The sequence below is a fragment of the Bos indicus x Bos taurus genome, chromosome 7, assembly GCF_003369695.1.
Source record: "Bos indicus x Bos taurus breed Angus x Brahman F1 hybrid chromosome 7, Bos_hybrid_MaternalHap_v2.0, whole genome shotgun sequence".
In the NCBI taxonomy this organism is placed as follows: domain Eukaryota; kingdom Metazoa; phylum Chordata; class Mammalia; order Artiodactyla; family Bovidae; genus Bos; species Bos indicus x Bos taurus.
The window spans coordinates 83352327-83424415 of record NC_040082.1 but is presented as its reverse complement, the minus strand read 5'-3'; the positions used below and the strand labels follow the sequence as shown (position 1 = coordinate 83424415).

Below are 72089 nucleotides of genomic sequence, written 5' to 3'. Positions count from 1 at the left end.
GTCCTTGAGTGTTAGAACATCATCCAATTCATCTTTGCATCCCCTAGCACCTACCATCATGTGGGCTATTAGGAAGCTCAATAAATAAATATTTGTCAGATGAACATATCCTTTTTATCTTTACTATTAGAATTGAGTTTTCAAAGGGAGTAAGAACTATACAGACTTAAACTTTAGATTCCACACCCTACAGACAAATTTCATGCACAGGGAAACGACTTAAGACATACCACAACACATATTTATTGAATTAAAGAAAAAGTAGTAAGTTTGGCAAATACAAAGAGATTTCAGTATTCAGTCAAACTGTAGTGCCTGAACAAAGTATTAATGTATTAAAAGACCACTCAAAAACTCAGGACTCTGCGCCTGGAACCAGAAGAGTAGCCCCCAAAGTGAATCCCAGGGTGTTGGGGGAGGGGAATGGGGGTGGGTTGGGGACGTGGAGGAAAGTCTCAGTGAGAGGTGGAACCGACTGAAACTGCAATGACCGGATGAGAGTCAGCCCCTCCCACCTCCACAGGGCTTCCGAAATAGTCACCACCCCCAGGCTCTTTAAATGGATGATAGTCAAACCAAAACTGTCATCAAAGCTGTTGGGCTTTTTCCACTGTTCTTTTTGCATCTAAGGCATTGCCGGGAAAATAAAATGACAATATAAACCATAATAAAATAGTGCCCTAGAAGGAGTGACTTATTTATCGCGTTTGGCAAGTATCCACTGGACGGTTTAACTCAGCATCTCTCCTGCTCTGTAGTTTGTGTGAAGGGAGGACGGATTGCATTCCTTCTCTGCACAAGCTTTCACTCATCTGCCTCTGAAAATAACTCTTTATCTGGAGTTTAAGTGAGACCAGGTCTCGTATGTAAAAATTTTTAAACAAGAAAACAAGAAACAAAAACCTAGTACAGCAAGCGCCCCTGGATTGTATACTTTAAAATCATAAATCATTAAGTTTATGTTATGTGAATTTCACCTCAATTAGAAAAAAGATTGTCTTGAGCAACCACAATTTGCTGTTAAAATCTTTTCAGTTCAGTTCAGTTCAGTCGCTCAATCATGTCCAACTCTTCGTGACCCCATGAATTGCAGCATGCCAGGCCTCCCTGTCCATCACCAACTCCCGGAGTTCACCCAAACGCATGTCCATCGAGGCGGTGATGCCATCAAGCCATCTCATCCTCTGTCGTCCCCTTCTCCTCCTGCCCTCAATCCCTCCCAGCATCAGAGTCTTTTCCAATGAGTCAGCTCTTCGCATGAGGTGGCCAAAGTACTGGAGTTTCAGCTTTAGCATCATTCCTTCCAAAGAAATCCCAGGGCTGCTCTCCTTCAGAATGGACTGGTTGGATCTCCTTGCAGTCCAAGGGACTCTCAAGAGTCTTCTCCAACACCACAGTTCAAAAGCAGCAATTCTTCAGCACTCAGCTTTCTTCACAGTCCAACTCTCATATCCATACATGCCCACTGGAAAAACCATAGCCTTGACTAGACAGACCTTTGTTGGCAAAGTAATGTCTCTGCTTTTTAATATTCTATCTAGGTTGGCCATAACTTTCCTTCCAAGGAGTAAGCGTCTTTTAATTTCATGGCTGCAGTCATTATCTGCAGTGATTTTTGGAGACCCCAAAACAAAGTCTGCCACTGTTTCCACTGTTTCCCCATCTATTTCCCATGAAGTGATGGGACTAGATGCCATGATCTTTGTTTTCTGAATGTTGAGCTTTAAGCCAACTTTTTCACTCTCCTCTTTCACTTTCATCAAGAGGCTTTTTAGTTCCTTTTCACTTTCTGCCGTAAGGGTGGTGTCATCTGCATATCTGAGGTTATTGATATTTCTCCCGGCAATCTTGATTCCAGCTTGTGCTTCTTCCAGCCCAGTGTTTCTCATGATGTACTCTGCATATAAGTTAAATAAGCAGGGTGACAATATACAGCCTTGATGTATTCCTTTTCCTATTTGGAACCAGTCTGTTGTTCCATGTCCAGTTCTAACTGTTGCTTCCTGACCTGCATATAGGTTAAAATCTTTTAGGGTCCTGAAATTTGTCCATTCTACTTTGTGTCTGTAAAGGGATGTGATTAGCCTGACTTTTTGCGACCCATGGACTATATAGCCTGCCAGGCTCCTCGGTTCATGGGATTCTCCAGGCAAGAATACTGGAATAAGTTGTCTTGCCCTCTTCCAGTGGATCTTCCCAACTCAGGGATAGAACCCAGATTTCCCACATTGCAGGTGGATTCTTTACCCTCTGAGCCACCAGGGAATACCTATAAAGGGATGGACCAGATCAAAATGAATTTGGCACTATGAGGAAGTCCTGGACTCAGAATCTTAAGCTTACAGCCCCAGCTCTTCTTCATCTTGGGGATCTTTTAATCTCTCTCTGCCTTTGTAAAAAAATAAAACTCCTGATTGGAAATATCTGGTCACTTGGGTCTCCACAAGAAGTCAATTGGTTTATTTACAAGCAAGAGCTGTGCTCACTTTGGCAGCACATATACTAACATTAGAACAATACAGGCAAGGTCAGCATGGCCCCTGCGCGAGGATGACATGCAAATTCATGAAGCGTTCCATATTAAAAAAAAAAAGGAAGAATTATTTACATCTTTATTATCTTTCAAAAGAGCGGATTTCACATTTCATCATCAGTTAAGTCTAGAGACCTAGTGCTTTTCACTTCTCTTCTTTTCACAGCTATTTGTAAGGCCTCCTCAGACAGACATTTTGCCTTTTTGCATTTCTATTTCTTGGGAATGGTCTTGATCCCTGTCTCCTGTACAATGTCACAAACCCCTGTCCATAGTTCATCAGGCACTCTTGTCTATCAGATCTAGTCCCTTAAATCTCTTTCTCACTTCCATTGTATAATCATACGAGATTTGATTTAAGTCATACCTGAATGGTCTAGTGGTTTTCCCTACTTTCTTCAATTTAAGTCTGAGCTCGGCAACAAGGAGTTCATGATCTGAGCCACAGTCAGCTCCCAGTCTTGTTTTTGCTGACTGTATAGAGCTTCTTCACTTTTGACTGCAAAGAATATAATCTATCTGGTTTCCATGTTGATCATCTGGTGAAGTTCATCTGTAGAGTCTTGTGCTGTTGGAAGAGGGTGTTGTTTGCTATGACCAGTGCATTCTCTTGACAAAACTCTATTAGCCTTTGACCTGCTTCATTCTGTACTCCAAGGCCAAATTTGACTGTTACTCCAGGTATTTCTAGACTTCCTACTTTTGCATTCCAGTCCCCTATAATGAAAAGGACATCTGTTTTTTTGAGTGTTAGCTCTAGAAGGACTTGTAGGTCTTCATAGAACCGTTCAACTGCAGCTTCTTCAGCATTAGTGGTAGGGGTATAGACTTGTATTACCATGATATTGAATGGTTTGCCTTGGAAATGAACAGAGAACATTCTGTTATTTTTGAGATTGCATCCAAGTATTGCATTTCAGACTCTTGTTCACTATGATGGCTACTTCACTTCTTCTCAAGGATTCTTGCCCACAGTTGTAGATATAATGGTCATCTGAGTTAAACTCACCCATTCCAGTCCATTTTAGTTCGCTGATTCCTGAAATGTCGACGTTCACTCTTGCCATCTCCTGTTTGAATACTTCCAGTTTGCCTTGATTCATGGACCTAACATTCTAGGTTCCTATGCAATATTGCTGTTAACAGCATCGGACCTTGCTTCCATCACCAGTCACGTCCACAACTGGGTGTTGTTTTTGCTTTGGCTAAGTCTCTTCATTCTTTCTGGAGTTATTTCTCCACTGATCTCCAGTAGCATACTGGGCACCTACTGACCTGGGGAGTTCATCATTCAGTGTCCTATCTTTTTGCCTTTTCATACTGTTCATGGGGTTCTCAAGGCAAGAATCCTGAAGTGGATTGCCATTCCCTTCTCCAGTGGACCACATTTTGTCAGAACTCTCCACCATGACCTGTCCATCTTGGGTGGAGCCCTACAAGGCATGGCTCATAGTTTCACTGAGTTAGACAAAAGCAAAAGAGAAAAGGAAAGATACACCCATTTGAATGCAGAGTTCCAAAGAATAGCAAGGAGAGATAAGAAAGCCTTCCTCAGTGATCAGTGCAAAGATATAAAGGAAAACAATAGAATGGGAAGATAAGAAATCTCTTCAAGAAAATTAGAGATACCAAGGGAATATTTCATGCAAAGATGGGCACCATAAAGGACAGAAATGGTATGGACCTAACAGAAGCAGAAGATATTAAGAAGAGGTGGCACGAATACACAGAAGAACTGTACAAAAAAGATCTTCATGACCCAGATAATCACGATAGTGTGATCACTAACCTAGAGCCAGACATCCTGGAATGTGAAGTCAAGTGGGTCTTAGAAAGCATCACTACGAACACAGCTAGTGGAGGCAATGGAATTCCAGTGGAGCTATTTCCAATCCTAAAAGATGATGCTATGAAAGTGCTGCACTCAATATGCCAGCAAATTTGGAAAACTCAGCAGTGGCCACAGGACTGGAAAAGGTCACTTTTCATTCCAATCCCAAAGAAAGGCAATGCCAAAGAATGCTCAAACTACTGCACAATTGCACTCATCTCACATGCTAGTAAAGTAATGCTCAAGATTCTCCAAGCCAGGCTTCAGCAGTACGTGAACATGATGTTCAAGCTGGTTTTAGATAAGGCAGAGGAACCAGAGATCAATTGCCAATATCCCTTGAATCATCGAAAAAGCAAGAGAGTTCCAGAAAAACATCTATTTCTGCTTTATTGACTACGCCAAAGCCTTTGACTGTGTGGATCACCACAAACTGTGGAAAATTCTGAAAGAGATGGGAATACCAGACCACCTGATCTGCCTCTTGAAAAGTCTGTATGCAGGTCAGGAAGCAACAGTTAGAACTGGACATGGAACAACAGACTGGTTCCAAATAGGAAAAGGAGTACATCAAGGGTGTAAATTTTCACCCTGCTTCTTTAACTTATATGCAGAGTAGCTTATGAGAAATGCTGGACTGGATGAAGCACAAGCTGGAATCCAGATTGCCAGGAGAAATATCAATAACCTCAGATATGCAGATGACACCACCCATATAGTAGAAAGCCAAGAAGAACTAAAGAGCCTCTTGACAAAAGTGAGAGAGTGAAAAAGTTGGCTGAAAACTCAACATTCAGAAAACTAAGGTCATGGCATCTGGTCCCATCACTTCATGGCAAATAGATAGGGAAACAGTGGAAACAGTGGCAGACTTTATTTTGAGGGGCTCCAAAATGACTGCAGATGGTGATTGCAGCCATGAAATTAAAAGACGCTTGCTCCTTGGAAGAGAAGTTATGACCAACCTAGATAGCATATTAAAAAGCAGAGACATTACTTTGCTAACAAAGGTCCATCTAGTCAAAGCTATGGTTTTTCCAGTAGTCATGTACGGTTGTGAAAGTTGGACTATGAAGAAAGCTGAGTGCCAAAGAATAGATGCTTTTGAAGTGTGGTGTTGGAGAAGACTCTTGAGAGTCCCTTGGACTGTGAGGAGATCCAACCAGTCCATCCAGAAGGCAATCAGTCCTGAATAGCACTGGAAGGACTTATGTTGAAGCTGGAACTCCAGTACTTTGGCCACCTGATGCGAAGAGCTGACTCATTGGAAAAGACCCTGATGCTGGGAAAGATTGAAGGCAGGAGGAGAAGGGGACAACAGAGGATGAGATGGTTGGATGGCATCACCCACTCAATGGACATGAGTTTGAGTAAGCTCCGGGAGATGGTGATGGACAGGGAGGCCTGGTGTGCTGCGGTCCCTTGTGTCGCAAAGAGTCAGACACGACTGAGCGACTGAACTGAACTGAGAGGCCCAGTGTTTCTCCTTACCTTTCCAACTTTGAAAAAAGTAACCAATTAACACATTCCAAAATACCAAAATAAATAAAACCCTATTCTGACCCCAAGAAGTGAGCCATCTATTCACATCTATGCAGTCATTCACAAAAAGACAAATCATGGCCCAGGGCAGGAAACAGAGCACCCTGAAAACTGAGTAAGCAGGTGGATCCCAAGGGTGCAGCCTGCAGGGAAGGATTGGCCAGGCTGAGACCTTGGGCACGGGCCTGAGGCACAGACCTTAGGAGCAAGCTAGGTGGGGTGGAGGAGCAGGTGAGCTGCGAGGCCCGCCCCCTACACACCCTGATGCTTACCACCTGGACCAGAGGAGCTCCAGCTTGGTGGTTGAGACACAATATTCACCACAATATTCTTCTTAATTACTCAGAGAAAATTAGTCCCCTTACAGTGGAGAAAACTGCCAAACAACTTTTTATCCAGAGATTGTAGTTAAATTCACGAGATAGAGAACAAGTTTGACATCATGTGCTTTCTGATAGTGCACTGAGGAATATGTGGAATTTCTTTCTGCCCAAAGTACCTAGTATGATTTTAATCACAAGGATGTCAACTAAAAAGTGGCACTTACCAAGAGCATTGCCAAGGACTGAACAGCAAAGGCGTTTGCCATCTGCCTCTATGGAGATTGAACCCCGCTGCTATAGCTGTTGACCTTCAACAACCCCTGAGGGAGTTCAGGGTGGACTGAGGCACTCTGTGCTCCAAGGAATCTGGTGCGACAGGTCTTTAGATAAGTTCGATGTTTTGAACAGATTTTATGGTCTCAATCCTTGCATCTCCTCATATAAAGGGATGCACTAAATCCCTTCTTGGTGACATCAGATCTTCACTACTAACAAAAAAAAAAAAAACCTTTTGTAAAATAGGTGCTTCATGATACTGAGCTCTCAAAACCTTATGTATTGAATTTTCCCCACTGCCGCTTTGGAGCAGTCTCTCAGAGCTATCTTCCTCATCTTGCCCCAAATAAAACTTAACTCACAGCTCTCAAGTTGTACATCTTTTTTTAGTCGACAAGGATACCAGGCAAACCCAAACTGGAGGACACCCTGTACAGTAAATGACTAGAATCCTTCAAAAGTTTTATCATGAAAGGAAAGAAAGAATTTTTTTCTGATTTAAAGAGCCTAAACAGACCTAGCAACTGAGAGCAATACATGATCTAGGATTTTCTGTCGCTCTAAAAGCCATTATTCAGGGACTTCCCTGGTGATCCAGTAGTTAAGAATCGGCCATGCAAGGCGGGGGAACTGGTTTCCATCCCTGGTTAGGGAAATAAGATCCAATGGCCACAGAGGAGCTAAGTTCACATGCTCCAATGACTGGGTCAACAAACTCCAAATAACGCCAAATAATGCCATGTGCTTAAACTAAAGACTGGAGGCAGTCACATTAAAATAAATAAGTAAATAAAAGCCATTATTCCAACAATTGGAAAGCTTTGAATAAGATCTGTAGATTCAGTCCGTTCTGTCGCTCACTTGTGTCCCACTCTTTGTGACCCCGTGAACTGCAGCATGCCAGGCTTCCCTGTCCATCACCAACTCCCTTAAACAACCGAAATTTATTTTCACAGTTCTGAAGACTGGAAGTCCAAAATCAAGGAGTTTGGTTTCTTTAAAGTCTGTCTCCCTGGCTTGCAGATGCAGAAAACAAACTTTTCTCCTGCTAAAATTGGTTACTTTTTATGACATAATTTCTAGGGTCCTATCATGTTAGAAAAAATTGGGGAAGAGGAAAAATAGGGTATGAGCACGAGAGAGAAAATCCCTCTCTTCCATGTTTGGTTAAATAAATAGTGAAAATTTCTTTTCAGAATCTTTGTACCATTGATGCTTTGTAAGATCTTTATGAATTAAAAAAAAAAAGATTAAAGAAATTCAGAGGTTGACAATGTTTTTAGTTTTATTTCATATGTATCTACCTTTTGGAATTGCTGTTAGCTGTTCTTGACACAATAAAAGATATTTTAAAGAAATCTATGTGTAATATAATTTTTGTGTTAAGTGGTGTGTTTTTTTTTTTTTTTTGACCTTTTTAAAAGGGAAGGTCTGAGCAATTCACGCACAGGGAGCTTGACAGTGTTCACTAAAAACAGCGAAGAGCAAAGGTGGAGCTACAGAAGAGCTGGGCAGGGCTGGCCTAGTGACACCACTGGCTGGTCTTCTGGTGCTGCTGGCCTCAGGGTCACGCTGGGGACAAGCACTTTTAACCCCCAGCTACAGTATGTGGATCCAATCCATTCACGAGAGCACTACTCAGGGAGGTGTGTCTAAAATGAATTGTCAGAGCGAGTGAGCAAGTGACCCGAGGCACGCACCGGGAGAGGTGGAGGGCCAACGAAGTCAGATGCCAGAGAAGGTAAGAACAAGGAATGCATCCTGCACAGCAGAGGAACGAGAAACTCCTGGAGCAGTTTCAGAGACTTTAGCAATTGCCAAAAGTGGGGAAATTGTACATTCTACTAATAGAATGTTGCTTGGTCAGGCTGAATGCCTTGGAATATTCCAGAATAGAACACACAGGAAGAATAAGAAAGTTTAAACGAGGGTTTGGGGTCAATGTCACAGAGGGTTGGGTAGAATGGAGGAGAGGCAGGTGGCTCTGACAAACCAAATAAGAATTAGACTCAATTTCAGAGAGCCGATTGAATCAATAACTTTGATTAGTTTGAGATGCAGCATTTGTGTAGGTTTAAAGCTCTTGACTTCACTTTCACTTTTCACTTTCATGCACTGGAGAAGGAAATGGCAACCCACTCCAGTGTTCTTGCCTGGAGAATCCCAGGGATGGGGGAGCCTGGTGGGCTGCCATCTATGGAGTCGCACAGAGTTGGACACGACTGAAGGGACTTAGCAGCAGCAGCAGCAAAGCTCTTGAACTTGGCTTGACAGCTGGTATTCATTAAAGAAGTGAGGCCATTGGATATTTGTCTTTAAAGTATATTTTTTTTTTCTTAAAAAATCTTTTAACTTTTCTTTGTCATCATCTTTGGTATTTTGTGACTAAAAGTTTTAAAAATGAACTGACTTCTATTGTGTAACAGTACATATCTATGTAAAATATTCTGTAAGAAGAGGTGCTGTTTTTGTTTTCTTAGCTTACATTCCCAAAGCTTTTCATGCCCCAAAGGGAGTGCCTGCTACACTGTTCAGAGGACACCCATGATTATTTGGTAAATGTATAAAGAAGGCAAGAACACCTGTAGGGCATGCCAAAACCTCCCAAGTGTCTGACATGTGTCAGACACTTACTTTCGGCAACTTAGAACTTGCATATTTCCATAATAAATAACATGATTCTGTTTGTTTCTCACCTGCTTAAAGAATGGTGAAACTGTCTACTCCCTCAAGTCAAACAAATCCAATCTCAGAAACAGATATACAGGAGTATCTTTTGATCACCTTAACAAAAGATAAATGTCATCAGAGAGATCAAATATCATCAAATGTATCCATTTGGTTGTGTTAGGGTGGCATTTACAGAAAATCACTCAAACAGAGCCCACTTGTATAATCGGCCTGAGTCAAGAAATTGGACTTACTCTGCAAATATCTAAGGTCCACTACATAGATCATTACACTTACTATATCCAACGAAAGCTCTAGAAGAATATTTCTAGGTTTCACATTTCTAAATATTTGGAATATTTTAGTTAATTAAATCCACTTAGAATCAAAACCTTAGGATATTTAAAGGAAGTACGCAAAGGAGATAATAAAAGCAGACTGAAGTGTTGATTTAATGGTAGATTCATCAAAAATTTGAAAAAAGAGAGATTAATTCAAAATGTGCAACATATTCTTTTCTGTTCTATGAATGTCCAGAATGCCCAGAGAGGATTAGCAAACTGCAACTGGAATACATGAAAATTGCAGTTATGGATTTTTTCCAAAGGGCTTATATTTTAAACATGGAGAAGCTGTAAACAGTCAGCAAGAATAAGACCAGGAGCTGACTGTGGCTCAGATCATGAACTCCTTATTGCAAAATTCAGACTTAAATTGAAGAAAGTAGGGAAAACCACTAGACCATTCAGGTATGACCTAAATCAAATCCCTTACAATTATACAGTAGAAGTGAGAAAGAGATTTAAGGGACTAGATCTGATAGAGTGCCTGATGAACTATGGACGGAGATTTGTGACACTGTACAGGAGACAGGGATCAAGACCATCCCCAAGGGAAAAAAATGTAAAAAAGCAAAATGGCAGTCTGAGGAGACCTTACAAATAGCTGTGAAAAGAAAAAAAGTGAAAAGCAAAGGAGAAAAGGAAAGATATAAGCATCTGAATGTGGAGTTCCAAAGAATAGCAAGGAGAGATAAGAAAGCCTTCCTTAGTGATCAATGCAAAGAAATAGAGGAAAACAACAGAATGGGAAAGACTAGAGATCTCTTCAAGAAAATTAGAGATACCAAGGGAACACTTCATGCAAAGATGGGCTCAATAAAGGACAGAAATGGTATGGACCTATAGAAGCAAAAGATATTAAGAAGAGGTGGCAAGAATACACAGAAGAACTGTACAAAAGGGATCTTCATGACCCAGATAATCACAATGGTGTGATCACTGACCTAGAGCCAGACATCCTGGAATGTGAAGGTAAGTGGGTCTTAGGAAGCATCACTATGAACAAAGCGAGTGTATGTGATGGAATTCCAGTGGAGCTATTTCAAATCCTAAAAGATGATGCTATGAAAGTGCTGCACTCAATATGCCAGCAAATTTGGAAAACTCAGCAGTGGCCACAGGACTATAAAAGGTCACTTTTCATTCCAATCCCAAAGAAAGGCAATGACAAAGAATGCTCAAACTACCGCACAACTGCACTCATCTCACCTGCTAGCAGAGTAATGCTCAAAATTCTCCAAGCCAGGCTTCAGCAATATGTGAACTTCCAGATGTTCAAGCTGGTTTTAGAAAAGGCAGAGGAACCACAGACCAAATTGCCAACATCCTCTGGATCATGGAAAAAGCAAGAGAGTTCCAGAAAACATCTATTTCTGCTTTATTGACTATGCCAAAGCCTTTGACTGTGTGGATCACAATAAACTGTGGAAAATTCTGAAAGAGATGGGAATACCAGACCACCTGACCTGCCTCCTGAGAAACCTATATGCAGGTCAGGAAGCAACAGTTAGAACTGGACATGGAACAACAGACTGGTTCCAAATAGGAAAAGGAGTTCGTCAAGGCTGTATATTGTCACCCTGCTTCTTTAACTTATATGCAGAGTACATCATGAGAAACGCTGGACTGGAAGAAACACAAGCTGGAATCCAGATTGCCGGGAGAAATATCAATAACCTCAGATATGCAGATGACACCACCCTTATGGCAGAAAGTAAAGAGGAACTCAAAAGCCTCTTGATGAAAGTGAAGTGGAGAGTGAAAACGTTGGCTTAAAACTCAACATTCAGAAAACAAAGATCATGGCATCCGGTCCCATCACTTCATGGCAAATATACGGGGAAACAGTGGAAACAGTGGCTGACTTTATTTTGGGGTCTCCAAAATCACTGCAGATGGTGATTGCAGCTATGAAATTAAAAGATGCTTACTCCTTGGCAGGAAAATAATGACCAGCCTAGACAGTGTATTAAAAAGCAGAGACATAACTTTGCCAACAAAGGTCCATCTAGTAAAGGCTATGGTTTTTCCAGTAGTCATGTATGGATGTGAGAGTTGGACTATAAAGAAAGCCGAGCGCCAAAGAATTGATGCTTTTGAACTGTGGTGTTGGAGAAGACTCTTGAGAGTCCCTTGGACATCAAGAGATCCACCCAGTCCATCCTAAAGGAAATCAGTCCTGAATATTCACTGGAAGGAGTGATGCTTAAGCTGAAACTCCAAAATTTTGGCCACCTGATGTGAAAAGACCCTGATACTGGGAAAGATTGAAAGCAGGAGAAGAAGGGCACGACAGAGGACGAGATGGTTGGATAGCTCACCGACTCAATGTAAATGAGTTGAGTAAACTGCAGGAGTTGATGATGAACAGGGAGGTCTGGCGTGCTGCAGTCCATGGGGCCTCAAAGAGTCAGACACAAATGCGTGACTGAACTGAACTATATTTTAAAGAATCTACTTTGTAGAGTCAGATAGCAAGAGAATACTCATAGTTGGAGGTTAAATAAAATTTTTTCAGGAAAAAAACAATGATTCTAAGACACATTTATTTTCTGTTTAACAAGGTCAATTTTCTTTCTTTCTTTTTATTTTTCTGCTTTGCCATAGGACATATGGGATCTTAGTTCTCTGACATGGAATTGAACCTGAGGCCCCTGCAGTGGAAGCATGGAGTCTTAACCACTGGACCTCATGGAGAAGTGCCAAGGTCAATTATCAAAAAGGCCAGTACACCACAACTTGAGAAGAGAATCTTTCTAGTACTCCAGCAGCAATCGTCTCCCTGAACTTCCTTTTCACTGGAATTTATATCCCATTAGGGATGATATCTCAGCTGAGTAAATGCTTAGCACCACTCAGGCTGGAATCTCAACAGCCATAAACATTTCAAAAATACACATCCAAGCCAGCCTTGGCTAGGAGCCAAGACAATACAGTAATCCACTTGGACAGCTACGAGGGTGAAGCTGGGTCAGAGATAAGCAGCGCCAGCTAAATGTTCTTAGTTTACCTCCCACCTGATGAGCCCAGACGCTGGCTGTGCGGCACAGGTGTCCTAGCTGTGCAGTCTAAGACTTCAAGACACCGTAACACAACTTTTGTTCCTGCAACTACACTCATTTCTGACACATAACATTTCCCAAAGTGAATACATTTCCTAAATTCATGCACGGATACTGAAGTTAGCTGCTGAAATAAAATCCTCAGTGTTCTTCATTTTTAACTGTTATGTTTCTCCCAGGTTGTATTTCATGTATTCAGTAAACATTCATTGACGGCTTCCTATGTGTTTTCTTCTTGGTTAAGCTGAATAGAACGAAGAGAGCTGCCAAGGTTTGCCCAGTTCAGCTTTCTTCCAAGTGAACAAACTCTCAGAGGGGACTGCAGTTTAGACTTGATATTTTTTGTGGCAGCTGCCAGTTTCAGGGAAGCAAAATATCATACATAGTCCACTGGTGACAGATGGAAGTCATGGCTTGAGTTCAAAAAAGAAATTGCAAGTTTATGGACCAACAACATACAAAAAGTGAATTACTTTAGTTACCCAATGCATAAGGTGTGAAATAGTAGTATAAAAGCATAATTTAGATAAGCCCTTTGCTGTTGCCAAAATACTTGTAGATTGGAAAATTTAAATACTGTGATTACGAAATAGGTTAACACCCTCTATACACTCCCTACCTCTAGTGTAGTAAGCAGCATGCTTTCCTTTGCAAGTGACAGAAACCAACTCAAAATTGTCTGAGGTTTGATCCCTGGTTCAGGAAAATCCCTTGGAAAAGGGAATGGCTACCCACTCCAATATTCTTGCCTGGAGAATCCCATGGACAGAGGAGCCTGCCAGGCTACAGTCCACAGGGTCACAAAGACTCAGACGTGACTGAGTGACTAACACACAGGAGAACTTACTGCCTTTTGTGTAACTGGTAAATTCAGGGTGTTCCGGGTGTGGCTGGTTTCAGGATGACAGACCCAGGGTCTCAGATGAAACTGTCAGATTTCTCAACTTTGTTTTTTTTAACCCTTCTGGACCTATTCTCTTCTATGTAGGTAGGCTTTTTTCCCACGCAGCAGGGAGATTATCAATGTTTCCTGGTTAATATCTTTCCCTGGGAATTCTCTGGCAGTCTAGTGGTTAAGACTTTGCCTTCCAAGGCAGGAAGTGCAGGTTGATCCCTGCTGGGGGACTAAGATCAGCCATGCCTTGTGGCTAAAAAACATAAAAAAAATCCATAAAAGAGAAACAATATTGTAACAAATTCAATAAAGACTTAAAAAATGGTCCACATTAAATTTTTTTTTTTTCTTTTGCTCCCACCTCCATAACACAAAAAGCAAAGTGCTTTCCCCTCCAACTCTAAATGTAAAATCCCAGGAGGGATTTCCATTGGCCTGACTTGGGTTGCACGCCTTTGCTTACTAAGTGAAAATTGCTCAGTCATGTCCGACTCTTTGTGACCCCATGGACTATAGCCCGCCAGGCTCCTCTGGCCATGCAACTCTCCAGGCAAGAATATTGGAGTGGGTTGCCATTTCCTTCTCCAGGGGATCTTTCCAACCCAGGGATAGAACCCAGGTCTCTTGAATTGCAGATGGATTCTTTACTGTCTGAGCTACCAGGGAAGCCCAGGATATTTGGATATTACGAATGTATGGAGTGTTCTGTGCCCACTATGGAACAGGATCCTGGTTTAGTAGCTCCATCAAAATCACCCGATTACATTGCTGTTGGAAAGAACCTGCTCCCCAAAAAGAAGAGCTCCATACACAGAACCAAAAGACATTCCGAAGAGTCCAACTTCAAATCTGCCCTTATCTATTGGTTCAGCCATATTCCATTGAATGTTTGACTAATATGGTTATATTTGTGGCTCATTGCTTCTTGAACTTTAACGTACATCAGAAACATCTGGAGAGCTTGTTAAAACACAGATTACTGGGAACACATTTTTTCTGATTAAGCAGGTCTCTTTCTAAGTGATGTTGCTGGTCAGAGGACCACACTTTGAGAACCTCTGTTTTGGAACTTCTTTGTTTAATTGTCAAAGAGATTTTTATCCAAATAAATACCATTCCTGGATATATTTTGCAGGTAAAATATCTCTAATTTTCAAGGAACATGTCATTCTGATACTGATTACCATTGTGGCCTTGGACAAGTTACTAAACCACTCTCCCGAATTTTTTTTGTGTAAAGTGGAAATAATATTACTTACTTCATATGGTTGCTGGAAAGATTAATTAATACATGTAACACACTTAGAAGTACATGGTGGACTCTCCTTGAGGCCCAGTGGTTAAGTCTCTGCAGGGAGTTTTTCCATTGCAGGAGGTGCAGATTCAGTCCCTGGTTGGAGAAGTTCTTCAGGCCATGTGATGTGGCAAATTACATAAGTAAATCATTTAAAAAATAAAATTTTTAAAAAGTGCACAGTAAGTAATATATAAGTGTTTCCAAGTATTTAAACTGCTCCAGGGAATAGGGAGGGAAACCATGCAAAGTATTTTATGATGGAATCAAAAGATGAATATCAAATCCTGAAAAGGATTATGCATATCAATCTCACCTATAAGTTAACCATGAAAATTATGAATAAAATATTAGCAAGTAGAATCCAGCTGTACATTAAGAGAACACAATATCACAACCAACTGGGTGCTATTCCAAAACTGGGAAAATAGTTCCATCATATTTATTAATACAGTTACTATAGTAATAGATTTGAAGCAAAAAAAAATCATATGGTTATTGCTAAGACTCGAAAGGTAATCAATATTGAGCCCGGCTGAAATTTTTAGTACAGTCAGAATGGATGACTAGTAGACATCTGTCATTTCTATTTTTAGCTATCCAGCATCAGCTTTGTATTCTGGGGTATGGAGTTTGTGTGAATCTTGGTGGGACATGGGGTCCCACTAGGAAAACAAGGCACTGATTTTTCAGACCCTGGGAGCCACAGTGCAAGCACCAACCCTAACCTTGTCAACCAGAGACCCTCACCTGGGACTCTGAGTCACAAGTGGGTTATGCAGAGAAGTAGAGGTGAACAGAAGTGTCTGATGGGACAATGTTTGGGATCAGCAGGGGTGGTAGCAGTCATCTCAACCTGATGCCTCTTGGGACAGAGGCATCTGCAGTCTGGCTTCCCAGCATTTTTTTTTTTTTAAGAACTGATAAAACTTCATTTCATGCTTGAAAGATCAGTGTTTTTGTGTCTTTTGAAGGTGGGAAAAGCATTCTTGGAAGAACAAACAGAATGCATTGGGTTTATTCCGATGACTCAAGGCATAAAGCCAGTAACAATGGGTAAATGCTACCGGAAGTCAAAGGAAATTGGCAAGACCAATTTCCGGCATTGGTCTTGGCATTCAGACAAAGGCTGATTGATCTGCACTTGATAGGAATGTTGCAAAGATGATTCAAATATCAGATGGTACTCAGACCGGAAGAATTCATATGTGCAAACTGGAGATTTGTTCCTGGATACTTCTCAGTCTGGGAATAAGTAAAACCCCACATTTTAAAAGAACTTCCAATTTTACGATGCCCAGTCTTTTTTATTCTTATGAGCTGAGTTTGAATCTTCAAGTTCCCCAGAGATTCCATGGGTTATCAAATAGGCATCCAATATTTTCTTCCATTAAGTTACCTAGATTCTGTTTGGGATTTTGAAAACAAGAACCGTGACTAGTCCAAGATAAATATCTTCTTGACTTTAAAAGTGTATATCTTATACCAAAACTCAACATTCTATTCAATAGTAAAATACCAGGAAACATTCTCATTACGGCCAGCAACACAGCAAGGTGATCTCTGTTCTCATCTGGCACAGGATTCTCTAGATTGTTTTAGGGATAAGGTGTCAGGGAACAGCCTTTACTTCACGAAAGTCTTGTGAACGAGTCATGGGCAATGCAAGCTGAGTGGCCAGTGCTGTGCTATGCTTAGTCATTCAGTCACGTCCAGCTCTTTACGACCACGGACTGTAGCCCACCAAGTGCTTCTGTCCATGGGATTCTCCAGGCAAGAATACTGGAGTGGGTTGCCATGCCCTCCTCTAGGAGATCTTCCCAATCCAGGGATCAAACCCAGGTCTCCCACATAGCAGGCAGACTCTTTACCCTCTGAGCCACCAGGGAAGCCCAGAGTGGCCAGTAGGAGGCCTGAATCAAGTCAAGGAGAGCACACCACGTATCAGGCCATGGCAGCTACAGCAGAACTCAACAATATGTTTGACATATCTTAAAATGCTTAACAATCAGACCCTTATCTCAGTAGTTTACTTCTGGGGATTTGGCCTAAGAAATAACCAGTGCCAAGAACAAAGACTTGTGTGTGTGTAAAGGTAATAAAATTTCCACCTGGTCACAGTAGAAAACAAGCAGTCTGTCTTTTAAGTAGGAAATTACTTTTCTTTTTTTTCTTCTCTTCCCCAACTCCTCTTTTCTCGACTTTCCTCTTCCTCCTCTTCTTTTTCATCTTCTTCCTCCCCTCCCTCCCTCCCACCCTTCCTTCCTTCCTTTTCCTCTCTCTCACCTTAAGAGGCCTTTTAGTATAAAACAGAAGGTCCTGGGCTACTCTGAATAGGATGAAAAGTGGAAGTGTTAGTTGAATCCGTCTCTTTGTGATCTCATGAACTGTAGCCCACCAGGATCCTCTGTCCATGGGATTCTCCAGGCAAGAATACTGCAGTGGGTTGGGTAATCCAGAAGGCAAGAGAATTTGGAGACATTTCAATTACGTGTGTGCAAGAATATTTCAGGCACCATTATTTATACTCAGACACATCTACCTTCAGAACCACCTAAAATTCCAGATATCAATTCAGAATTTTCAAATTTCAGACAGTAAGTACTGTCTACTGTACCCCAGCTTGGAGAAATAGGAAGAGCTGATCCAGTCTCAGCTCTGGTCCCCTCATGGCCCATTTATTTTTTCTTCCTGCTCCCAGCTCTATTCTGGCTAAACAGGGCTGTGTGCACCTATGAGACTATCTCATTCTCCTATTCAAGCTGTATCCACATACTTGCTCAACCCCCTGGACCAGGAGCAAGCACATCAGTGCTGTGGCCCATTCTTGGGAGAGTGGACTAGGGACAGGGCCCAGTCAGCCAGGTCTTGAAAATGAACTTCTTGAGGCAATTTGGGCAGAGAATTCCAGAGCACGCAAAGCACACATGAAGGGGAATTGGGACAGGGAGTGACCTACCAGAGAGGTCTGGATCAAGTACTGGATCAAATCCAAAAATGTTTTTGAAGATAATCTATCTTAAGCTTTGTTTCCCCTGTAAGTTCAGCAGTCTTGTTATGGATACAAGGATATTTGAATACAGGTAGATTAGTCCTGGGTGTTCTTTGGAAGGACTGATGCTAAAGCTGAAACTCCAGTACTTTGGCCACCTCATGCTAAGAGTTGACTCATTGGAAAAGACTCTGATGCTGGGAGGGATTGGGGGCAGGAGGAGAAGGGGATGACAGAGGATGAGATGGCTGGATGGCATCACCCACTCAATGGATGCGAGTTTGAGTGAACTCTGGGAGTTGGTGATGGACAGGGAGGCCTGGCGTGCTGCAGTTCATGGGGTTGCAAAGAGTTGGACACAACTGAGCAACTGAACTGAACTGATACTGAAGATAAGTCAGAAAAAATACAGTCCCTGAGATGTTAGTAAGAAAAAGGAGATAACTAGGTAATGTAGAGGATGCCCTCCTAAATTACTAATGTAAGTTTTTAGCAGAGAGCCTACTGTTCAGGCATTCTCAGATTGTACCTGGGAATCAGAATCAGGATTCCCAGCACAGTGGGTCTTCTCCAGAAGCACCTGTTTTAAAGCTAAAATTTATTTATTTTCTTAACCTTGCTTTTATGTGGGTCATTTAATTAATCGTCACATGTGCCCAGTGTGGTAGATGCTGTTATAATCTCTAATACAAGGATGAGGAAGCAGAGGCTCTGAGGCATAATGTGACTAGGATGTGAACTCAGGCAGACCAGTCTGAGAACCCCCAGTCCTAACCACTAAGCAGCAATTTCCCAGTTGGCTAATAAATCCAGAATAAATTTAACAACAAGTCATTTGGATAAAAGTGGCTCCCATTCTCCTAATTGGTTTGATAATGTGATATGGGAATTCTTGCCCTTTTACCAACCCTCTTCATGGAAATGCATCAAGTCTTTCCACATTTCCTGATTAATTTTCTCCTGGCAGCTGAGTGTAGTTTAAAGAGATTAAGTCTTGGGACATACAGATCAGAATTTAGGGGGTGATTTCAGTCTAAAAGGTTGTTCAGTTGGGAGTTCAGGCGCTGTGACTGACCAGAGCGAGTACTGCTCCTCCTTAGCCATTGAAACTCCTTGCAGAACTGCCAACAGTGTGATAAGTGTCTGTGTTAGTGAACCGCAGCTTCAGTCATGTTGCTTTGGACACGATGAGCAATGGCATGTGATGGTAACAGATGTGAGTAGAGAGTTCTTTGATTACCTAGGTTTCAGCAGGGCTACCACTGCCCTCTGGTTACAGCAATAGCAGCATGGAGGTTCCTCCTACTCTAGGAACCTAGATGTTGGTGTCTCCAAAGCTCAAGTGAGGGTGGCTATCTGAGTTTTGTTTAGTCTCTAGCAGTGAGACGTGAGCAAAGAGGACCGTCCCTTGAAATGAAGCGCTGAAACCCTGCATCAGGTCCATTTCACTAAGCAAGGTCATTTTAAGACCCCAATGTCCGCCAAGCAGTATGTAGCCTAAAGACATTTGCCCCAGTTGCTTTCCAGGAACTTGTGGAAAGTCAGCTGTGAACTAATGAGCTCATCAGCTCTTGATGAAAGTGAAAGAGGAGAGTGAAAATGTTGGCTTAAAACTCAACATTCAGGAAACTAAGGTCATGGCATCTGACCCATCACTTCATGGCAAATAGATGGGGAAACAATGGAAACAGTGACAGACTTTATTTTGGGGGGCTCCAAAATCACTGCAGATGGTGACTGCAGCCATGAAATTAAAAGACACTTGCTCCTTGGAAGAAAATGACCAACCTAGACAGCATATTCAAAAGCAGAGACATTTCTTTGCCAACAAAGGTCCATCTATTCAATGCTATTTTTCTAGTATTCATATACGGATGTGAGAGTTGGACTATAAAGAAAGCTGAGCACCAAAGAATTGATGCTTTTGAACTGTGGTGTTGAAGAAGACTCTTGAGAGTCCCTTGGACTGCAAAGAGATCCAACCAGTCCGTTCTAAAGGAGATCAGTCCTGGGTGTTCATTGGAAGGACTGCTGTTCAAGGTGAAACTCCAATACTTTGGCCACCTGATGTGAAAAGCTGACTCACTGGAAAAACCCTGATGCTGGGAAAGATTGAAGGCGGGAGGAGAAGGGGACACAGAGGATGAGATCATTGGAAGGCATCAATGACTTGATGGACATGAGTTTGAGCAAGGTGGGAGGTGGTGATGGACAGGGAGGCCTGGCCTGCTGCAGTCCATCTGGTCGCAAAGAGTCCGACAAGATGGATTTGCTGAACTGAGCTGCTCAAGACTGGCTAGGATGTCACCCTCCAACTGGGCATGCGCACATGTCGGCTCCATGACCTTTTGACGTCAGAGAGCCAAACCTCCGCCCTCAGAACGTGCTAAGTGCCTCCATTTTGAATTTGCGGAGGCCTGAAGCACGAGCTGGAATCAAGATTGCCGGGAGAAATAGCAATAACCTCAGATATGCAGATGACACCACTCTTATGGCAGAAAGTGAAGAGGAACTCAAAAGCCTCTTGATGAAAGTGAAAGTGGAGAGTGAAAAAGTTGGCTTAAAGCTCAACATTCAGAAAACCAAGATCTTGGCATCCGGTCCCATCACTTCATGGGAAATAGATGGGGAAACAGTGTCAGACTTTATTTTTCTGGGCTCCAAAATCACTGCAGATGGTGACTGCAGCCATGAAATTAAAAGACGCTTACTCTTTGGAAGGAAAGTTATGACCAACCTAGATAGCATATTCAAAAGCAGAGACATTACTTTGCCAACAAAGGTCCGTCTAGTCAAGGCTATGGTTTTTCTTGTGGTCATGTATGGATGTGAGAGTTGGACTGTGAAGAAGGCTGAGTGCCGAAGAATTGATGCTTTTGAACTGTGGTGCTGGAGAAGACTCTTGAGAGTCCCTTGGACTGCAAGGAGATCCAACCAGTCCATTCTGAAGGAGATCAGCCCTGGGATTTCTTTGGAAGGAATGATGCTAAAGCTGAAACTCTAGTACTTTGGCCACCTCATGCGAAGAGTTGACTCATTGGAAAAGACTCTGATGCTGGGAGGGATTGGGGGCAGGAAGAGAAGGGGACGACAGAGGATGAGATGGCTGGATGGCATCACTGACTCTATGGACGTGAGTCTGGGTGAACTCCGGGAGTTGGTGATGGACAGGGAGGCCTGGCGTGCTGCGATTCATGGGGTCGCAAAGAGTCGGACACGACTGAGTAACTGAACTGAACTGAACTGAAGATGAGTTACACCTCTGCAGGAAGATATTACACCCCTTTTCCCAGTCACCGTTCCCCACATTCCCCTTGCCTCACAGACTGCTGCTGTATTTTTATCCCATAAGTACCCCATCTCCATGTCTTCAGAGAGGCTAATGTGAGACTTTTTTCTCTTCTCCTTGCTTGACTGCCTTGTGAATAAGGCCTCTATTTGCTTCACATTTTTGCGTTGCAGCAAACTGCTTGCTTGCTGGGCATCAAGCAAAACAAACTTGTTTCAGTAACAGTACTTTGAGAGGGCCCCAAATATAATGGAATTGGAGGAGACATGGGGGTGGAGGAGTAGAAACTGAACTTGCAGCTGTATACCTGAAACTAATAGAACATTGGAAATCAACTGTACTCTAATACATTTTTTTTTAATTCAACTTGCCGATAATCTGAGGATATGTGCAGGTGGGAAGCATTGCTTCTACCCCAAATCATATGTAACCTCAGTTACATTTTGAAGAGAATTGGGCATTTATTCTGTTGCGCTGAGGTCCTGAAATCTATATTTTGGACTTTGGAGATAACTTTAAAGATTGTCTCATTTAACAACACACCCAGCATTAAAAACTTCTTGCCAGGAGTTGTCCGGCCTGTATCAACTGAGCTCTTAAGACTGGAACTCACTCTTTTCTGAAGCACCTCATTCTGTGTTTGAAAACATTAATAAAGTAGTATCTTGAAAATTAAGCCTGAATTTCTGTAATGTTCACTCTTGGGTTCTATAACCTGAGGCAGTAAGGGCTAAATTTAATCCGTCCTCTACAAAACACCAAAGTAAAGTCAGTCAGCCTGAGACATCACTTTTCAAAGCTGAGACACTCAGAATTGTTTGTGCAACTCTTTCTTGTGTGACATGTGTTGAGCCCTTCGTGCTCCTAATTTCCCTGAGTATTTTGTGGTTGTCTCTTTTCCTTATAAGACCTGACGTCCAGAATTGAAAGTTATGTTTTTGGAGTAGAGAGAGCAACTGTCGTCTCTGCTTTTCTCTTAGTGCAGACCAACATCATTGCCACTTTATTATTATTATTATTATTTTTTTTTTTTTGGTGTAAACCTCAGAATGGGTGTATACTGATACAACTGCTGCCTGCATTCCCTAAATCATTTTCACATGAGCTACAGCTAAACCCTGCTTCTTGCTTTGCTCAAGGCAGCTGCTGTGCTCTTCTGAGACTTAAATGCCCTTGGGGTAAGTCCCAGCAGCAGAGGAAATAGTCCATCCAATATTATTAAATCTGTGCCTCCAGATTCAAAACAATCCAATGTCTTTAGTCACGAGTTTTATCTTTTCATAAAAGAATGAAGAAGTACCTTTTAAAACTCCAGAGAAGATGGCAGTTTCTCTAATTTTTTGGCAATTATCACTTGCTATGCAAATGTAGAAATAGTATAAGAGTTACAGCCAGTTTTTTGTTTTCACATAAAATATAGGTTTAATTTTAAAATATCTTTACTATTTCAGTTCTGAAAACAATAGATTCCTGGGAAAATGTAGTAGAATATTTGTATTAAGCTTAAAGATTAGTCTCTGAGATCCTGTCAGGGAAATAGCTACTTTTATGATTACAAAGTTTAACTCAAAATATAAAATTATAACTCAGCTTTTAATCTGTAAATGATTGAAAAAGATTAAAATTAAAGTAAGGGTTAGCAATGTTTAGAAAACTTTATAGGATTTTTCAAAGCACTAAATTTTTGCCCTTTTGTCTAAGTTTGGCTTTGATAAGTGTTTAAAACCTCACAAATCAATGTTACACGAGCAATCTTAGTGCTGAATTATGGATCTCAGAACTGCCAGTGGTTACATATCTGTCTAGGATAAGAAGTGGAATTTGTCAAGTTCTTACAATTATGCAAGTTTCTAGGTTTTTAAAAAGCCGATTTGGGTCATTTAAAGAAAAAAATCTTACAAATAATTCAGCCGAAACTCGTTCATTAGTTCAAAACAAATTACTTCATCCTTCATCATTCTTCAGGATTTTAAATCACAATGGGCCTCAAGATAATCATAACCTTATCCAACATGTAATGGTGTAAAGGGAAGGTTACAGAATATCTCGGGCCAGCTTTGGTGTTTATCTACTTGAAATATTTCATTTTGCTAAAAGTAGAGAAAGGCAAAGGGTTTCATTTGAAAACCTGAACAATTACTAACAGAACAAAACTATTGATGTTAAATAAGTCACACTGCAAAAGACAACTGTTTTACTCACTGGCACGCAGATGGACAAGGTACATTCAGGACTGGCCCTTCCTCCCCACCTTAGCAGAGACCGGGGTCCTGGGTCGAATCTCTGGAGGTGGAGTTTGCAGAGTTAGGTGGTGGTCTATGAAGCATGAACGGAGCAGTAATTGCAAACCCCCTCCATCCTTCTGTATCCTTAAGCTCTGCCTCCCCCAGATGGCCCAACCTCACTTGGGATCGCAATGGAGAGTATGTTTCCCCAACACCCTCCTCAGTGTTAGATGCCTCTTTGCTTGTGTCTGGTCCAGTCTTGCTCAGACAAGGGCTGTCAATGATGGCCACAGAAAGGCCAGCTGAGCACATGGAGCCCGTAGGGTGGGAGGTGGCAAAGCCTCTGCTGGGAAAGAGGCTGGTCATTCCTAATAGACTACTGATCTCTCTGGGTGTCAGAGAGGGAAGGAGAGTGAAAAGATGAGGGTAATTAACATGGAAGCGCCGCAGAGCAGTGACCCGTCCTTACTTGCCTAGCGACTGGATGGCCTCTGGGAGCTGACCTGCCGCTGACACTGGGCCTCCTTGTTCAGGCTGAACACCGATGCCATTCTCCACCCACTTCTTCCTGTGCGGTCTGTCCCCTCTGTCTCTCCTTTCCTCCAATGGAATCTTAATTTGGTCAGAAGTCAGAAGGCGCGAATGGGGAGAGGGGTGCAGGGAACTGTAAATGTGTCTCTAATTTTTCAGTCTTCATAACTTTAACATGCTCATAGTGAAACTCATCCCCTAAAACAAGAATGACTGGTACCTAGCTGCCGGGAGAGGCCAAGGTACAGGTGAAGAATTTCAGTGAGAACTGGTTGGGTGGGAAGGAATGGAGATTACACGTTACTTATCCTTTGAAGTTTTCTACAAACATGACTTTACAGACTATGGCAATGGACAACTTGTAATTTATAACGAACTAAAAATATTCATATGGGTAGTTCCTCTAGGTTCTATACATAAATAAAATGAGGGAAAGCATGTAAAAAAGATGATAGTTAAACATATACAATTGTTGGAAAAATTAATGTTGCCAAGTGTTATTAACATAACTTTTTTTTAGAAGACTTTCTTGATGTGGACCATTTTTAAAGTCTTTATTGAATTTGTTACAATACTGCTTCTGTTTTATGGTTTGGTTTTCTGACCCTGAGGCACGTGGAATCTTAGCTACCTGACTGCATTGGAAGGAGAAGTCTTAACTGCTAGACCTCTGGGAAAGTCCCTCACTATCTATTTTTAATTCCTGTTAGTGAATCTGGTGGGGTGTTTTTTTTTTTTTTTGGTGACATTCAACACAGTTGACCATATTCTTATTTTATTTTTTATCAAAAATTATATATACATATGTAGAGTTAAATATATTTATAATGTTTATTACTTTAAAAATCCCAGCTATTCCCCACTCTCCAACATGTCACACTCCCCTAATATCCCACTTCTGTTTCCCATAGCAATGATTTTTAACTATTTTTGTGCATTTTTTAGATACTTACCTCCATATCTGTAAATAATGTGCTTATAATATCACTTCTTGAATGGCTAATTGTAGGCATTATGTACTGATTTCACACTATGGGGAGACTGACATGAATTCTAACTCTGTATCTCTCTGTCTCTCACACACACACAAACACATTTCTCATTCCCCTTGTCTCCACAGTTATACTGTAAGATTGCTTATATAAATAATCAGAATTTCATTATTATGTCTATGTAAACACTATTCACGGCTGAGCCAGGTGGTATATAATGACTGAATGTTCTCGCTTTCCTGTACAGCATTCCTCCCTGCCCTACCTCTGTTTTACTACCCCCTAGCTTTAATAATTACCTTTTCCCCCCATTTCCTTAATTTTCTCTGAATACTACAATTGAGCCTTGAACAACACAGGCATTAGAGGGTGCAGCATGGCCCCTTGCAGTCAAATATACACCTGTATCCACCATTCCTCCTATCCCTGGTTCTACATCCAAAGACTCTGTATCCAAATTTAACCACATAGGAGTTAGAATTTAAAATGTCTGAATTTTGCTAGAGTACAGGCATTCAGTCCATAACCTAGGGAATATAAAGTAGTATTTCTGTGAATCTGAACTTGTACTTCCCTAATACTAATGATGCTGAGCATCTTTTGATATGTTTATCTTCTTTGGGGAAATGTCTGTTCAAATACTCTGTCCATTTTAAAACTGAGTTTTTGTCTTTTTATTATTGATTTGTAAGAGTCATTTAAATATTCTGGTTACATTTCATTTATCAGATATATTATTTGCAAAAGAATATATTTTCTTGAGTAACAATTTAAAATTAAAGTCACAAAAACCATAAACTTCTCCAAATATCAGATTAGCAAAAGAGCAAAGAAAATAAGTTATATCATGAGGGAATTTAAAAATTATAAAAAATAACAAAAAAGAAATATGTCAGTCACATTTTTTAAATGTGCTTATTTACCTTTTAGAAATATACTGACTTTCAGATTAGAACACAAGGCAAGAATCCGAACTTTTTGGTATGTAAAAGAAACACACCTAGAACAAAGTGGTTCACAAAGGTTGAAAATAAGAGGATGGGCAAAAGTAAACTAGGCAATGCAAATTTAAAAAAAAGCAGGATTTGTGATCTTAATATCAGCAACAGATATTCATACCAAAAAGCCATAAAATGAGACCAAGTAGGACTACTTGTAATATTAAATTATAAGATTTAAATGATAATGATAATATAACACTTGTGGTATACATGCCCTTAGAGCTTGGTAGCAACATTCAAGGAGCAGACATTACAGGAGATAACAAAGGGAAGTAGACGTGCTTGTTTAGGAGACATGTCATTTGCATTTAAGGTAGATCAAAGAAATGTTTAAGGAGTGTGAGAATATAGACAACATAAGTAGCATGATAAGCTAAAGCTGGTCAATAGATCCCATTTCATTTGAATGTAAGATGCCATCAACTGTAAAACATGTCATTTTAAAAATATAGCACAAGAATATCAATCAGTTCAGTTCAGTCATTCAGTTGTGTCTGACTCTTTGAGACCCCATGAATCGCAGCACGCCAGGCCTCCCTGTCCATCACCAACTCCAGGAGTTCACTCAAACTCATGTCCATGGAGTCAGTGATGCCATCCAGCCATCTCATCCTCTGTCGTCCCCTTCTCCTCCTGCCCCCAATCCCTCCCAGCATCAGAGTCTTTTCCAATTAGTCAACTCTTCACATGAGGTGGCCAAAGTACTGGAGTTTTAGCTTTAGCATCAGTCCTTCCAAAGAACACCCAGGACTGATCTCCTTTAGAATGGACTGGTTGGATCTCCTTGCACTCTAAGGGACTCTCAAGAGTCTTCTCCAACACCACAGTTCAAAAGCATCAATTCTTTCACTCTCAGCTTTCTTCACAGTCCAGCTCTCACATCCATACATGACCACAGGAAAAACCATAGCCTTGACTAGACGGACCTTTGTTGGCAAAGTAATGTCTCTGCTTTTGAAATGCTGTCTAGGTTGGTCATAACTTTTCTTCCAAGAAGCAAGCGTCTTTTAATTTCATGGCTGCGGTCACCATCTGCAGTGATTTTGGAGCCCCCAAAATAAAGTCTGACACTGTTTCCACTGTTTCCCCATCTATTTCCTATGAAGTGATGGGACCAGATGCCATGATCTTGTTTTCTGAATGTTGAGCTTTAAGCCAACTTTTTCACTCTCCTCTTTCATCAAGAGGCTTTTTAGTTCCTCTTCACTTTCTGCCATAAGGGTGGTACCGTCTGTATATCTGAGGTTATTGATATTTCTCCCGGAAATCTTGATTCCAGCTTGTGTTTCTTCCAACCCAGCATTTCTCATGATGTACTCTGCATATAAGTTAAAGAAGCAGGGTGACAATATACAGCCTTGACGAACTCCTTTTCCTATTTGGAACCAGTCTGTTGTTCCATGTCCAGTTCTAACTCTTGCTTCCTGACCTGCGTATAGGTTTCTCAAGAGGCAGGTCAGGTGGTCTGGTATTCCCAACTCTTTCAGAATTTTCCACAGTTTGTTGTGATCCACACAGTCAAAGGCTTTGGCATAGTCAATAAAGCAGAAATAGATATTTTTCTGGAACTCTCTTGCTTTTTCCATGATCCAGTGGATGTTGGCAATTTGATTTCTGGTTCCTCTGCCTTTTCTAAAACCAGCTTGAACATCTGGAAGTTCACGGTTCATATATTGCTGAAGCCTGGCTTGGAGAATTTTGAGCATTACTTTACTAGAGTGTGAGATGAGTGCAATTGTGCGGTAGTTTGAGCATTCTTTGGCATTGCCTTTCTTTGGGATTGGAATGAAAACTGACCTTTTCCAGTCCTGTGGCCACTGCTGAGTTTTCCAAATTTGCTGGCATATTGAGTGCAACACTTTCACAGCATCATCTTTCAGGATTTGGAATAGCTCCACTGGAATTCCATCACCTCCACTAGCTTTGTTCGTAGTGATACTTTCTAAGGCCCACTTGACTTCACATTCTAGGATGTCTGGCTCTAGGTGAGTGATCACACCATCGTGATTATCTGGGTCATGAAGATCTTTTTGTACAGTTCTTCTGTGTATTCTTACCGCCTCTTCTTAATAACTTCTGCTTCTATTAGATCCATACCATTTCTGTCCTTATTGAGCCTATCTTTGCATGAAATGTTCCCTTGGTATCTCTAATTTTCTTGAAGAGATCTCTAGTCTTTCCCATTCTGTTGTTTTCCTCTATTTCTTTGCACTAATCACTGAGGAACGCTTTCTTATCTCTCCTTGCTATTCTTTGGAACTCTGCATTCAGATGCTTATATCTTTCCTTTTCTCCTTTGCTTTTCACTTCTCTTCATTTCACCGCTATTTGTAAGGCCTCCCCAGGAAGACATTTTGCTTTTTTTGCATTTCTTTTCCATGGGGATGGTCTTGATCCCTGTCTCCTGTACAATGTCACGAACCTCCATCCATAGTTCATCAGGCACTCTGTCTATCAGATCTAGTCCCTTAAATCTATTTCTCACTTCCACTGTATAATCACAAGACAATAAGTGCTATCAGTTAAACTCTTGCCATCTCTTGTTTGACCACTTCCAATTTGCCTTGATTCATGGATCTGATTTTCCAGGTTCCTATGCAATACTGCTCTTTACAGCATCGGACCTTGCTTCTATCACCAGTCACATCCACAGCTGGGTATTCTTTTTGCTTTGGCTCCATCCCTTCATTCTTTCTGGAGTTATTTCTCCACTGATCTCCAGTAGCATATTGGGCACCTACTGACCTGGGGAGTTCCTCTTTCAGTATCCTATCATTTTGCCTTTTCATACTGTTCATGGGGTTCTCAAGGCAAGAATACCGAAGTGGTTTGCCATTCCCTTCTCCAGTGGACCACATTCTGTCAGACCTCTCCACCATGACCTGCCCATCTTGGGTTGCCCCACAGGCATGGCTTAGTTTCATTAAGTTAGACAAGGCTGTGGTCCTAGTGTGATTAGATTGACCAGTTTTCTGTAAGTATGGTTTCAGTGTGTCTGCCCTCTGATACCCTCTTGCAACACCTACCGTCTTACTTGGGTTTCTCTTACCTTGGGTGTGGGGTATCTCTTCATGGCTGCTCCAGCAAAGCACAGCCACTGCTCCTTACCTTGGACAAGGGGTATCTCCTCACCGCTGCCCTTCCTGACCTTCAATGTGGGATAGCTCCTCTAGGCCCTCCTGCACCCGCGCAGCCACGGCTCCTTGGACGTGGGGTTGACGTGAAGTCAAGTGGGCCTTAGAAAGCATCACTACGAACAAACCTAGTGCAGGTGATGGAATTCCAGTGGAGCTATTCCAAATCCTGAAAGATGATGCTGTGAAAGTGCTACACTCAATATGCCAGCAAATTTGGAAAACTCAGCAGTGGCCACAGGACTGGAAAAGGTCAGTTTTCATTCCAATCCCAAAGAAAGGCAATGCCAAAGAATGCTCAAACTACTGCACAATTGCACTCATCTCACATGCTAGTAAAGTAATGCTCAAAATTCTCCAAGCCAGGCTTCAGCAATACATGAACCGTGAACTTCCAGATGTTCAAGCTGGTTTTAGAAAAGGCAGAGGAACCAGAGATCAAATTGCCAACATCCGCTGGATCATGGAAAAAGCAAGAGAGTTCCAGAAAAACATCTATTTCTACTTTATTGACTATGCCAAAGCCTTTGACTGTGTGGATCACAACAAACTGTGGAAAATCCTGAAAGAGATGGGAATACCAGACCACCTGATCTGCCTCTTGAGAAATCTGTACGCAGGTCAGGAAGCAAGAGTTAGAACTGGACATGGAACAACAGACTGGTTCCAAATAGAAAAAGGAGTACGTCAAGGCTGTATATTGTTACCCTGCTTATTTAACTTATATGCAGAGTACATCATGAGAAATGCTGGATTGGAAGAAACACAAGCTGGAATCAAGATTTCCGGGAGAAATATCAATCACCTCAGATATGAAGATGACACCACCCTTATGGCAGAAAGTGAAGAGGAACTAAAAAGCCTCTTGATGAAGGTGAAAGAGGAGAGTGAAAAAGTTGGCTTAAAGCTCAACATTCAGAAAATGAAGATCATGGCATCCGGTCCCATCACTTCATGGGAAAGAGATGGGGAAACAGTGGAAACAGTGTCAGACTTTATTTTTCTGGGCTCCAAAATCACTGCAGATGGTGACTGCAGCCATGAAATTAAAAGATGCTTACTCCTTGGAAGGAAAGTTATTACCCGGAGATGGCAATGGCATCCCACTCCAGTACTCTTGCCTGGAAGATCCCATGGAAAGAGGAGCCTGGTAGGCTGCAGTCCATGGGGTCAGGAAGAGTCGGACACTACTGAACAAATTCGCTTTCACTTTTCATTTGCATGCTTTGGAGAAGGAAATGGCAACCCCCTCCAGTGTTCTTGCCTGGAGAATCCCAGGGACCGGGGAGCCTGGTGGGCTGCCGTCTCTGGGGTCGCATAGAGTCAGACACAACTGAAGCGACTTAGCAGCAGCAGCAGCAAAGAATCATAATGTTGATCTTTCTTTTTCCACATGGTTTATTTATATGTCTTCTTGGTAAAATATCTGTTCATATCTTTCACCTATTTTTCTTTTCATTAACAAATAAATAGCTCCTTTTTATCCTCAAAAAAAAAAAAAGTTATGACCAATCTAGATAGCATATTCAAAAGCAGAGACATTACTTTGTCAACAAAGGTTCGTCTAGTCAAGGCTATGGCTTTTCCTGTGGTCATGTATGGATGTGAGAGTTGGACTGTGGAGAAAGCTGAGTGCCGAAGAATTGATGCTTTTGAACTGTGGTGTTGGAGAAGACTCTTGAGAGTCCCTTGGACTGCAAGGAGATCCAACCAGTCCATTCTGAAGGAGATCAGCCCTGGGATTTCTTTGGAAGGAATGATGCTAAAGCTGAAACTCCAGTACTTTGGCCACCTCATGCGAAGAGTTGACTCATTGGAAAAGACTGTGATGCTGGGAGGGATTGGGGGCAGGAGGAGAAGGGGACAATAGAGGATGAGATGGCTGGATGCATCACTGACTCGATGGACGTGCGTCTGAGTGAACTCCGGGAGTTGGTGATGGACAGGGAGGCCTGGCGTGCTGCGATTCATGGGGTCACAAAGACGACTGATCTGATCTGATCTGATCTGATCAATTAAACTATGACACATGTCTTATGGCTTGCAAAATGCTTGAAGAAGACTCAGTATCCTCTGCTAGTTATGAAATTTATTTCACCTACTTTGAGAGAGCTTGTGATTTCTCCTAGATTTGGTTGCTTCAGTTGATAGGCAATAGGTATCTTCTGGCACATATCTCAGGAATAAAGTACCACACAGATTCATCTACTCATAGTTATTCTCCTTTATTGTTTCAAGGTTCTGTACAGTCTTTGGTTGTTTCTTGCAAAAAAATGTATAGTTTGCCATTCAATAATATTTGCTTTACTAATATAAAATTTACATCTTTCCAAGCCTCTCTGTGTACCCAATAAATTTTAGTTTCAACACCAAAATACACTGTAATCTTTTTCTACCACTTAAAATGGTAACTAAACTCCACATGTACAGAGTCAGCAATATAAACATATCTCAGCTGAAATGTCAATGAGGTAAACAGCAGGGACCACATATATGCCTGTGCCAGCAATGCCTTATGATTGCCACCTGGCCAAAAGCATCTATGAGATGCTAAAATTGAAAGATGAATCTCAAGCAGTGATTTTAAAATATAAAAGAAAGAAACTGTGACTGGATGCAATAATATACAGTAGGTATACTGTGTTTCCTGAAGATAAATAATATACTTCATTTTCAAGTATCCATAGAAAATTGACCATATATTGGTCCACAGAACACTGAACGAACTTTGGTAATAATAGAGGCCACATTCTCTATTCAAAATACAGTGAAACTAGGCTAGCTAACATGATCGCAAAATAACGACCCTTCTATACAAATGTGTAAAGAAAACAAATTCTCTTATGTAATTCTTAGATCAAGCTGCTGCTGCTGCTAAGTCACTGCAGTCGTGTATATCCCATATAGATATAGAATAGTATATCCCGTAGAGCGATATACTAAAATACTAGGCAACCAAAGGAAGTAAAGATGAGAGTGGCACTCTCAAAGTTAAAGCACACTGAAATTTGTGAATTGTTCAGGAAGAAAACAAAATTGTCAAGTTTTTGCTTTGTCAAATAATGTATTTTAGGGATTACCAATGAGAAAAATAAATTGCAGTATATTTTCTAAACCAGTAGAAGCAATATACACTGGTGTCAAGAAACTCACCCCCTATGTTTGCTTCTAGAAGTTTTATAGTTTCAAGTCTTCAATCCATTTTGAGTTGATTTTCATTTATGGCAAAAGATATGGGTATAGGTTCATCTTTTGCATGTAGCTGTCCAGTTTTCCTAACACCATTTATTAAAGAGAATATCTTTTCCCTTTTGTATATTCTTGGCTCTTTTGTCATAATTTACCATATATGTGTGGGTTTACTTCTTGGCCTCCTTTCTGTTTCAGTGATCAATATGTCTGTTTTTAGGCCAGTATCATATTGTTTTGATCCCACTCAGATTGAATTAAGTCTCATGCCAAGGGCCTCATTTTAACTTAATCACCTCTGTAAAGGCCCTGTCTCCAAATAAAGTCACAGTCTGAAGGGGTCACGGCTTCAAAATCAATGTGAATTTTAAGGGGATACAATTCAGCCCATAACATAATTTATAATAAAATATTATGTAATTTTTCACTATTTCAACAAGTGAACCATAGGGCACGGTTACACTATCACAGTGCTTCTCAAACTTTAGTCGTACCTTTGAATGCCCCGGGGATCTTGTAAAAAACGCAGATCCTAATGTAGTGGATTTGGAGGGAACTGGGATTCTGCCGTTCCAGCAAGCTCCCAGGTGAGGCCCTTCGACCATACCTTCAGCAGTGGTGAAGCACTGAAATGCATGAAACAGTCAGATCCTTGCAGCTACTTGTAATCAACAAGAGGGGTTTAAGAGGGGTACGAGGATCAGACGAAAAACAGAAAAACGAAATAGCAGGGAACAAATGTGATCTATATTTGTACATTAGAAAAAGAAACTTAAGGTTCATATGCCAAGACAATATACTACGTTAATGGAGGAAATGAGGAGGGGTGTTATTCCTACAAATGAATAAGTAAATGATGTTAATACTCATACCCCACCAGGCCTATCAGTCTTTCAAATCTACAGATTTTTCAAGCCATTACATAATTTCACCACTACTACAGGTGACACATTGGGATGCCTATTGAATTTTTAAAATGTCTTTATAAAGGGAAATTATTTAATCAGTTCTAGTAGCTCCCTTTCCAGTTTATTTACTTATCAATTTTTTTAAGAATTATAATCATGCATCACATCAGAAGGGTATGATTGGTGAGCTAGCTGTTAGCTATCACTTTATACAGATCATCCACTAGGCTGGACTAAACTTTGCATCTTGAAGATTTCAAGCAATTTCCAAATGTCTGACTTAAAACCAGACATTTAATATGCCAAAGCAGTGAGGACTTCACAACTATCTTGTAATCAAAAAGCTTCATGCAGAAATATCAGGCCCTATGGTGAGGATGGGATGATTTGGGAGAATGGCATTGGAACATGTACAATATCATATATGAAATGAATCACCAGTCCAGATTCGATGCAGGATACAGGATGCTCGGGGCTGGTGCACTGGGATGACCCAGAGGGATGGTACGGGGAGGGAGGTGGGAAGGGTGTTCAGAATGGGGAACATGTGTACACCCGTGGCGGATTCATGCTGATGTATGGCAAAACCACTACAATATTGTAAAGTAATTAGCCTCCAATTAAAATAAAAAATTTTATATTAAAAAAAAAAGAAAAATCAGGCCCTAGAAAAATCTGACATATTCACTAGGGATTTATCACTGACAATCCTGGGGTGTTGGATAGCCAATGAGCCCTGAAAGTTCTTTCCTTACTAACTGGAAATACAGGAACAACTGCTCCTATTCTTCTTGTAACCTGTTTTACACAAGTATGGGCCTCTTTCAGTGTCTGGTCTAAGCACAGCATACCTGAAGACACTGTTTTAAATCCACCCTGTCTGCAGGATTTTGTGGCATTTTCCATGGAAAATGGGACCATAATTCGTATCATAATTTTCACGCTTATTTACCCTATTCTGAATGAGGTAACTTCTGGGGACCATCTGTTCAGAGAATAACTGGATGAACATTTCAGAGTAAATATATGAAAAGGTTAATTAATGCTGTAGGCTAAACAACAATGAGACATACAAGAACAGACCTGGTTAATTCAGAAAGTCTCATCAGATGCTTCTTTTACTGCAGCATCTGTGTAAAACTGATGTTCTTCAGGCCCTATAATTTGCAAAGTTATAGTCTTGCCAACAAACTGGGAAACTCTGGCTTATTTGTCCGTGAGGAAGAATATGACCTTGAGATCAAAATCTAGAGAGATTAGTAGCATCAACTTTTTAGCCTTAGTAAATTATGGAAAAAAATATTCTGACACTAAGTTCCTAGATTCACAAGATGCGCTTTTAGTATAAAGCCCTGTGTTTTCGCAAAGTCTGTCACCATCATGGTTCATTTTACTCCAAACATTAAAGCAAATTGGCCACATTTTAGTTTGCTACATCTGATTTTCAGATATCTGTCTATGACTGTGATGACAAACTGATGTTATATGTAGAATAAAATTTGGAGGATTAGACCACCAAATATTGTCAGTGATTGTCTCTGGAAGCTGGAATTTTATGTAATCTTTATTTTGTACTTTTTGTTTCTCTGGTCTTTTTTTTTTCTCTTTCCCTGATTTTTTTCAGTGAGTATGGTTTACTTTTATAAACATAAATAGAGTTACTTAAAAAAAAATAATGCATTAGTAGCAGAATGTTGACCAAAGCTGCTTGTTTAAACATGTCTTACTAAATGAAAAGAAATACCACTCCATAATAAGAAGTGCAAAGAAAATAATGTATTGGAAAGATTAATACCACAAACTATGCCAAGCATTACCTGGGAAAATAGAAGTTTTTAGACGTTGGGCAAATAAAATAGCTGACATCAAAATTTATATGGAGGTAAAAAACAAAAACTTTACAATTAAATATTAAGTTTAAAGCTAATTTTTTCCAACAGACTTTGTGTCAAGAGAGCATATTAAACATCTATTTAAAAACCTTTTTAGGGAATTCCCCATTAGTCCAGTGGTTAGGACTCTGCATGTCCACTGAAAAGGGCACAGTTTGATCCCTTGTTGGGAAACTAAAAAAAAAAAAGAAATAAAAACCTTTTAAAACTTCAGTTAGAATATTTTTTTAAGTAAGGTCTATAGACTGAATGTTTGCGTTCCCCCTTCCCCTCAACCAATGGCATCTGATCCCATTACTTCATGGCAAATAGATGGGGAAACAGTGGAAACAGTGAGAGACTTTATTTTCGGGGGCTCCAAAATCACTGCAGATGGTGACTGCAGCCATGAAATTAAAAGACGCTTACTCCTTGGAAGAAAAGTTATGACCAACCTAGATAGCATATTCAAAAGCAGAGACATTACTTTGCCAACAAAGTCTGTCTAGTCAAAGTTATGGTTTTTCCAGTGGTCATGTATGGATGTGAGAGTTGGACTCTGAGGAAAGTTGGGCACCGACGAATTGATGCTTTTGAACTGTGGTGTTGGAGAAGACTCTTGAGAGTCCCTTGGACTGCAAGGAGATCTATCCAGTCCATCCTAAAGGAAATCAGTCCTGAATATTCATTGGAAGGAGTGATGCTTAAGCTGAAACTCCAATACTTTGGCCACCTGATGTGAAGAACTGATTCATTGGAAAAGACCTTGATGCTGGGAAAGATTGAAGGCAGAAGAAGAAGGGGACAACAGAGGATGAGATGGTTGGAAGGCATCACCGACTCAATGGACATGAGTTTGAGTAAGCTCCAGGAGTTGGTAATGGACAGGGAGGCCTGGCGTGCTGCAGTCCATGAGGTCGCAAAGAGTCGGACATGACTGAGTGACTGAATTGAACTCACCGCCCCCACCCCACCTAAATTGGTGCATTAAATGTAAATTAACCAATATGGAAGGTATTTGGCCAGTGTGGGGAAGGGAAGGGGTAGGCTTGGGGAGGTGATTATGTCTTGAGGGTGGAGTCCTCGAGAGTGACCTTAGTGTCTAAAACAGATTCCCAGTGAGCTCCACACCCCTTTCTCAACGTGAGGACACAGATAAAATACTTCTAACATGAAATAGGAAACAGGCTCTCACTAGACACCAAATCTGCTGGTGCCTTGCTGTTGGACTTCTTAGCCTCCAGAACTGTGGGAAATAAAATTTTCATGTTTCTAATTCACTCCGTGAATGACATTCTGTTACAGCAGCCTGAACAGACAAGTTGCCCTGCAGCACATGGGATCTTAGTTCCCCAACCAGCCCTTGCATCAGAAGGCAGATTCTTAACCATGGGACCACCAGCGAAGTTCCTCTCTAAGTCTCATTCAATTTCATTTTTTTCCCCAATGAATTTAAATAATATATGAATATTTTATATTATTTTATTTTTTAAAACATTTACTTATTTGGCTTACTGGGTCTTAGTTGTGACATGTGGGATCTAGTTCCCTGCCAGGATCTGAAGTCAGGTCACCCGCATTGGGAACTTGGAGTCTTAGCCACAGGTCCACCAGCGAATTCTGTGAATATGTTAATTTCATAATAAAAGAAAGAAACAGAAGAAAAGATAAGGATGCCAAACCTATTTTAAAATGTAATGCTTTCAAATTAGATGTAGCCAAGTTTTCTATCTAGAATTAGACAAGGAGATAAAATATGGCACTTTCCATTTAAAATGGAGTTGTAAATTTCTTTCTCAAGTCATGATTACTTTGCTTATTTCTCTTTCCTCCTCTGCCACCTGAAGGAAAACGGGTGCCTTAAAGGAACGTAAGAATCCTCTTGGATGAGATGGTAGTCCAGGGGGTCTAATGTCAGAGTCATCTATTTAAAATGAGTGCTCCCCCAAGTTGCTTTCCAGAGGCCATCAAATTTATTACTTTGCCAAAATACGTGCAGAGAAACTCCAGGCAGTTATAAATATACACGTGTACATTCTGTCTCTCTTGTACTTTTTAAAACCTATGGTAGGTGACTACACAAATCATTCTTCATTTTGCCTTTTCTTTTAATTATATCAGTTCAATTCAGTTCAGTTGCTCAGTCGTGTCCGACTCTTTTTGACCCCATGGACTGCAACACACCAGGCCTCCCTGTCTATCACCAACTCCCAGAGCTTACTCAGATTCATGTCCATCAAGTCAGTGAGGCCATCTAACTATCTCATCCTCTGTTGTCCCCTTCTTCTGCCTTCAATCTTTCCCAGCATCAGGGTCTTTTCAAATGAGTGAGTTCTTCACATCAGGTGGCCAAAGTATTGGAGTTTCATTTAAGCATCAGGACTGATGAATATTCAGGACTGATTTACTTTAGGATGGACTGGTGGGATCTCCTTGATGTCCAAGGGACTCTCAAAAGCCTTCTCCAACACTACAGTTCAAAAGCATCAATTCTTTGGCGTTCAGCTTTCTTTATAGTCCAACTCTCACATCCATACATGACTACTAGAAAAGCCATAGTTTTGAATAGATGAACCTTTGTTGGTAAAGTAATGTCTCTGCTTTTTAATATGCTGTCTAGGTTGGTCATAACTTTTCTTCCAAGGAGCAAGAGTCTTTTAATTTCATGGCTGCAATCATCACCTGCAGTGATTTTGGAGCCCCCCAAAATAAAGTCTGTCACTATTTCCATTGTTTCCCCATCTATTTGCCATGAAGTGATGGGACTGGATGCCATGATCTTAGTTGTCTGAATGCTGAGATAATTAATTAATTAATTATATAGTTAGCCCTTAATAATATGTTTTGTACATCTGCCTTATTATTTTTAATGGATGTTTACAATAGATACACCACAATTTATTTAACCATTAATCTCTACCTAAACATGCTGTCCCTTCTCTCAGTTTCCCTCCATGGAAGTTCAAGTAGAAGCAGAAATTTGCTTCTTCTGCCTACCTGGAACATTTTGCCATTACCTAGCTAACCCATTTTTCATTCTTACAATTTTATTTTAGGCTTTCAGAAAGCCTTCCCCACCCCTCCTCCACCACCCCGTCTGGGTTAGGTGCACTGTAACTATCACAATATTGAGCTGTCTGCACTGGAAGAATGCTCAAACGACCACACAATTCACTCATCTCACATGCTAGTAAAGTAATGCTCAAAATTCTCCAAGCCAGGCTTCAACAGTATGTGAACTGTGAACTTCCAGATGTTCAAGCTGGATTTAGAAAAGGCAGAGGAACCAGAGATCAAATTGTCAACATCCGTTAGATCATCGAAAAAGCAAGAGAGTGCCAGAAAAACATCCACTTCTGCTTTATTGACTATGCCGAAGCCTTTGACTGTGTGGATCACAATAAACTGTGGAAAATTCTGAAAGAGATGGGAATACCAGACCACCTGACCTGCCTCCTGAGAAATCTGTATGCAGGTCAGGAAGCAACAGTTAGAACTGGACATGGAACAACAGACTGGTTCCAAATAGGAAAAGGAGTACATCAAGGCTGTGTATTGTCACCCTGCTTATTTAACTTATATGCAGAGTACATCATAAGAAACGTTGGGCTGGAGGAAGCTCAAGCTGAAATCAAGATTGCCAGGAGAAATCTCAATAACCTCAGATATTCAGATGACACCACCCTTATGGCAGAAAGTGAAGAAGAACTAAAGAGCCTCTTGATGAAAGTGAAAGAGGAGAGTGAAAAAGTTGGCCTAAAACTCAACATTCAAAAAACTATGATCATGGCCTCCAGTCCTATCATTTCCTGGCAAATAGATGGGGAAACAGTGGAAACAGTGAGAGACTTTATTTCTTGGGGCTCCAAAATCACCACAGATGGTGATTGCAGTCGTGAAATTAAAAGACACTTGCTCCTTGGAAAAAAAGTTATGACCAACCTAGACAGCATATTCAAAACCAGAGACATTACTTTGTCAACAAAGGTCCATCTATTCAAAGCTATGGTTTTTCCAGTAGTCATGTATGGTTGTGAGAGTTGCACTATAAAGAAAGCTGAGAGCCAAAGAATTGATGCTTTTGAACTGTGGTGTTGAAGAAGACTCTTGAGAGTCCCTTGGACATCAAGGAGATCAAACCAGTCCATCTTAAAGGAAATCAGTCCTGAATATTCATTGGAAGGAGTGATGCTTAAGCTGAAACTCCAATACTCTGGCCACCTTATGTGAGGAACTGACTCATTTGAAAAGACCCTGATACTGGGAAAGATTAAAGGCAGGAGAAAAAGGGGACAACAGAGGATGAGATGGTTGGATGGCATCACTGACTTGATAGACATGAGTTTGAGTAAGCTCTGGGAGTTGATGATGAATAGGGAAGCCTGGCGAGCTGCAGTTCATGGAGTTGCAAAGAGTTAGACATGACTGAGAGACTGAACTGAACTGAACATTGTTCTGAATCTTTAAAATTACATACCATGGTATAAAACCTAACCTTGTGTGTGTATCTTCTCTGAAATATGTTACTACATCTCTAGCATACCTCGCCAGAAGTTAAATTACTTTGTTGGAATGTATACATTTAAAATATTGACAGATGTTGCTAAATTGTCCTCTATAGATGTTGATATATGAGAACGCTTATTTCCTTATACTCTAACCAATATCCTGAGTTATTAAGCTTTTTGATCTTTATCAATTTGATAGGGAAGAAGCTATCTAATTATAGCTTTAAATGAGTGACATTGAGTGTCTTATGTTTAAGAGGCATTCATAGTGGGGTTTTCTTTTTCCATGAATTGTCTGTTCACATCCATTGTCCATTTTTCCTTCTGGGTTTTTATTGTTATTTCTTATTTACTTATAAGAGTTTTTTATATATTAAGAAAGCTAGGATTATAATATGAGCTACAGATACTGTTTCATGGTTTGTCATTTGTATTTAGTCTTTGCTTTTGGTAGTTTTTGCTGTGCTAACTTTTAAATCATCATTTAATTTTTAGTTGTCTACAGTGTTTCAGATTTGTGTTATAAGAGTACTAAAAGAAAAAGGCTTTGAGATAAAATTCATGGTCTGCTAGAAAGGAACATTCTAATTAAAACTTAGGATGAGATCAGAATTACCTTAAATTATCACTGATAACCTAATAAAAATCTTGATCATCCTGCCATCCAAACTCTAAAATGTGTTCCTCTAATAGTTTATCCCATCTTAATGAGGCCAACTTACTTCTACTTACTCAAGGATAACCTTGGACTTATCCTTGGTTCTCTCTCTCTCTTTTTCAATTTAAAAATTTTATTTAATCAAATAAAAACCACTATGAGATACCATTTCACACCAGTCAGAATGGCTGCGATCCAAAAGTCTACAAATAATAAATGCTGGAGAGGGTGTGGAGAAAAGGGAACCCTCTGACACTGTTGGTGGGAATGCAAACTAGTACAGCCACTATGGAGAACAGTGTGGAGATTCCTTAAAAAACTGGAAATAGAACTGCCTTATGATCCAGCAATCCCACTGCTGGGCATACACTCTGAGGAAACCAGAAGGGAAAGAGACACGTGTACCCCAATGTTCATCGCAGCACTGTTTATAATAGCCAGGACATGGAAGCAACCTAGATGTCCATCAGCAGATGAATGGATAAGAAAGCTGTGGTACATATACACAATGGACTATTACTCAGCCATTAAGAAGAATACATTTGAATCAGTTCTAATGAGGTGGATGAAACTGGAGCCTATTATACAGAGTGAAGTAAGCCAGAAGGACAAACACCAATACAGTATACTAACGCATATATATGGAATTTAGAAAGATGGTAACGATAACCCTGTATACGAGACAGCAAAAGAGACACTGATGTATAGAACAGGTTTATGGACTCTGTGGGAGAGGGAGAGGGTGGGAAGATTTGGGAGAATGGCATTGAAACATGTGAAATGTCATGTATGAAATGAGATGCCAGTCCAGGTTCAATGCACGATGCTGGATGCTTGGGGCTGGTGCACTGGGTCGACCCAGAGGGATGGTATGGGGAGGGAGGAGGGAGGAGGGTTCAGGATGGGGAACACATGTATAAAAAAAAAAAAAAAAAAAATTTTGGCCTCACTGGTCTTTCTTGTAGCACACAGGCTCTTCATTTCAGTGTTTGGGCTTTGTCTAGTTGCTGCCTGTGGGCCTCTTTTGCTGCGGTGGGCAGGCTTCTCTAGTTGGGGTGCTCAGGCTTAGTTTCCCTGTGGCATGTAGAATCTTCGTTCCCTGACCAGGGACTGAACCCATGTCCCCTGCACTGGAAGGCAGATTCTTAACCAGTGGACCAGGCGGAAAGTCTCATTGTTGGTTCTCTTTTTCTCTCACATGCCACATTCAAACCATCAGCAACTCTTATCAGCTCTATTTTAAAAATATTTCTACAATCTGACCTCCTTTCAAACCCTTCACCACCACCCTAGTCCAGGTCACCATCTTAGCTTATCATAGATGCTCCTAAGTGGTTTCTCTGCTTTTACCACCTGGCCTATCAGTTCACTCTCAAGGAGCCAGAGGTCTTTTTAAGATATAATACAGATCATGGAGCTTCTCTGCTCAGTGCCCCGCCAAGTCTCTGCATTTGACTTAGGGTAAATGTCAATGTCTTTACAACAGCTGATGGTCCACTGAGACCTTCCCCTCTCATCTGTTGCCTGGGTCACTCTGCTTTCTTTGCTACTTATTAATGGGACACCAAAAGTTCCTGCCTCAGGGCCTCCGCATATCTCATGCCTTTATTTAGAAGGCTTTTTTCCTCAGTGGCCGCAAGTTCCTCCCCAATAAGGATTTTGTTCAAATATCACTTTCTCAGAAGGACCCTCTGTGATCACTATTATTTAAAATTTCTCCCCCTATCCCAGCCACTTCTGGTACTCACCCTTCCCCTCCCCACTTTGCTTTTCTTTATAGCTCACATCTCCTACGACATTCTAAGTATGTTGCTTGCTTACTTGTTTAATATCTCATCTCCTACCCAAGCTCCCCCCATTTGAGCTTCGTGAGGGCATACTTCTAGTCCTGTTGGTGTGTTCAGATTTTTTATCCCAAGTCCTAGAACAATGCCTGACACATAACCATGAAAGAATAGATCTTGGAGTGTACCTGAAGGACTTCACCTTCAAACTCAGATCCACAAAAATGTACTGAAAACCAGCTATGTAAATGGTTCTGCACTTGGAGTAGTGAAGGAAAACTAAACCAGAGCCAACTTATATGGGAAAAGTTTCAAAGGAGAATTGAGGCATAATATGAAAAACAGCACATACATAAGAAAGTTTCAGCTTTTCCAGGTAGTTATATTAGAGTTGGATGTGTGAAGTAGGTGATTAATACTGGAAAATGCAAATTTGAGCTTAATTTTAAGAGCTGCCAGGAGGAGGTTACACATAATTATATATGCAACAGGAAACCACTGAGAAGGACGAGCAGAAATTAACATGATGGGAACCAGGTTTCAAACGCTTAGCCTACTAGCATGTCTAAGATGCATTGGGTCTCGAAAGGCAGTGTAGAATCTAATACTATAGTGTCAGTGAGAGGCTCTGAAGTGAGAGTAGCCCTAGAAAGAAATGAAAACCCCTGTGTATGTTGAATAAACATAAATTGGCAAGTGATTGGCTATAGAAAGTAAAAGGCAGTCCAGGGTGGGGGCAGACAGAGCTAAGATTTTAAGTTTGGGTAATCCTTAAAGCATGTCCCAGATACCTATGGATTTTTCAGTATGTCCTTTCCTGGTGTGATGTATTTGTATGCAAGGAGACACCAGATTTGTCCACAGGACCTCAGCAGAGAAAGTCAGTGCTTTCTCTTTATATTACTTTTAGGAGCACAAGGAATACACAGCCCAACACTAGGAGACAGGTCTGTGGGAAGTTGGACTGAACTGATGCTTGGTAAAGAGGCTGAGGAAATTATCTCCTTTTTCCATCCCTCAAGATACTTTACCAGATATCATTGTTGGAGCTGCATCTTAACCTTAGAATTTGACAAACATTTGCATGTGTGGCCATTCAGGAAGATATAATCCAACAGCCTAGATTGAACCCAACAACTCTTCTAACCTCTGAGAATTGCTCATCTAAAGGAAAATCAACCCAATGAAAACATGCATCTTCTACAATGGATAAGACACAAGGCAGCCCAATCCCTCCCTTATCTACGGCCAGCCCAAGTTCCTTACACAAACACCAGGAGAGTAGTTAAATGCCCTGTCCAACACAAACAAAATGATATGATGTGATTTAGAGATGCAGAGTGTCAGAAGGCTTCATGTTTACCAGGGAAACAGATTTATCTAATAGCTTGCAGGATTTTTTCTGTAATAATTTTGTGCCTTCTAAATGACTTCCTTAGGTTGGTTAATTTTTTAAAAATGATAACTGAAACCAGTAAACAAAGTTTTATTGGAACACCGCCATGCCTATTTGTTTGTAAAGGAAAACAGAACTTCAATCAGCCTGTGGTTTACTGTGGGATTCATGGTCAGTGCGGGCTTGTGTGTCACTGACGGTCATGGCCTGGTGCCCTGGAGTGTTTCTTGGCAATGCCAGTCATTTCCCACTGGACTCACCTGGCCCCATTTCCTACTCCTGAAACAAATCATCCCCAATTACTGCCTCAACTGAATGGAGTATCTGAGTTGGTCAAGACAATTTGACTATATCTAGAGTCAAAAGCGAAGAGCCTAATGACTCATCTCCAATTTTTTAAGTCCAATAATAAAAGATACTCTGTGATTAAAGAGTTTATTATAGGTTAAGTTTAGTGCAATATTCATTAATGCACTAAAGTTCTGTGCTCCCACTTCTCTCTGCCTGTAAAGAGCTGTTGCTGTACATTTCTCGAAGAGATTTTATTTGAAAGGAATTTAGAGGTCATATTGTCTCTCCTCGTTCACACTGCATTTTATTTGTATTTTACAGTTGATGAAACTGAGGCTCAGAGAAGTAAAGTTATATTTTCCAGACTCTATAACAGGCTTGTAGAAGAGCCAGAGCTAGAGACCAGTTCTTCTGACGCAGTGGTTTTAAGCTCTGCAATATTTACTACAGGATAATTAAATGATCCTATTTGACAACATAACTTTCAAGTACAATAGTTTATAAATTTCAGAAGAAATGTGCCAGAGAATGTGTATCAGAAGGAGCTTTCAGAAGCATCCAGCCCCACTTCCCAGTATGTCAGGAATCCCATTAGAGTTCACAGAGAGAGGATATTAGAGTAATGCAGCTGTTGCGACTGTGACCCCAGTCATTTAACAATCCTGACTGGCGGCAGCTTCCACACGGTGACTCAGGAACTCAGCCTCCTTTTATCTGTGGCCTCCTCTTCCCAGGGTTTTCACCCTTTACACGCAGGAGGAGCATAGGGAAAAAACAAATGGAGAAAGATTCTTAATCTTGGTCTTGAGAGAATACATCTCAATTGTTCTCAGGGAGAAATATTCACATGGCCCTATCGAGTTGCAAGAAAGGCTGGCAAGTGTAGTCCATGGCTGGACAGCTGCCTCTGTAGACTGTGGAAGGAGGCTTCATCTCTGACTTGGGCAGCTCCAATCAGCCAAATGCAACCTCCTGGGGAAAAGTGCAGGTGTAATTAGCACCCAACACTGGTACTCCAGTTTGTAAAGGGGATTTCATGCATGCTCAGTTCTTAGTTATGTAACTCTTTGCCACCCCATGGACTGTAGCCCTCCCAGCTCCTCTGTCCATGGAATTTCACAGGCAAGAATATTGGAGTGGGTTGCCATTTCCTCCAGGGGATCTTCCCCTCCCAGGGATCAAACCCACGTCTCTTGTGTCTCCTGAATTGGCAGGCGGATTCTTTACCCCTGAGCCACCTGGAAGGCACCAATAGCATCTGCTACAATCTACCCTTCGTACCACTCAGAGCCAGTTGTTTCTCATGTTATTGTCATTCCATCTGGTTGCAGGTCCTCCGGCATTCTGGTTGGTGCAATTTCTGGTACTTATAAGAGGAGAATTGTTGGAACAAATTACAACTTTGACGTTGCAGGCTGTCCTCAGTTTAAAAGTAGTAGTTGTTCTGATCTACTTGTTTGCACAGGTTTGTTATGCTTTGGGGAACTGCTCGAGCCTAGTTTCAGATGCACTGTTTCCATCTTCTGATGGATGCTGCTGGTGTACCCCATCTTACGATTTGGTAGGTCTGACCAAACTCAGCTTGTGGTGGGAAGCTCTTGTTTCATAGTGATTTGATGTCTCATAATCAGATAGGTACTTCCAGGTCGCGGTAATGTGTCAGACGCTGTTTTGTGAATGGTGTATAGTTCTCTGCTACAGGTAACACAGCCTTGCCCAAGGACCCTAGAGATCTGCACTGCAATTCTCACATTTAGGGTTCTCAAGTATTTCACACAGCATCTTTATCTACCACAGATACATCAAATACCCTAGAATTTTGGGGGTCATGTGGCCCAAAAGGCAGTGTTTCTTATACCATAACCTAGATCCACTACAGAGCCCTTTTGCATTCTAAGTCCCACCTAAACTGGTAGACTTCCTCATGTTGCAAGCTCAGTTGCTCAGTCAAGTCCAACTCTTTGCAACCTCATGGACTGTAGCCCACCCTGCTCCTCTGCCCAAAGGATTTTCCAGGCAAGGATAGTAGAATGGGTTGCCATTTCCTCCTTTAGGGGATCTATCTTTCTGACCCAGGGATCAAACCCGTCTCCTGCATTGGCAAGCGGATTCTTTACCACTGAGCCATCTGGGAAGCCCAGTAAACTTCCTCATCACCCACTAAATAGCTATCTGTTTTCATTTACAACTTTTGATTTTGAAATAACTACAGACTCCCAAGAAGTGGCAAAGACAGTACAAGCAAGCATTCCTGTGTACCAAGCTTCCCCCTGTTTTCCTCATGCATGTTAAATACCCAGAGCCATTGCAGAATTCAATACAGCTCCTTCTTCCTTTATTTTGTCCTGGTTCTCTGCAGGTGAAAACCTTAGCAATGGCACCACGACAGCAAGCCAAGCAGTAACGACAGTTCACTCACTACCGATGACGGGGTTCTCATTGCCATCTAGTGGATAAGCACTCCAACGCCAAACCTACATCCAGTTGGCTTCCTAAGACCATTCCTCTCACTAGCTGTCTTGAATCATTTTCTCTGTGAACGGAATCTGAGGTGGGACTCCTTACTTAAAAGATCTTAAGGAGAAACCTTTTAGGGAGTGGAAAAAGTAGGAGACAGCAGGGGATGAAGTTCAGTAAAGATATGGCTTTAGGAGAAGTTAGTCTCAGCTTGATCCCATGGGAAGCCCTGAATCATGAATTGCTCCACTCAGAGGCGTCATGTCATGTGTTAGTCGCTCAGTTGTGTCCACCTCTTTGTGACCCTGTGGACAGAGGACAGAGGACCAGGCTCCTCTGTCCATGGGATTCTCCAGGTAAGAATACTGGAGTGGGTTGCCATTCCCTTCATCCAGGGGATCTTCCCAACCCAGGGAGCGAACTGGGGTTTCCTTCATCGCAGGCGAAATTTTTGCCATCTGAGCCATCAGAGGTGAAGGCTGCTAATCCTTTCATCACTCAGCCTTTGTCCAAGGCCTTCCCCTGGGTGGGGAGGTGTAAGTTACTGCCATTATCTCCTGGACCAGTGCCAGGTGAGGAGGCTCCTGAAAGCCAAGGGCAATTCCACACGAAAGGACGAAGGCCTGAGCCAGAAGCAACCAACACCCCCAGCACCTGGGGGATGGATGCACACCCTGTGAAGGGGCATACAGGCAGGGCCTCCAACAGCATCTTCTGTCCCTCCCTGAGAAGATGATACAGGTTTAAAGCTGAGTGATGAGAAGGAGGCAGCCACGGAAAATCTTGGGAAGATCATTCCAGGTATTTCTGAGATGAGAACTAACTTGGCATGTTTGCAGCGCAGAAAGGCCATTGCCAGTGGGATGGGGTGACGGAGGCGAGGCTGGAGAGACTGAGCTTGTGAATCTGACAGAGCAGCACGACACGGGCAGCAGCTGGGCTTTATTCTGACTACCGCTTCCTCAAGACACTTTACATCTTTAAGGCGTGTTAATAATGTTATTTGTTTTTGTACTGAGAAAATCTGAGCGGTGTGATTAGAAACATTATTCCTTACTACTCAGCCATAAAAAATAATGCTATTTGCAGCGATATGGATGGACCTAGAGATTATCGCACTAAGCAAAGTCAGAAAAAGAAAGTCAAATACCATAGGCTATCACTTATATGAGGAATCTAAAAATGACACCAATGAACTTATTTACGAAACAGAGTCACAGACATAAGGAGCAGACTTCTGGTTGCCAGAGGAGGAGGGGGCCTGGGGGAGGGATGGATTAGGAGTTTGGGGTTAGCAGTGCAAACTGTTGTGTAGAGAATGGATAAACAAGGTGCTACTGTACAGCACAGGGGCCCATATTCAATATTCTGTGATAAACCATAATGGAAAAGAATATGAAAAGGAATGTACATATATGGGGATATATATACACATATATATATGTAGCTGAATTATTTTGCTATACAGCAGAAATTAACACATTGTAAATCAGCTAATACTTCAATGAAAATTTTTTTAAAGAAATGTCATTCCTGCTTTTATTAAAAATACACACCCCCACATCAGCTCATAGCTCATTTCAAATGTATTAGATCTTAGATATGAATGTATGAGCTCTTAAATATCATCGCTTTCATGAATTTTTATAAGTCAACACAGCAGATCCAATCTTGACTTTGCGTGGCTTATTTATTCCTTCTAATCAGGCTATACTTAAATGAACTACCTTTGAAAGGGAAAGCAGATTAGTCACACTAAATGGTTTTCTTAAAACACTTCACCATAAAAAAATAAAAAACAACTGCACCTCCTGGTACTCCTACACCACACACTGATTTCCTTTCTGCGTTATCACCTGTCTTTCTAGTAAAAGTGTTTTATAACTTTTCTTGGAAGTTAAAATCTTCCCTGGTGGTCCAGTGGTTGGGACTCAGTCCTTTCACTCACAAGGGCTGGGATTTGATCCCTGGTTGAGGAATTATCCCACAAGCTGTGCATGGAAAAAAAAAGTTCCAATAGTGTCTTACTGACCTGATTTATAAAGGTAACTTACCAAGTGCAGCTAAACTCATTTCCAGGATAGGTTGACCACGTGTTCAAGCCTTGCTTGTGTGCTTCATTCACTCCAATATAAACCATCTCGATAGAGGTCCCTATTCCCCATCTGCATAGCTTTGATCCTAACTGGGGCTTCTTACCTGGATTTATGTTCAAACCGGTTTATTTATCTCTTAATCTTCAATTCATCCTTTGAACTATTGCCAGATTAGTTTTTCTCAAACTCTGTCATGATCATTAATAGTAATCTATTTCAACTACTGGTTTGGAATTTAAAGTCCTCAATAAGCTGGATCCTTTTTCCTAAGATTACCTTTATTTCCCAGCAGAAAACTTTTCTCTGCCTAGGATATCCTCACATATTCTGTAAACATAGTGATTTTTCCTCATTGCCTCTGTTTCTGCTTTTCCCATGTGTGGAAAGTCCTTTCTAGTTCTCACTGGCTCACATCTGACCCATTGCTCAAATCCAACATCCTGCTGGAATCTGCTCTGATTTCTCTGACACTCTAAAGCTTAACTCTTCTCTGGAGGGTAGCACCAGCTGAGGCCTGATCATCTAGTCATCACTTAGGATAAAATGCACCTGTGATTGCTTGAGAACCCCATGACCTTTGTCTCCTAATACCTGGAAGAAAATGAACCTTGCTATACTTGCAAGATATTCTCTTAAATCCCCAGAAAAGACCAAAGAATGCACAAGTTAATTTTCCTGATCAAAGAAAGAACAGAGTTGTCACAGCTCATTGCTAGGGGTAAGTAAATATATCTTGTGTGACTTCACTGAAAGAGAACTTTTGGAAATTAGTGCTCATTGTCCCTTGGACTTCACCCCATGTGCTTTTTTGCTTTGCTGATTTTGCTCTGTATCTGTAACTGAGCAGAACTCTATGGGCCTTCCTGGAACAGACTCCTCACAACATGTCCTCTGCCTGCCTCTTGTCTGTAGAAAAAAATGTAGCCTCTGAGGCCTTCCTTGAATTCCAAAGAAGCACTTTACTGATGGTTTTTAATTTGTCCCTAGAAAAAGACATGGTTTTCTGTCTATATGTGTTATCCCCTAGTTTCTTTTTTTTTTTTTTTTTTCAGTTTTCAAATTTTACATATCAGGTGTAATTTCAGTGCAAAGCACTGAGGGGTAGACCCAAAGGGTTTAAGCTCCCTTTTGTGAATAAAATGCTCTATCTGTAAATTTGTTAGTTACAGAAGCATTGAAGAATTTCTACCTCTGATTTCTATAGTATCACAATATCTCTAATAGGCAATGACAAAGATTTCCTTTATTTAAAAAGTGCAAACCAACAAAACATTAAAAAAAAAAAAGCTTTTTTAATTTTTTTATTTTTGAGCAACACAGGAGAGACCTCTTCTGGTCAAGAAGCAGAAGGCTTAGGCAGAGAACCAACTTGGAAAAGGTTAAGGTGGAGAGAATTGGTATTGGAGAAAAAAGAATATGAAATAGGTTTCATAGAAGAGTTGGCAGTTGTGTTGAATATGAAACTCTTGACAGCAGAATAGAAAGGAGAGCCTTCCACATGTGGGGAGCAGTGTCTGCAAAGGTAAAATACAGCAGTGTTTGCTGCAGATAACTTATAAAGATATGAGGATGTAAATAAGAAATATAACTCCACCTTTCAGAACTCATATTGTAAACATTCTGATGTTCTGGCTTCCAGCACTGTTATCTGGTCATAGGCATTCTTCTTATCCACACAAGTTGATACATCCTGACTTTTTAATCCAGCCTTCTATCCCACATATTTTGCCACATTCTCCTTTTTTTTCATTTTAACAGTTTTTCTGTTTTTGGGCAGCACGTGCAACCAGGGATCAAACCGGCACCCCCTACAGTGGAGGTGCAGATTCCTCACCGCTGGACCACCAGGGCAGTCCCATTTTAACAGTTTTTAATGAAAGTTGCTAATGATTCTTGCATTTTCTCAACTGTTTCTTCCTTATGTCTATCCCTTGCTTTTCCTACTTGGCGAGATTTGGGATCGTTTTCGGTCTTTGTCGGGCTTTTGTCTAGTGACAAGCACCTTGCCGGGCTGAATGCCTACGTGGACAGCTGTGCCATTAGCTTCCTCTTGCTGCACTCAGTGTTGGTGACATACTTCTTCCCATAAGCTCGGGCTGTGTTGCCAGTTTGCTGCTCTTTGCAGGGCCCTCGCAAAATCTGAACTTTTTCATCCTTTCAGATAAGCATGGATCAAATACTACTCTTCTGTCTCAGCTCTTTTGGAAAGAGGGGAAGACATACTCTTCCTGTGAACGTGGGGAAGTGCACTGATGTGACTTTTCTGGTTCTTGCTTTGATGAGAAGCCACAAAAGAATTGAACTTCATTTTGGCTGCTGGTGCTTCAGCAGTGGTCATTGTTTTGGGCACATTCTTAAAAGAAGAAAGACGCTTTCTGACAGGCAGGCTTCTAGTGGTAAATCACGTGAAAAGCCAGAGAAGTCGTAGTGAAGACTTTGGAACTGGCCCCTGTATTGCCAGGGCCCCAGTTGTGCACTGAAGTGCACAGAGCTCGGGGAGTGTAGTGCTGGCTCCATTCCAGCCACTGCTCACCTTCTCTGCCAGACACCCCTGTGTGGGACACACCTATTCACCTGCTCCTGGCGGCCCCTTAGCCTGCTGGAAGCTAATTAGCAATGGTTAAATATGATCTCAATATTTTCAATATGTGTAAAATATATCCTCTGGCATTTCTGACCCTGGAAATCTCAGAGATTTACCACTCATGGGGATGAACCCACCTGGGCCAAGATGCAGCATGATAATCTGCTCTCTTGGGGAGAAATTCAGAGTTTTAAATTAAACCACAGTGGAATAGGGAATCTTTTAAAGCATATTTTTTTATTTGGCTGAGCCACGTTTTTTATTGAGGCATGTGGGCTCTTAGTTGCAGCATGTGGGATCTAGTTCCTTGACCAGGGATTGAACCAGGGGGCCCTCTTCATTAGGAGCTCAGAGTCTTAGCCACTGGGCCACCAGGGAAGTCCCTGGAATTTTTAAAGAAGGAAGCCATAGGCACAAATTACAGTTTACATTTAAGAGAGTGAAATTAGATGAGGAATAATCTGAAAGAGAATCACTTACTAGGATGTAATTTAGAGGGTCACACAAAATTAGAGAAAATTAAGTAGAACAGAATAATTGATACTGTTGGGTGAGGAGACTGTCACTGAGCCAGGTACCCTAAAGTGCCTAAAGGAATTTAGATAGAAGGTTTATTATAAGAATAGAGCTTTCGCCAGAGATGTCTGCAAAAACATGAGCAAGGTATGGTGGGGGAAACGCTCGAGATCTCTATCCACTCTATGTCGTATTGTTTCTGCATGGCCCAACAAACATTTACAGAACGTTTGCTTTTCTGTCTCCATGTCAATTACCTTCCTCCTCTTTGAAGCCCAGACCACTATTCTCCAGTCCTCTTCTGTCTTTAGCTGAAGATGATATATAAAGTGAGGGTTTCAGTCATTTTGGTGAGTTACTCAGTTTTCCCGGGTCTCTCCCATGAATACATGTTATTTAACGTTTGTTTGATTTTCTCCTGTTAATCTGTCTCATGTCAATTCAATTCTTAAACCCATCAGAAGAACCTAGAAGAACAGAGGAAAATTTTTTCCTCCCCAGCAAATGTTGATGGACATTTGTTTCTACCTTTGGGCTATAATAAATAATGCTGCTGTGAACATTGGTGTACAAATATTTGTTGAAGTCACTGCTTTTAATTCTTTGGGGCATATGCCTAGAACTGAAATTGCTGGATCATAAGGTAATTCTGTGTGTAATTATTTGAGAAACCACTATACTGTCTTCCACAGCAGTGCATCATTTTTACACATAGTCATTCTTATTTCTTAAGTTATGTGAATCAATTCTTTGCTGTAGGATATTGATACTTGAATACACTGAACCAATATGGAAAGTATATCTCAGCTAAAATTATATGATGCATCATAAAGTTGTCTACCAAACACTTCTAATAACCATATTGGTTAGTTACCAGTCTCTTTTAGCCTTAGGGGTATGTGTGTTGGTGAGGGAGGCAGAGAGAAAGGTGTTGGGGCGATCAGAAAAGTAGCAAAAATAATCCCACATCCTCCAAGTCTATCTCAGTTTGGTTTACCTGACATTGAGTTTTGGAAGAGATGAATATTAAGGATGGAATGAGGAGGAAAAAAAGGTAGAGGAGTGTGGTGAAGATAGATGGTGGTTCTGGATCAGTCTGCTGTTTCTTAACTACTTTCTCTGAAATTAATTTCAGTGAAACAGTTTTCCTTGCTCCTCTACTTCATCTCAGGTGTTCTCAGAGACTATTTTCTTTCTAGGCTATAATAATGTAAAAAAATATGCAGTTGCCTTATAGCCTTTGAATAAATTAAACCTGTAGGTGAAATATTTATGGAAGAGAGAGAGGGAGAGACTGAACTACTTGATTATTTTATTCTTCGATCAGATCAGTCGCCTCCTGAAGCCATGGGAAATCACAGTGCTTTGGTACCTGGAGAGAGGGGAATGCAGAGGCATATCTGCAATTTTTATTTCTGGTGGGCCTTTCTTCAAGACAACTTTACGATCTTCCCCATGGCAAAGCCTTTCACTGTGATCCAAAAACAGAGAGTCTTCCAAAGGGCCAGCATGGATCCCACATGCTTCTGCGTGCTAGGAGGAAGAAAAAAATCTGCTGTATATCACACCAAAAATTACTTTATTAAGATGGAAGTTGCCCAGTAGTTTTTCTGTTACTGTCAAGAAGGAATCTCTAGTGGGCAGAGCAATAACCCTTTTTTTAAAAAAAGCAGTGCTAACCGGTGTCTTCCAACCAACAGGAAGAGCCAGTGGTGTGGGCTGCAGACTCTAAACTTGGAGTCAGGTCACTGACCTTTAGCTTCACCACTTATGTGTCCTTGTACAAGTCATTTATGCACTGTGGGACTCAGTTTTCTCAAATATAAAATGGGAATTATTAAACAATTCTTTGAGTGTTGAATAAAACATTATATATGAATGAAAAATCTTTTGCTGACTTTCAAAGCTCTTTTTAGGGCTTCCCTGGTGGCTCAATGGTAAAGAATCCGCCTGCCAGTGCAGGAGACTTGGGTTCCATCCCTATGTCAGGAAGATCCCTGAGAAGGAAATGGCAACTCACTCAGGTATTCTTGCCTGGGAAATCCCATGCACAGAGGAGCCTGGTGGGCTACTGTCCATGGGATTGCAAAGAGTCGTACACCACTGAGAAACGAAACAACAACACAAAGTAAAATAAGCTGCAGAGTATGCGGAGGCTGCTGCAACTGCGGTTGGATAGGTAACAGTTACTTATTATCTGTAGTAAGAGGTTATTATCTGAATTGTACATCTATTTCTGATTCTCTGATATTGCTGAATAAAGTCTGGCCTGGTCTTGGGGTGCAGCCCCCTCTCTCCTATGCTGTGCTCTTGTTTTTATGTTGTTAAATAGCTATTTCATCTCCTATAGGAAAAATCATACAATGGAAGTAAAGCAAAGCTACCATTTACTCAGTGCACATTCACTTCATTATAATTCTCGTTTAGTTTTCACTTTTACTCTGTAAGATAGATGCTCCATACACCAGTTGTTAATTACACTTTAAAACTGTTAGGAACACTGTCAACTAAATTGCAGAAGTGAAATAACAATGAAAAATTTATGCTAAATTATAGTTCTAAAGAGTAAGGTCAAGAATAATAGAAATGTTTCATATATAATATTCACATTTTATAATATCATCTGTTTTGGTAAAGTATATTCTTATTCAACATTAATTGCTTATTGATTAGAAATGTGGAAATTAGTTACATACACACATTTCTTCCTAGGAATCGTAACTTGAAACTTCTTGTTGTCTGATTATTACAGAATATTATATTCTCTTTTAAAGAAACAACTTACCTTTTCACAAGTGAATGGTCAATCTGAATTTGGAAAATGTTTTGAAATTGCTGAGTACTGAATAGAAGCACTGAGTGAACAAGGAGTCTTATCTATAAATCTAGCCAAACTGTTCACATAGCTTTCAACCTGAGTATGCAGTACAGCTGTAAAAACACTCTCTGCAAAGAACAGACTTGTGGTTGCCAAGGGGGAAGAGAGGTAGGGGAGAGTTGGATTAGGAGTTTTTGATTATCAGATGCAAACTATTAGAATATATAGAATGGATAAACAAGGTCCTACAGTATGGCACAGAGAAATATATTCAATCTCCTATAATAAACCATTAATGGAAAAGAATATAAAAAAGAATGTGGGTATATATATATATATATGTGTGTGTGTGTGTATATATATATGTGTATATATATATAAATAACTGAATCACTTTGTTGTACAGCAGAATTTAACACATTGAAAATGAAATATACTTCAATAAAAAAATACACACTCTGTACTACAGCCTTGAAATTAATGGTGCCTACGACTGATGAACTTAACAACTGTGAGTTGGCATTATGTAGAACAAGTGTAAACATATATTTCTGATATCTTTTGGTTTATCTATTTTAAGTTTATAATTGGGGTATTTGAGTAAGATATTGCTATTTAACTTTTGTTTACAAGTTTATGTGGCAGGTGCACCAAACAACTTTTGTTAGAATGGTGGTTGTCAAGGCCTGGGAAGAGGAAGAAATGAGACAAAGGGTAAAACTTTCAGTTTTAGGAAGAGTAAGTTCTAAGGGTCTAATGTTCAACATAGTGACTATAGTTAATAAAATGGTACTGTGTACTTGAGAGCTGCTGAGAGTACATCTGAGGCATTCTTACTACAAGGAAAAAAGTTAGCTAGGGGAGATGATGAATGTGTTAATTCTCTTGATCTTGGTAATCAGATCATATCAGTCACTCAGTCGTGTCCGACTCTTTGGGACTCCATGAATCACAGCACGCCAGGCCTCCCTGTCCATCACCACCTCCCGGAGTTCACCCAGACTCATGTCCATCGAGTCAGTGATGCCATCCAGCCATCTCATCCTCTGTCGTCCCCTTCTCCTCCTGCCCCCAATCCCTCCCAGCATCAGAGTCTTTTCCAATGAGTCAACTCTTCGCATGAGGTGGCCAATGTACTGGAGTTTCAGCTTTAGCATCATTCTTTCCAAAGAAATCCCAGGGCTGATCTCCTTCAGAGTGGACTGCTTGGATCTCCTTGCAGTCCAAGGGACTCTCAAGAGTCTTCTCCAACACCACAGTTCAAAAGCATCAATTCTTTGGTGCTCAGCCTTCTTCACAGTCCAACTCTCACATCCATACATGACCACAGGAAAAACCATAGCCTTGACTAGACGAACCTTTGTTGGCAAAGTAATATCTCTGCTTTTCAATATGCTATCTAGGTTGGTCATAACTTTCCTTCCAAGGAGTAAGCGTCTTTTAATTTCATGGCTGTAGTCACCATCTGTAGTGATTTTGGAGCCCAGAAAAATAAAGTCTGACACTGTTTCCACTGTTTCCCCATCTATTTCCCATGAAGTAGTGGGACTGGATGCCATGATCTTTGTTTTCTGAATGTTGAGCTTTAAGCCAACTTTTTCACTCTCCACTTTCACTTTCATCAAGAGGCTTTTTAGTTCCTCTTCACTTTCTGCCATAATGGTGGTGTCATCTGCATATCTGAGGTTATTGATATTTCTCCCGGCAATCTGGATTCCAGCTTGTGTTTCTTCCAGTCCAGCGTTTCTCATGATGTACTCTGCATATAGGTTAAATAAGCAGGGTGACAATATACAGCCTTGATGTATTCCTTTTCCTATTTGGAACCAGTCTGTTGTTCCATGTCCAGTTCTAACTGTTGCTTCCTGACCTGCATACACATTTCTCAAGAGGCAGATCAGGTGGTCTGGTATTCCCATCTCTTTCAGAATTTTCCACAGTTTATTGTGATCCACACAGTCAAAGGCTTTGGCATAGTCAATAAAGTAGAAATAGATGTTTTTCTGGAACTCTCTTGCTTTTTCCATGATCCAGCGGATGTTGGCAATTTGATCTCTGGTTCCTCTGCCTTTTCTAAAACCAGCTTGAACATCAGGAAGTTCACGGTTTACATATTGCTGAAGCCTGGCTTGGAGAATTTTGAGCATTACTTTACTAGCGTGTGAGATGAGTGCAATTGTGCAGTAGTTTGAGCATTCTTTGGCATTGCCTTTCTTTGGGATTGGAGTGAAAACTGACCTTTTCCAGTCCTGTGGCCACTGCTGAGTTTTCCAAATTTGCTGGCATATTGAGTGCAACACTTTCATAGCATCATCTTTCAGGATTTAGAATAGCTCAACTGGAATTCCATCACCTCACTAGAAGCATCAGGCTGTACACTTAACAATTTTATTTATTTTGGGCAGCACTGGGTCTTCCTTGCTCATGTGGACTTTCTCCAGTTGCAGTGTGTGGACTTACTGTGGTGGCTTCTCTTGTTGCAGGTACCAGCTCTAGGTGCGGGGGCTGAGCTGCCCCATGGCATATGGAATCATCTTGGACCGGTGATCCAACCTGTGTCCCATTCACAGGCAGGCAGATTCCTAACCACTAGAGGGAAGCTCCTATTTTTAGATTTTTTAAAATAAACTAGCGCTTTGCAATGGCACCCCACTCCAGTACTGTTGCCTGGAGAATCTCATGGACGGAGGAGCCTGGTGGGCTGCAGTCCATGGGGTCGAAAAGAGTCGGACACGACTGAGCGACTTCACTTTCACTTTTCACTTTCATGCATTGGAGAAGGAAATGGCAACCCACTCCAGTGTTCTTGCCTGGAGAATCCCAGGGACGGGGGAGCCTGTGGGCTGCCATCTATGGGGTCACACAGAGTTGGACACGAAGCGACTTGGCAGCAGCAGCAGCAGCCCTTTGCTGTATATGCTATAAATATTTCCCCGAGTTGCCCTCAAATTTTGTTGTTGTTGTTGAGGTATAGTTGATGTACAATATTACGTAAGTTTCTGCTGTACAACATAGTGATTCACAATTTTCCAGTTTTTTTAGCCACACCACACGGCATGAGGAACTTCCCCAACCAGGGATCAAACCTGTGCCTCTTGCGGTGGAAGCACGAGTCTTAACCACTAGACTACCAGGGAAGTCCTATGTTGTATACTTTAAATATACACAATCATATTTGTCTATTGTTCCTCAATAAAGCTGAACAAATGAAAAATAAATTTCAAAACACTGTAGAGCTGTATGCTTATTCACAGATATATTACATACTATAGTTTTTCTAAAAATTATGAATATTTATAGGAAAATACCTTCAGATTCACATTCCTGAATTTCATGTTCTGTTTCCAAGGCATTACATAATGTCTTGGGATCATCCCTTGCTTTAAGGAAAATCGTGGCAAATGAATCTCACACCTGAAGATTAAGAAAGCAAGAAGAAAGGGTATCTTGTGAACTAAATACAATTGCTTTAGCATCATTTGAGGGAATGGAAGCAGTTGTGTCTGTGAGGTTTGGACCCCTGCGTCTGCAGGACAGAGCTGTCACTGCCTTGAGACTCACCTATTAATAGTAGATAACCGACCCATTAAATCCCCAAGTGTCATCAAGAGTCCACTCTGGATATCATTACTCTAACTGCATGCTGTCCTTTACAATTTGCTCATGTTCATTTTGGCCTTATTTTAAGGGGAAAAAACAGCACACCATGATTTAGCTCAGGCCTATGCTCTGGCTAAAGGAATCTCTGGCCAGTCACAAAAATCACTAATTTAGCTTCTGAATTTAGTACATGCTCTACACTCAGGACAGTCTTGCTTTCTCTAGCACACACAGTTTTGTTCTGGAACAGTTTTCTATATAGATACCAAGGGGAAGCACAGAATTGGCGTCCCCATGAATGTAACTCCCAGACTGAAAACAAACAAAACCACGGGAAAACCCCAAACCGTTAAGTCCTCACTTATTAGCAAGCTTATCTGAATTCTCATCAGAACAGTTGTTGGTGAGTTTAGGTAGGATCGGACAAGTGTCTTTGCCTGAAGCCATCACTGCCAGTAGTGACAGGAATTCTCATCTAGAACTTCACTAGCCTACTAATTATGACGACAGTGCTGCCTCAGATGTAACAATGTTTTGCTAACTTCATAGCAACCCAGAGCAATTGCTTCAGCAGTTAAGAATGTGGGGCTTAGAGCCATTTTCAGTGTTTTTTAAATACTCCTTGAGTATATCATCATCCTTATCATGAGCACTTAAAAAATAAGTATGTTTGCAGACTTACTACAACTTTGACAAAGATACTAGGAAATATAGTGGACTAAGCAATTATTACTCACAAATAATCACTTCGTATTTTCCTCTTTATATATTGCACATAGCTGATTTTATTTAGATACCTGTGAGTGTAAATCAAACTTGCCTTAACCCAAACCAATCTAACCCATTTTATCTTCTAGGTTTTGAGTTGAGTCACAGAGTATTTTAGGTAAAAAAAACTCATTCTAATAAAGGTTATGAGTGAGGATGAGCACCTAAATAACTAAGCCAGAGACACAGAGGGCTATTACTGTTAATCCTACTAGCCAGCAAGCAGAACAATGTTTGGCTGAGCAGGAAGAATGACTGTAATGTACGCTGGTATGGTGACAGTATTAAGGGAATGCATTTCTAGCAAGAGTTTGTAACATTCCTAGATCTGGATAATCAAAAAGGTTTAGAGAAGAGTAATGTTAATAAATAAAACTTTAAACCTTAAAAACTGAAGCACTGGTTTCTATACCATTAGGATGTAATACAATCCAGATATCTGTGTAGTTTGCAAATGTTAAGATAATAAGGAAAACAAGCTAGGAAGCAGGGTGGGGGAGAAATGAGCCAGCCACTAAAGATGAAGTAGCCTGAGACATTAATATCCTTCAAAAACTGTAACTTTCACTAGAAAACTTGGTAATATTTACAAGGATACATGACATTTAGATTTCTGAGTGTTATCTTACCTAATATATCAGACCTTTAAAATCACCTCACACAAAGTAATATCAGGAACTGCGGTGATCATTTTACAATATATAAAAATACTGAACCACTATCCTGTATACCCGAAACTAATTTAATACTGTAAGTCAACTATACTTCAATTAGAAAAAAAATTCTTCAAATAAATAAATAAAGGTTAAAAAAAACCTTTAGGGACAATATTTAAATACTTACCTATTTAAAATGCTTCTTTCCTTGGTTATGGCAATTTTATGAAAGAAAATTTGAGATTAAAAAATAAAATCACTCAAAACTCATTGACTTCCAGAATTCCAATTTTATTTCTGCATTCTTTATGAATAAAATGTAACCAATAACCATTTTCCTCTTCCTTCCCTGCTTAGATCCAAATTCAATGATTATGTGTTTCAAAAATTACTGAAAGACTTCAAGTACATTATTGCAAAGAATAGATAATAACTGCTTCCTACATATTTTTGCTTACTCTGTAAACTGTAGTCAACTCTTGGGACACCTTAAGTAAACTACCTTTATTTTCTTAAATAAAAATGAATAATTTTAAACATCATGCAGAAGAAACATTTTTAATACCTAACTTCCTTAACATAAGGTAAAACTGTCTTAGGCAGGCCACCACTGGGAATTTCTTAAATGTCACTGTAATTATGCACGTATGGATTATATTCAGCATTTAAATATGATCAAAGTAACTAATAAGTCAAAAACAAAGCTAAAGTTACGAACTGATACTTCTTTGAAAAGCTTCTGATGTTTATTTACTTCGGAACAAACACATAAGTGGGAAGAGCCACTAGTATAAACCTATTTTTAGTTTCTATCATTAAAAGCCTAAGAGTTCTTAAAACACAGAAAAACTAAACTTGAATGCATTTGTAATAGCTTAACAATTTATGTCTTAATAGGATCTTTTAATGGAATGTTTTGAAACCAATCGTAGTTCATTGCAAAGACAAATAAGAAAAACTTTTGAACGGCATGTTATAATGATCTGGACAAAATTGATTATCAACTAGTAATAATTAGCACATGCAATAGATTAAGAAATTAAATCTTCCACTATATACTTTTAAATATTTTGTCAGACATGAGAAAGTTTTAAATGTTCTTATCACATTCATCTCCCACATATTCAATTTTATTTAAAACAAGGTAACAGTTCTCTCCAGATTTTTGTGTTTATCAGTGCAAAGTAAAATAATCTCAGTAGAAATGGTTTATTACAATGTTATCTTAGAAAGGTCTATTCCTCAAAATGTACTAAAACATGTCCAAATCGTGAGAATGATCAACCTCAATGGCTTCCTCTGCATCCAACTTTGTTTCTCCATGTCCTTCCTGTGATTCATCGAGAGAGGCCAGGGCCTCATTAGTGTCACTTGCAAACGTCTCTCGTGATGTATCATCATCTTCTTGAAAATTTAGGTTTTTAATGGCTTGTTTCATCTTTTTCCCCATCACTTGAATTCTTCTCTTTCTAGCAGCTTTTTTATTTTCATATTCCTTTTGATTTTCAAGGTAGAAAATGTCCTACAATAAAGGAACAACTTTAGTAAACAAGAACTACTATTTATTAAAACTACCATATCCTTAAACCCTGTTATGTTGCCTTCACAACAGTGTGAAAATTCACAATTTTTTCAAGTGTCTACTTACCTTTAAGTGGAGCATAGTAGCAGTATTTTCATTTTATATGAAAACACATCCAAACATCTTGATAAAAACAATTCTAACTAGTACAATGCCTGGCAATACTAAATTAAATTATGAAGTCTCCCCTTTCCCTCCAAATACAGCAAACCTTATTAAAGAGGAAATGTCATTCCCATGGGTTATATACTTAAATAAAACAAACCAGGGAATGGCCTAAAGAAATGTCTTTTTATCACATTGTTAATGTATTACAACAAATGCAGACAATAGATAATTTGAGAGAAGTTTTTCTTCTCCCATCCACAAGTTAAGAACCTAGTGCATACTACTTTAAGAGGGAGATCGCTGCAGATGGACTTTAAAAAAATATAGCAAATTAACCTCTAACTATTCTTACTCTTTTTATCTTCACAAACTTTGTATTCTCTAGAAAAAAAATTATAAGGCCACAAACTAAAATAAAATCAAATGAGAAAAAGTTGAAAACAAGCCCACTCAGTTCAGTTCTGGCTTCCAAATTCTACAGACTGTGATTGTTAATAAGAGTGACTAAAGAGTGATGATAAAAGTGACTAAAAGAAAAATTATAACACCATTATTTGAATGAAATATGAAATTACCTGCAATAAAATTATATCTACCTTCAGATTTTTCTTTCTAGTAACAAAGGTAGTCAATCCATATACAACAGAAAATTTGGAAAAAACAGAAAAAAATCTTAAAAGCCAAAACATTTCTAACCCCTCACAATAGACCAAAGCACTGGTAACATTTTGGTGTTTTAACTTTTTCTTTAAAAATCTGTACTCTGCCTTTCAGCTATTATTTTATTTTCTAATTTTCTTAGAATTGCTTCACAAAAATAGAGGCTACACAATAGTTGTTTTAAGTCAACATTTCTCTATTATTGGATACTATTAAAAATGTTTCCAGTGTTTATTATAATGCAATGTTTCTGACAGTTTACGATAAAAATCTACAAAGATTAAATTCCCTTCTCCACGGCAAGTTAGAAGAACTGAATTTCAAAGACCGGTGATTCAGTGGAAACAACATGGGTCTGAACGCAGAGTCCTGTGTGATCCCAGACCTGTCCTTTTCCTGCCTTCATCTGCAGAGCAGGGTGACACCCAATTGCAGGCTGTCAAGAGTAAGTCCTGTAAATATTGGCCTTAGTGCCAGGCTCACGGTAAATAAATGTTCTTTTCTTCTCTCCTTCTGGAAACTCTCTGTCCAGATTTAGTTACCAAGAAAAAGCTTTTTTAGATATCATTTTATTTAACTCTTTTATAGTAATATTAAACAGGCAGGGCGCATATTAAAATCCTCACTTTATAGATGAAAAAATCAAGGCTGGGGGAGACAGTAAGCAATCTTCTCACAGTGTACAAGTGCTAAATGGCAAAATTAAGATTAAAACCTAGACTTTGAATCTTAGACAATCCTTTTCATCACATCATACTTTATCTTTCAGAAGAGTGACATTTTGCTATCAAACAAAACTTGAGAAGAATGTTCCTTCTAAGTACACACTTCTGGCCAGGGGTAATATTAGGGGAGGAGGGAGAACATTAAGGTATTAATATAAGCTCTGTTCTATCACTCAAAAGTTGTGTTCCCAAGGAAATCCACTTCGTTACAAATTCATGTTATCAAAATAACCGTCCAATGAGGGAAAAAAGCACTTAAAGAATACAGATTCCAAATGTGCAACAATGGGAACATTTCTTGTAGGAATTTCAATAACATATTTTTTAAAAAATGACCAAAAGTGAATAGTGAGGGGAAAAAAAACTGAGCAGATGCAAAATATGCCCACATGGAGCATCAGCTAAAGAGAAAAGGCTTTTAATTTTGTGTCACTATTAGCCTTACATTAAAACAGTTAAAGCACATTTCTATGACCTTTATCACCCACTGGTATAATAAAGAGAATACAAAATTTCTCAAATACTGTAGCTGTGTTGCACAAGTACCACCTCCTTCCTATGTAAGAAGCCAGTATTTTATTTTGATTAGATGTGCTAAACGCCAAGTCATGTTCTTTAATTAACAAATTAAAAGATACCAAATTCTGAGCTATGAAAAACCCACACTGTTTAGTTTTTTCCATATGACGTTCTAGTAATACAAAAATGATTAAGAATACTAAAGTGCCCAGCTTCCTGTTTATCAGAAATACAGGAGATAGAGAAACAAACAAAACAAATATGCACGAGCAGACAATCACCAGAATGTGGTACACTCTGTAAGAGCAATCCTGGACTCATCAAAAGGCCTACATCATAGAGGAAAATGTAGGATTAAAAAGATCAAAAGAGATATATAACAAAAAGGATGTGGAAATCTGTTAGATAGGATCCTGGTTTGGGGGGAAAAAAGCTAGAAAATACATTCTTGGGACAATTCATTAAACCAGAATAAGTTCTACATAGATAATGGGATGATGCTATGAAATTATCATTTTTATTTCTCTTAGGTGTGGTTATGGAGGATACTGTAAAATCAGAGATACCAAAGGAACATTTCCTGCAAAGATGGGCTCGATAAAGGACAGAAATGGTATGGACCTAACAGAAGCAGAAGATATTAGGAAGAGATGCCAAGAATACACAGAAGAACTGTACAAAAAAGATCTTCACGACCCAGATAATCACGATGGTGTGATCACTGATCTAGAGCCAGACATCCTGGAATGTGAAGTCAAGTGGGCCTTAGAAAGCATCACTACGAACAAAGCTAGTGGAGGTGATAGAATTCCAGTTGAGCTATTTCAAATCCTGAAAGATGATGCTGTGAAAGTGCTGCACTCAATATGCCAGCAAATTTGGAAAACTCAGCAGTGGCCACAGGACTGGAAAAGGTCAGTTTTCATTCCAATCCCAAAGAAAGGCAATGCCAAAGAATGCTCAAACTACTGCACAATTGCACTCATCTCACACGCTAGTAAAGTAATGCTTAAAATTCTCCAAGCCAGGCTTCAGCAATATGTGAACCGTGAACTTCCTGATGTTCAAGCTGGTTTTAGAAAAGGCAGAGGAACCAGAGATCAAATTGCCAACATCCGCTGGATCATGGAAAAAGCAAGAGAGTTCCAGAAAAACATCTATTTCTGCTTTATTGACTATGCCAAAGCCTTTGACTGTGTGGATCACAATAAACTGTGGAAAATTCTGAAAGAGATGGGAATACCAGACAACCTGATCTGCCTCTTGAGAAATGTGTATGCAGGTCAGGAAGCAACAGTTAGAACTGGACATGGAACAACAGACTGGTTCCAAATAGGAAAAGGAGTACGTCAAGGCTGTATATTGTCATCCTGTTTATTTAACTTATATGCAGAGTATATCATGAGAAACGCTGGACTGGAAGAAACACAAGCTGGAATCAAGATTGCCGGAAGAAATATCAATAACCTCAGATATGCAGATGACACCACCATTACGGCAGAAAGTGAAGAGGAACTCAAAAGCCTCTTGATGAAGGTGAAAGTGGAGAGTGAAAAAGTTGGCTTAAAGCTCAACATTCAGAAAACAAAGATCATGGCATCCAGTCCCATCACTTCATGGGAAATAGATGGGGAAACAGTGTCAGACTTTATTTTTCTGGGCTCCAAAATCACTACAGATGGTGACTACAGCCATGAAATTAAAAGACGCTTACTCCTTGGAAGGAAAGTTATGACCAACCTAGACAGCATATTCAAAAGCAGAGACATTACTTTGCCAACAAAGGTTCGTCTAGTCAAGGCTATGGTTTTTCCTGTGGTCATGTATGGATGTGAGAGTTGGACTGTGAAGAAGGCTAAGCGCCAAAGAATTGATGCTTTTGAACTGTGGTGTTGGAGAAGACTCTTGAGAGTCCCTTGGACTGCAAGGAGATCCAACCAGTCCATTCTAAAGGAGATCAGCCCTGGGATTTCTTTGGAAGGACTGATGCTGAAACTGAAACTCCAGTACTTTGGCCACCTCATGCGAAGAGTTGACTCATTGGAAAAGACTCTGATGCTGGGAGGGATTGGGGGCAGGAGGAGAAGGGGACGACAGAGGATGAGATGGCTGGATGGCATCACTGACTCGATGGACGTGCGTCTGAGTGAACTCCAGGAGTTGGTGATGGACAGGGAGGCCTGGCGTGCTGCGATTCACGGGGTCACAAAGAGTCAGACACGACTGAACGACTGATCTGATCTGATTGTGAGATTCTTGTTGAATTAGGGCTGAATGTCATAATGTTTGCTTCTTATTTCTCAATGGTACAGAAGAAAAAAAAAAGTCAAAATATTAACTACCTCTAAAACTAGGTAAAGGATATATTGGTATACATGCTGTTATTTTTTTCATCTATTCTGCACATTTGAAATTTTTCATTAATAAAAAGTTATAGAGGGAATTCCCTGGTGGTCCAGTGGTTAGGACTCCATGCTTCCAGTGCAGAGGGCCTAGATCCCTGGTCAAGGAACTAAGATCCCGAAAGCCAAGTTATGTGTGTGTTAGTTGCTCAGTCATGTCTGACTCTTTGTGACTGCATGGACTACAGCCCGCCAGGCTCCTCTGTCCACGGGATTCTCCAGGCAAGAATACTGCCATTCCCTTCTCCAGGGGATCTTCCCGACCCAGGGATTGAACCCAAGTTTCCCGCATTGCAGGGCAGATTCTTTACTGTCTAGGCCACCAGGGAAGCCTTAAGATTCTGAAAGCCAAGTTATAGGAGAGTAGAAAAAAATAATTACATGCTAAGACACCAGGAAAAATTTCCATAAAAGGAAATCATGACCTTGGCTCTGAAAGGGGAGAAAAAGAGGAGGCAGAGCTTTATAAGAGGTTCAAGTTTTACTTAAAAAGAGCAACTAAAAAAATCAGTCAACGTAAGGCAGAGCAGGTAACAGAGATCAATAGAAAATGAAGCTAGAGGCTGAGTGGCAGTCAAATCATGATTGATCTTAAAAGTCAAGGACATATCATTTTTACCTTAATTTGTTCCTCACTGATACTAGGAGTGTTTTTCAGGAGATTCAGGAAAACTCCACCTGGTGTTCTTCTTCGACTACCATTCTACAAAAAGGAACAGAAAAATTATCCTGTGTAGACTCTTACCATGAATGGTCAGAGCAACTTTCAGAGACATTCCTAAGGAGCTATTAAGATTTACTATGCCATTCCGTTAAACTGCAGTGTCCTTCTCGCCTCTCCAGACTTCCCATTTGCTCTTTTTCTTTTCTCATAGCAGGTATCACTTTCTAGCATACTTGGAAGATACTACATTTATTCTTTAGACCGCTTCCTTCCCACCCCCTATTATAACATAAGCTTCCTGTGTCTAAAACAGCGCCTTAAACCACAACACAGACAGGGGGCACCACTACACTCATGATCATTACAGTCTGTTGTTAACTTCTATAATCTATGTTCATGGGCTGCTTCCTCACCCAGTGCTATCACTTCTAATTGGTTACTTTTCTCTCCATTTCCACAGTATAACATTGATGGAGTCTCTTGTGATGTTATTACTCAAATTCATGAGGAACAAATAAGAAGGAAACCATTCCACTTTCATGCTCACCCTGTGGCGAAAGCTCAATTAAATGAGATCTGCAAGACCACTCACTCTGCGGCATAAACTGTTACTGCTTGTGATCTGGCCCCAGCAAGAGAACTGCTCCATCAGTCATTCTGGGACAATAAAGTACTTTTTAACCATTATTTGTTTTTTTCCCTTCCTCAACCCCAGAAGCCTCTTTATAGACATTTTGTTTCCTATTCACCCCTACCACCCATGAAATCCAGGTTCCAAGAATGTATGAATTAAATTAACCAAAAATAACACTTCTCTTCACCACTACTGAATTCTGGGCACTATGATCAGCATTATATACGCATTATCTTATTTAATCCTTACATTAGAGGATTAATCCCATTTTATAGCTGAGACAGGTCTCCAAAGTCAAATAATTTAGCCAAATGTCACATCTAGTATGGTGCACATCCAAAATTCAAAACAAGAAACCCCAAACTCCAAAACCCATACTCACTAAATTTGAGCTTCCAGGTCCTTTTGCCCTGACTTTTTTCTTAATTCAGCCCCTACCCTTAATGAAGCCTGTTAGAGATTTGTTGTGGACTACACACTAACAAGCTACAATTTAGATATATTTTTAATAAGAAAAGTACTAATTGTAAAAACTGACCATACTGAATGTTTAAATTCAATTTTCATTATTAATGAAGGTTTTTAAAAGTCTGAAACACACTGGTTATAATCCATAAATAAGAGAACCAACAATCAGAGACAAGGGCATTTTATTAGCCTTACCATTATAAAAAGGCCACCGTTTTGTTCAACTTCAGCAGTTTCCATCAGAAGTTCAATTGCCTTTTTGTTCCCAATTATTCTCACTACTCGGGCTATCAAATCTTTCTTTGGTTCCTGCAACCTGATAAGGAACAAATGAAGTAATATCAACCTCTTTATTTGTTGCATAAAGTTGAGGAAATCTACCTTAGTCTCCAATTTAGTTCCCAGACAGAATTAACATCCCATTCTAGTAACATTTGCTTTCCGAAATCTTCAATATTTAACCTTGGAATCACTGACATGGAAACATTCTTATCTTGGGTCATCCAAGCAGACACTAATGTCAAGATTCCATCTCAAGTTACATACTGGCCTCTTCACTTTGCCTTATGGGATTACAGCAAATTTCAAAAGAAATACGCACACACAGCATGACGAATGCAAGTCTAAAAACAAACATGTATCACGATTTCTAAAATTTAGCTCTCCTAACTGGAGATGTCTAGGAGCTTTAAAATGGATTGGACTTTTCCCTCATGGGCTCCCTGTCTCAGAACAGAAGATATGGCTAATATTTACCAAAGGCTTATTATGAGATAAGCACAATCCTAAGAACTATATATGCACTATATTTCAGTTAATTCTCTCAACAATCTTACAAAGCAGATATAATTATTTTTACCACTGACAGGTAAAAATACAGGAAGCCTAAGTAAGCAGCAAACCTAACATGAGACCATACTCTGCAGAGATGAAGGAGGATTAATATTACAGAAGTCTTTTCAGTTCCCTACCAAGCTCTGGCTTCTTTTTTCTCTCTATTGTGGAAAGAGCACTAGACTAGGAATAAAGGGATTAGACTTCAGTTCCAGGTCTGACACATTAGCGACTTTGAGCAAACCACACAACTACTAGGCCTCAATTTCCTATTTGTAAAGTGAAAGTACTGGTTTACAAAATCTCTAGGTTTCTTTCCAGCACTCAAATTCCAAACCTCAGTACTTAAAAATCCAGTACTACTATTGACAGGCTTGCCTGGAAAGTAAATACTTGTTTTCCTACTATATTACCTTTGAACCAAAGATGTTTTCAAACTTGTGACACTGTTCACTAGTGATTTAGAGCTAATAAAATGTAAACAAAATTTCAACTTTAAAAATTTCATGTTAAAAATACATGAAATGTAAATTCACCATACATCAAATAACTCTACTCCTATCCAAAATAAATTAAAACATGTGTCCAAAGATGTGTACATGGAAGTTCATAACAGAATTATTCATAATTGCCAAAAAGTGTAATAGCCAATACAAATGTGTGTGTGTGTAAATATATAAGCTGTTGATGACTGCTACGACATGGATGAATAGCAAAAACACTGCACTACGTGAAAATAGCCAGGCACAAGAGACTACATATTGTGATTCTACTTACATGAAATTTTCAAAAAATGCAATTTGACAGCAATGGAATGATTAGCAGTTACCTGGGAATGGGAATAGGAACTAACTTTAAATGGGCATATGGCATGAGGGATCTTACTGGCTGATGGAAATGTTTTAAAAGTGCTTTATGGTTGTACAACCAATAAATTTACCAAAAAAAAGTCAACACTTAAAGAGGACAAATTTTATTACATGTATAATAAGCCTCAATAAAAGTTGTAAAAACAAAAAAACACTCCAAGAAACCCACATGATTTAAAAGGATCTGTTTTTATCTGAAGAGTTCTATAGGCCTCAATAGAAACAGTTGCTCAAAAGTTCACAAAAATCTACAAAAGTATTCTATCAGGTCTGCCCAAATGTAAGAACAGCCAACCATATTCATATTCATATAACCACATAAGCCCAGTTCTTCCCTTGGATTTAAAAATCTCAGAAAGGAACACCACCATCAACGTATCTGGACTCTATAGTGTATCTTATAAATGGAAGATAATTGGTCAAGTGTTCACTTGTAGAAATATTTAAATGCTCACCTGAAAGAAATTTCATCAGCCACCCTCTCTTGAGAATCGTCCTCTGTGATCTCGTAGCGGCCTTTATAGTTCATTTCTAGTCTGTCTCCTACTCTGTCTTTGACAGGTCGTTTCCTTTTGGGATGGCCTTGCCCATTCTCCTCCTCCTTTGGTCCCGTTTTTTTGCCACCATGCATATATTCTTCTAGCTCTTTGTCTAATTCTTTTGTATGTTCTTGAGATTCTCTTTTAAGTTTCTTGGCAAGTAAATAATTGTAGGTCTCAGACTGTCGGCTTCTGTCAATAGTGCCCTCCATTCCCAAGATACCAAGTTCAGTGGCCACTGCATCTTGGTTCTGTTCTTGCAGCACAGCACTCCATATGTTGTTAACCTTCTTCCTTCCAGCTATAGGTGGTTTCTGGCTGCTCTGGTCAAACTGAAAAGGCTCTGGTTTGGGAGGGGTGTTAAAACATTTCTGTCGCTTGCGTTTCCAGACGGAGCTATCATCATCTGAATCTGAAAAGCTCTCTTCACTTGAATCCACACTTTTTACAGTCCGATAATGGGATGCCGGGGCACACGCTGTTGCAGTACTCTGGAAGGGCCGCAGCCCACAGTCCCCACCTAGTGCTTTCTGCACATGAAGGAAAATTACAATCAATTCCACAAAAGACATTACCCCCACACACCCTGTGCTATGTAAAAAAAATTATTTAGGGATTCAGCTGAACCATTTTAAAGCAGCAGTGATCTTTGAAGATCTCTGAAACCAATTCAGTGCCTGAATTTCTAAAGGTTTACATGGAACTTCCTTTTTTTTTTTTGGCCACTTGCAGGATCCCTGAGAGTGTTAGCCTGCGTCACTCGAGGATCCTGCAAGCGCCCCCCGCCCCCCCCCCCAAAAAAAAGGAGAGAGAGAGAAAAATCCATGTAAGGGACTGAATTGGTTTCAGAGATCTTCCGAAGATTACTTCCTAACCAGGAATTGAATCTGGGCCCCCCACGGTGAATGTGGCCATACTAACCACTTGACCACCAGGGAACTCCCTGGAATTTCCATTTTTAAAGCCACAAATTCTTATTTCTATATAGCTAATGCAGCACTTAGTGCTAAAACAGCTTTCCAAAAAATTGCCAAAGCTCTTAATTCTCACCTTCAGAAGATTTTCAATCTTTTCAGTTGTCAGAACGTTTGAAAATCACATGTTGAACAACTGTTACAGGCAGTTAGAACTTGTTTTCCTCTTTTCCAAAGGCGCCTGTCATGCATGTGGATGTATCAACTGCCTTTATAAGGTTTTGGGACTATGTTCCTTTTAGACTAGAGAGTAAAATCCTATGTGTAAACATCACTGACAAATTACTTGTAAAACTGCAGAGTCCATGGCATTAAGTTTACTAAGTCAAGAGTCAATTTACGGAAAACTGAAAAAGATTGAAAAACAAAATATATTGGTACCGATTTCCCAAGATGCTTCTATGCAAAAGGAATCACCTTTGCTTTTTCAACTAAACATCAAAGTATCTGTTGAGCTCCTAATCCGTGCTAGAAATGGGGGAGGGGTATTTTAAAGCTAGAAGATAAGTCTTCGTACCTGTAAACAATAACTGCACTAACACTTGTCAGCCATCATTTGGGCTCCACCGAATCCTTACAGTCACTCTGTCACTGTGGTACTGTTATTCCCACTCTAAAGATGGGGCGCTAGGCTGAATACCTTGTCACCGATCACAAAGTGGCGGCTCTGGAATTCCAACGCGGGCAGCCTGGCACTAAAGCCTTCTCAAAACAGCTTGCTACTTAGTAGGGCGGCCAAGACAAACGCCTGTTTAGAAACCTGGGGAGCTAACATAAAACCCAGTGGCACATTATGGCACGACGAAGCTAGGTTCCATGGGAATATGGAAGAACAGGCCCCTGAGCAAGAGATGAACTTCATTCCCGATCCTCACTCCCTTTCTCCTCGGGGCGCAAATGAGCGCCACAGGCTGGTTGTGGGCCGACGTCCCCACGTTCTACATGTTCGGGAAAATTTGCCCTTCGAGGAGAACCCAGCGACGCCCAGTGGGGAATTCCGTAGGTTTAGAAAACAAGGAGAGGAGCACGCGAGGCGGGAAAGAGACAACCGCACGCCCGCCTCTGGGAGCCGCACGCCTCGCGCACCCCGCCTCGCAGCTAAATGCCAGGCCAGGTTCGTAGGGCCCGCTGTCCTCCCCGCCGCCTGCCGGGCTCCGCGCGCCCGACAGGAGGACGCCTGGGCCCCGCGCTGCCGGCTCCGAGTCACCCGCCTGCCCTCCGCACTCACCGGCACCGGCAGCGGCCTGTCGCTGGGTGCCACCGTCATGTCGGAATCCGAGTCGGAAACCTGCCCATCGTCCATGTCGCCGGCCTCCTGCGCCATCTTCCCCCGGCGCGGCGCGGCGGGCCGGGAGAGCACTTCCGGCGGGGCGGCGGACGGTGGGTGCTCGGGCGCCCCCGCGAGGGGGCCGCTCTCGCCCAGGCAGCCGCCGGGGCCTGGCCCGGACGCCTGAGTCAAGACTCGCTGATGTTGCATCATCATTGCAAACTGCTCACTTGAGCTGCCTCAACACCCTGGCGCCTTTTCTTCTGACCTGCTCTCTTCAAACCTAAAGATATGCACGCATGGCAGCCGTGAGGGATTCCTCCCTCGGTCTCACAGTCCTCGCCTGGATGCTCCAGGCAGGCTTTTCTGCTTCCAGTCTTGCTCCTCTGTGATCCACTCTGCAAGTAGCTTCCTGGGGAGCCTTCCAGACGGAAGGTGAGGTCGCCGCCCGGCTCAGACCTCAGCACAGCCGACAGAGTTGGAGGTGTGTGCTTCAGGCTGGGGTCCCTCTCCTGCTCTCCAGCCACGCTGGCGCCTCTCACGTTGTTCCTCAGGCATCCGTGGTCCTTTCCCGGCCCAAGGGCGCTGCAGTTACTGTTCCCTCGGCCTGCAGACCCTCCAGTACCCCACACCCCATTCTTCCAGAGATTATGCTCTCCCATGATTCAGAATTCTGATTAAATGCGCCCTTCCCACAGAGGTCTGCAAGCACTCTCACTAAAACAGGGTCCTTTCTTTACAGTCACTCTCGCACCCTTTTTATTCCTTCATGGCTTCAATAGTCATATGCCTATTTTGTTTTATTTTTTTTTT

The 72089-nt window shown here is 40.7% G+C and overlaps 2 protein-coding genes, 1 non-coding gene and 1 pseudogene across 3 annotated transcripts; 1 reads left to right on the top strand and 3 right to left on the bottom strand.

Annotated features, from left to right (window-relative positions):
- The first annotated feature begins 2478 nt into the window (after positions 1–2478).
- Positions 2479–2585, top strand: LOC113896696. The gene has a single exon (XR_003512075.1). It is a non-coding gene; the product is annotated as a U6 spliceosomal RNA (small nuclear RNA).
- A 47364-nt stretch (positions 2586–49949) lies between these two features.
- On the bottom strand, positions 49950–50397 carry LOC113896327 (annotated as a pseudogene).
- Positions 50398–52487: 2090 nt separating this feature from the next.
- Positions 52488–58054, bottom strand: TEX43 (testis expressed 43). The gene is made up of 3 exons (XM_027547011.1): positions 57969–58054; positions 57316–57421; positions 52488–52722 (listed from the first exon to the last, which is right to left on the bottom strand). Exons 1-3 carry the CDS (start codon positions 58052–58054, stop codon positions 52513–52515), a joined length of 402 nt encoding a protein of 133 aa, XP_027402812.1. The 3' UTR covers positions 52488–52512.
- A 1247-nt stretch (positions 58055–59301) lies between these two features.
- PHAX (phosphorylated adaptor for RNA export) lies at positions 59302–71701 on the bottom strand. Its single transcript, XM_027547010.1, has 5 exons — positions 71238–71701; positions 68952–69565; positions 66989–67109; positions 65647–65730; positions 59302–60553 (listed from the first exon to the last, which is right to left on the bottom strand). Exons 1-5 carry the CDS (start codon positions 71490–71492, stop codon positions 60284–60286), a joined length of 1344 nt encoding a protein of 447 aa, XP_027402811.1. The 5' UTR covers positions 71493–71701; the 3' UTR covers positions 59302–60283.
- Positions 71702–72089: the final 388 nt, after the last annotated feature.

Bases quoted from the DNA above. Each gene is read 5' to 3' on its own strand.
- TEX43 (XM_027547011.1), bottom strand. From the start codon at position 58,054: ATGGCTTCAGGCAAAGACACTTGTCCGATCCTACCTAAACTCACCAAC. The intron at 57,422-57,968 runs GTGAGGACTTAA...CTTAATCTTCAG, and splicing joins TCAGATAAGCTTGCTAATAA to GTGTGAGATTCATTTGCCAC. The intron at 52,723-57,315 runs GTATTTTCCTAT...TCTTCCTCCTAG, and splicing joins TCAGGAATGTGAATCTGAAG to CACGCAGAAGCATGTGGGAT.
- PHAX (XM_027547010.1), bottom strand. From the start codon at position 71,492: ATGATGATGCAACATCAGCGAGTCTTGACTCAGGCGTCCGGGCCAGGC. The intron at 65,731-66,988 runs GTAAGGCTAATA...TCCTTTTTGTAG, and splicing joins ACGGTGGCCTTTTTATAATG to AATGGTAGTCGAAGAAGAAC. The intron at 60,554-65,646 runs GTAAAAATGATA...CCTTTATTGTAG, and splicing joins TCAGTGAGGAACAAATTAAG to GACATTTTCTACCTTGAAAA.